This window comes from Gopherus evgoodei, chromosome 3 (assembly GCF_007399415.2).
Source record: "Gopherus evgoodei ecotype Sinaloan lineage chromosome 3, rGopEvg1_v1.p, whole genome shotgun sequence".
Classification (NCBI taxonomy): Eukaryota; Metazoa; Chordata; order Testudines; family Testudinidae; genus Gopherus; species Gopherus evgoodei.
In genome coordinates, this window is record NC_044324.1 from 138,944,235 (window position 1) to 139,016,323 (window position 72,089).

The 72,089-nt window shown below is 44.0% G+C and overlaps 2 protein-coding genes and 1 pseudogene across 2 annotated transcripts in view; all 3 read left to right on the forward strand.

The window, feature by feature from the left end:
- The first annotated feature begins 3,061 nt into the window (after positions 1–3,061).
- LOC115647553 lies at positions 3,062–28,328 on the forward strand (annotated as a pseudogene).
- A 10,908-nt stretch (positions 28,329–39,236) lies between these two features.
- On the forward strand, positions 39,237–52,115 carry LOC115647554 (sulfotransferase 6B1-like). The gene is made up of 7 exons (XM_030554271.1): positions 39,237–39,438; positions 41,588–41,727; positions 46,001–46,090; positions 46,766–46,892; positions 47,838–47,932; positions 48,460–48,616; positions 51,985–52,115. The coding sequence occupies exons 1-7, from the start codon at positions 39,237–39,239 to the stop codon at positions 52,113–52,115; spliced, it is 942 nt and encodes a 313-aa protein (XP_030410131.1).
- Positions 52,116–58,585: 6,470 nt separating this feature from the next.
- The window catches only part of LOC115648738 (sulfotransferase 6B1-like), a 17,197-nt gene continuing 3,693 nt past the window's right edge, over positions 58,586–72,089 (forward strand). The window contains 6 exon segments of the mRNA XM_030556796.1: positions 58,586–58,787; positions 63,884–64,029; positions 68,059–68,148; positions 68,699–68,825; positions 70,401–70,436; positions 70,439–70,494. Of these exon segments, the coding sequence (XP_030412656.1) occupies positions 58,586–58,787; positions 63,884–64,029; positions 68,059–68,148; positions 68,699–68,825; positions 70,401–70,436; positions 70,439–70,494 (657 nt within the window).

Genomic DNA, 72,089 nt, shown 5'->3' on the forward strand with positions numbered 1-72,089 from the left:
TGCCTGTGTAGCAAGACAAAGGCCGTTGTATTTTCAACATGTTTATGTCTCTCAAAGACCTTTTCATCTCAGAGAAGACTGTGCAGTGTTTGGGAAAATACTGCATTAAAATAAGGTGCAATGTTTTAACAGTGAGGTTACTTAAGCATTTCAACAACTTATCAAGGGTTTTTGCTGATTCTCTGTCACTGACATTTTTAAATCAAGATTGGATGTTTTTCTAAAAAAAAAACAAAAAGATGTAGTTCAAACAGGAACTAATTCAAGGAAATTCTGTGGCCTATGGTGTTGTGTTTGAGAGCTGAATCTGGGGTATTCCCCCTTTTCCCCTAGATCCTGAATTATCAGTGTGGATAGTATAATTTTTAACATTCAGATTATACATTGAGGGAATCATGTTGCCATATAAACTAATAAATCCAGATTTCTTGTATTGTCTTAATAAATGTCAAATTTGAGAGTACGTCTTATCTGATCTTCCAGATTTTCAGAGTGACATGACTGCTGATTGAACAAATGTAATGAGTGAATGTACCTCCTTGCCCTCTGTTATTTTAATCTCTAGTTTTCATAATCCACATTTGCTTTTCATAGTTATTGATTTTTAGAAATCTCCCTAAGGATGGGCACAGTGTTAATACCGAATGTCCATGGGCAAACAGAAAAAAGCAAGTGTTATTCCTTTAGCTTTGAACCTCACTCTTCAGGACAGCACTTGAGCACAACTTTAAGCATATTCTTAAATCCAACTGATTCAATGGGACTTAAGCACATGCTTAAATTTTTTGCTGAATATCAACCAATATCACAGACATTCCTCAGGCTGATATACTAGTTCCAGTACACCCCTCAAACTAGGATAGTTTTGGATACAGACAGTTGTAGGCTAGGGATTGGGGCAATGTCCCTGTATTCCTTATTCTTCTCATGATTACAACAGCACTGCCAATACCAAGAGTTCAAAAATCCAAGTCAGACCCCCAAAATCATGATTGATCTAAAAAAATCACAAGGATCTTCAAAGAGATGAAATCATGTATTTTAGTCTGTCTTCAGATTTTTAAACTCTCTCTGCCTGCTCCCAATGTGTGTGAGTTGATCACAGTATTGCCAGCCCAGCTCTCATACTTATTGCAAGAGAAGATTCTGGACCCTGCTGCAGGCATTCTCACAATAATGCACGTCCCATGCTCTCTCTCTCACCCTCCCAGGCCATGGCAGCCATCTGTTCCCACAGATTGCTAAAGTTTGCACAGCTCCATGCATGACATTTTCTCACCAGTGGACAAAGTCATTAATCTCCCCTACACAGACTCCTGCCACTGCTTGGGGGAGGAGGGGATCAAGGTGTTACTCCAACCCAGATATGAACTACCCCCAGAGGGATCCCCAGCCCACTGAGAAGAGAGCTGGGAAAACCCCCACTACCTTTAGAAGGTTGGGGCCTAGAGATCAGGTGCTAGTTTGGGAAGCCAGCTGTTCCAGACCAGACCAGCAGGTGCAGGAAGAGTCCCTCTCTGGATGATAGTGGCTCTGTTTTGCCCCTGAAGAAAGAGGATGAAGGTGCAGGCCAGTCAGTTACCTCCAGAAGCTTGTAGGGTGGGGAATCAAGACAATCAGGCTCTGCTATGTAGACTCCAAAGATAAGTGGGAGCAGTTTGGGGGATGGGACAATAGGGAGTTGGTGGGATTTGTATAAAAACTTCAAATACTCTTAATGAGTTAAAAATACCTACACAACTATTTATGGACCCCTTTAGCAAGGGTGTAATAGTGCTGTCGGATGGCTAGCATTCAGAACCCAGGCTCTACGGGTCTGGGAGGAACAAATGGCCAGCAGGGGTTGAGGAGTAGGGGAGGGCTCAGGGCAGCAGGTACCTGCTGAGGAGACCAGTATGAGGCTGGGGAGCAGGTACCTGCCAGGGCTGAGGAGTGGTAATGGCTGGGATGGGAGAGGATGACTTAGGTGAGCAGAAACTTTGGGAAGAGGAAGTAAATGGGACTGAGGCAAAGGAGGAAGGGGATGGGAGCAGGTACTGACTGGGGCCAGGTCCACACTACAGCGTTAAATCGATTTAACGCTGTACCTGTCCACACTACAAGGCACTTAAAATCGATTTTAGGGTCTTAAAATCGATTTCTGTACTCCAGCTAAACAAAAGGAGTAACCCTAAAATCGAATTACTATATCGATTTAGGGTTAGTGTGGACGGAAATCGAAGTTATTGGTCCCATTCTTTTACTGAGCTACCCAGAGTGCACCGCTCCGGAAATCGATGGTAGGCCCTGGGACCATGGACGCACACCACCGAAGTAATGTGCCCTAGTGTGGACGCGTAAAATGGATTTATAAAATCGATTTTATTATTTCGATTTTACTCTGTAGTGTGGACGTGGCCTGGGAGCAGTAAGACAAGAGAGATTAGGACAGAGGGAGGGAAAGCAGGAGCCAGAGTAGAGTAGGCTGGTCGGGGGCAAGGAACCATGCAGCAGGTACACCTGAGGTGCCCCCAGAAATTTTTCATGTAGCACACACAACTGAACCCCTGCTTTCATGGGGGGGCAGTGTCAGTGGCAGAGCTACCAGACCAAGCTCCATTGAGTGGTGCTGTGACCTCATGCATGGGGTTGCAGCACTAGTCAGTTTGGAGCACTGGTGACAAAACTGCCCTTTTTGCTCTGCCCTCTGGGCAGCCCAGCCTCTCTCTGCCAGTTTTGTGCACTGTGTAGATGGGTACAGCTGTGAGGGCCACACAGGTACCTGCTGGGGACAGGGAGCAATGAGAGTTGAGATGGCGGGGGAGGGGAATGTGGGGCTAAGGTGGGCAGGGGACAGTTGCAGACGAGGGAGGAAAGGGATCAAGGAAGTAGGTGGCTGCTGGGAACAGCTTCAGCAGGGGGCAAAATCATGTGACTGGCCATAAATCTGCAAGAGTTTACAACACTGTTAATGCTTACAGGTTATAATCTTCCTCCATGGCCGTGCAGGAGGAGTCAGTTAGGAAACCTCTTAAAAGCAGTCTGTGTCTATCTACTCAGACTTCCACAGCCAGAGAGGCAAATGACTACTGCTAGGAAGAAATTCATTGAGAGGTGGATCAGGCCATGGCTACTGCTGAAAGATGAACCCCAGAGGACCTGCTGTGTTCCTATAAGGGGGTTTTGTACCCTGTTACCCATTGCAGTGCAGAAACTTTCAAAGCTCTTGAGTCCTTTGAAGCCGGAGTGATGATGTGTATTAGTGGGATACCCTAAAACAGGTGAATATATTGTTTCTTTGCTTCAAGTGAAAACAGTGTTAGGTCATTAACATTATTAATATAGACATGTAATTTAAACAATGAGACTATCCATTTTTGCTGATGCTAAGCTAGCTTTGCTATGAAGATCATGTACTGGAGATTGTTCAAGTGTACTCCATGAAGATGGGGGTAATATTTTCTTGTATTCACTGCAGAACAATTACTGTAAGGCTGAGAAGATAAACGAGCAAAAGTCAGTTATGGTTTGCAAGGCTTGATCTCCTTGCACATATGTAGTATTGGATCAATATGCACAGTCTGAGGCCACATCAGGCTGTCTCCTCCACAAAGGGGGAGGAGGGAAGAAGGGGGCAGGAGAACTGAGAATAAGGGGGGACTCTTATGATTAGGGGCTAGGATCAGTTAATTTGGTCCTTAATGCAGCCACTTTATATTTTGACCAGATTCCTTCTGTCATGGACAAGGGAGCTGTGTGCAGGGGCCCTGGGCAGGCTGGATGCGGGCTCACAATAAAGCTGCTGATTATGTTTCAGAGGTGGGTGTTTAAGCTTGTTGGATGTTACCATTAGCCTTCAGAGAACTGTGTACCTCGCTTTCAGGCTTGGTCTACACCAGTAAATTAAACTGGTTTAACGATGACACTCAGGGGGTGTGAAAAATCCACACTCCTGAGAGGCATTGCTAAGACAACTTAACACCTAGCGTAGACAGCTTTACGTGGATGGAAGAATTCATCTGTCAGCCTAGCTACCACCTCTAGGGGAGGTGGATTAACTACACCAACAGGAGAACCCCTCCCATCTGCGTAGGTAGTATCTATAGGGAAATGCTACAGCAGCCCAACTGCAGCAGTGCATCTGTGCACTGTACTATTTCAAGTGTAGATAAACCCTCAGATTTTCTACTGCAGCATATCAGGATTTCATTATTAATCCAATGTTCCTATGTATTTGAAGCCATTTATCAGATGTAGATTCAAGTGAGGGAAATGTAAGTTTTCTATTGATATTTTTTCTAATGTATTTTAATCTTAGCTTGTGTTTTCTAAGTTTTTTAATGATAACCTCAAAAACTAGTGTATAGGCATCAGAAAGGGCATAGGGAAAATCCAGTTCTTATATGTCAGTTTGCTGTACATGGCCAGCTTCAAAAACTGAACAACAAATTAAAAAAATTAATTGGAAATGCAGTTTATCCTCAAACAGATAGTTTGAACTAGCAGGCACCAGCATGAAGCTTCTAAACAATGGACAGAAAGCTAGCAGGAGAAGGAAATTAAAACTCATGTCTTATAAGATGCTGCATATTGTAAACTGCAGTCTGGAAAAATATGGTTCAAAGGTAGATGGCAAATGTTGGAGGTGTGATTCAACAGCAAGTTATTGGGCTCAAAACAAGAGTAACTGGGTGAAAGTCTATTATCTGTGTTATACAGGCGATCAAACTAAGTGATCAAATGGTCACTTACAGTCTTTTAAAAAAATCTGTGAAGCAAGGGGAATTTGACTCTTTTAGAGCTGTGTGAATAACTGATTTTTCATTTCACTGGCAGTTCTGAAAAAAGATTTGGGCTCAAGCTGAAACCAAAATTTCAGAGTTTTCAGTGAATCGAAAAGATAGAAAAATCATTTTGGTCAAGCTCATCATTCTGCTTGACCCAAATGAAACATTTCAGTTTCTGGCATCTTTAATAATTTATTTTGCTTTTATTAAAGCAAATTATGAAATGAAGGGCTAGGTTCACAAAGGGTCTTAAGGACCATCCACCAAATAGGGGAGGAAGTGGTTCCCCTCTCCCCACCCTTAGCCCAGACACTCAGGTACTTTCCTGAAATATGGAAAAATCAGGTTAAAATTCCCCCCTCTAGCATAAGAGCTTGAAGTTAGGCCTTCCATATCCTAGATATGTGCCCTAACCACCAGGTTAGGGAGTCTTTTGATGTGTGTATATTGGTCTCTCAGTCTCTGCTGTTGAAGCTGTTTCACTTTGCATAAATAATTAAATGTTCATTGATCCAGACAATGATTCTGGATCTGGTGGTTACAGCACTCTGGTTCCAATAGCTTTCCTGCTGGAAGGCATACTCTGCCTCAATATACGAATAACTTCAAATTAGGCCCAAGACACCCTCCCAAATTTCATTGTATTCAGGCCATCTTACATTTCATAAATTAATCTTCCAAGAGGTGTAACTTCAGTTTAGTTCATGAACCAGGCCTGAAGTAGTTTAGATGAGAATAGAGGTTTTTTTGCAAAGCAATAGCCACTGTGCATACAATTGGACATTTTCAGAAGTAACAGAGTGATGAAGCAAATGATCATTATCCCCTATTGGAAGCTAATGTTATTACAAGCAAAAAACAATTTTTGTGGTGGGCAGGGAGAAGGTTTTGCTCTCTGAAATTGCAGCATCATCTCCACTGAATGCAATCTCCTTCCATTTAACTACACTAGAAGAAAAAGAGCACAAATATTATGGCTGAACTTAAATAATTTTACTTAGCTCTCATTAGTAGACCTCAAAGTGTTTTACAAAGGAAGTCAGTATCATTGCCCCTATGTTACAAATGGGGAAACTGAGGCATAAAGCAGTAAAGTGACTTGCCCAAGGTCAACCAGCAGGCTAGTGGTAGAGCCAGGAATGGAACTCAGGTCTCTTAAGTCCCAGCCTATTCAGTAGGCCACACTGCCTCCCCAACTGTCATTATGTAATATTAAAAACAAGCTAAACATTTACCTGCATAAGTTATTGAACAACACAAACACTAATCATTATTTTCTGCACTGTAGAACTAGAAAATCACAGCTACGCATTTTAGCAAAGGTAAAAATCTGGATTCTCCAACATGATGGAAAACAATGAATAGGTAGTTACTGAATTTAAATGCTAAAAAGGCAAAACAAAAACAAACCAACCAGAAATACCTATTCACACAACAGAAACCAATCTATATTAGTGCAATGCTACAGTTATGAATTTAAATGCACCTGGGCTGGGAAATTAACAGGTAGTTTTAATGTTTTCATAGTAACATGAAATAGCCTACATCATACAAATAAGAGGAGATGTTATTAGGGCCAAAATTGAAGTCAGTTACCCAATTCCCATTGATTTTCAATGGGAGATGAGCACTTAACTTTCCTTTGTGCTTTGAAAAAAATCTTCCCCTTAAGTCTACCTTCAATCAGTTTAAATAATCATCAAGAAGATTAGATATTTTTAGGTGCTTGTGCTGTGCCAATCAACAGGGTATGTAAACACCTTCCAGAATCTATATATAATAAAACAATAAGACCTGTATCTATATATGCCAATACCTCTGATATCACAATGGTCTAGGAGTAACTCAACCAATCACCACCCCTTACTGTACAGGTAGTTTGCATGCACCAATTTCATTGGTTGTTACAGAATCATAGAAGTGTAGCCATAGAAGGGATCTTGAGAGGTCATTAAGTCCAGGCCCCTGTGCTGAGGCAGGACCAAGTAAACCTTAGCCATCTGACAGTGCTTGTCCAACCTGTTCTTAAAATCCTCCAGTGCTGGGGATTCCACAGCCTCCCTTAGAAGTCTATTTCAGAGATTAACTATTCTTATAGTTAGAAAGTTTTTCATAATATCTAATCTAGTCCCTTGCTGTAGATTAAGCTTATTACTTCTGGTCCTATCTCCAGTGGACATGGAGAACAACTGAGCACAGTCTTCTTTATTACAACTCTTAACATATTTAAAGACTTATCAAGTCACCTCAGTCTTCTTTTTCCAAGACTAAACATGCACAGTTTTTTCAACCCTTCATTATAGGTCAGGTTTTCTAAACCTTTTATCATTTTTGTTGCTCTCCTCTGGACTTTCTCCAATTTGTCCACATCTTTCCTAAACTGTAGCGCCCAGAATTGAACATAGCTGGGGCCTCACCAACGTCAAGTAGAGTGGGACAATTACCTCATGTCTTACACTCCAGAATGATATTAGCCTTTTGTGCAACTGCATCACATTGACTCATATTCAATTTGTGATCCACTATAACTCCCAGATCCCTTTCAGCAATAATACCATCTAGCCAGTTATTCCTTTTTTTGTAGCTGTGCTTTTGATTTTTCCTTCCTAAGCAAAGTATTTTGCACTTTGCTATTAAAGTTTATCTTGTTGAATTTAGACCAATTCTCCAATTTGTCAATGTCATTTTGATTTCTAATCATGTCCTGCAAAGTGCTTAAAATCTGCAGATGACACCAAGCTGAGAGAGATTTTATAGGTATATCTTCCACTCCATTGACAAAGTCATTCATGAAAATATTGAATGGTACCAAACCCAGGAGTGACCCCTTCAGGCCCCACTAGATGCACCCTCCCAGTTTGACAGTGAACCATCAATACCTACTCTTAGAATATAGTCTTTCAACCAGTTGTGCAAACCACCTTATAGCAATTTCATCTAGACATCTTCATAAGCAAACTCAGAAAATAAGGTCATGTGGGACTATATCAAAAACCTTACTAAAAATCAAGATACATCACATCTACTATTTGCCTTTATCAACTTGTTTAATAATTTGTTCCAGGATCTTTCCAGGTACCAAAGTTAGGCTGACTGGTTTACAATTCCCCAGGTTCTCTTCGTTCCCCCTTTTGAAGATAGGTACTATGTTTGCCCTTCTGCATTCCTCTAGCACCTCACCTGTCCTCCATGAGATCTCAAAACCATTAGTAATTATCTTTTGAGAAAACTTAAGGAACTACATGAAGCACGTAGGATTAAGTTCATCAAGCTCTGATGTCTTGAATAATCTAATTTATCTAAATGTTCTTCAGCTTGTGTTTTTCCTATTTTAGCTTGCATTCCTTCCCCTTGCTATTAATATTAATTGTCTTGAGTATCTTATCACCATTAAACTTCTTAGTGAAGACTTGAGCAAAAGAAGTATTAAACACCTCAGCCTTCTTGGCATCATCAGTTATTAGCTCTCCTACACTGCTAAGTAAAGGAAAGTGCAGGTCCTCTGTTTGCCTCCTAAGGTATTTGAAGAACCTCTTACTGCCTTTTATGTCCCTTGCTAGGTATAACTCATTTTGTGCCTTAGCCTTTCTGATTTTTTTTCCTACATGTTTGTGCTATTCTTTTGTCCTCCTTCCTGACAATTTGTCCATGTTTCTACTTTAATTTTTAGGTCATTAAAGGGCTCCTAATGGAGCCATATTGACCTCTTACTAGTCTTCCTTTCACATCATGATAGTTTGCAGTTGTGTCTTTAATATGGTCTCCTTGGGAAACAGCCAGCTTTCCTGAACACCTTAGGTAAGGTACCATGAGAAGAAAATCTATCAGTTCTGAGTTTATTAAAGTCTGCTTTTTTGAAATCCATTGTCCTTATTCTGCTCTGCTCACTCCTTCCTATCCTTAGATTTCTTGATTCTATCATTTCAATGATTGCTTAGTTTCATCCAAATTGCCTTCCACCTTCAGATTCACTACCAATTCTTCCCTGTTGGTCAGAATCAAGTCTATAATGGCTGTCTCCCAGTTACTTCCTCCACTTTCCAAAACAAAAACTAAAAAAGTTATCCCCAATATATTTCAAGAACTTATTGGAAATTGTGTTTTGCCATATTTCTTTTCCAATAGATGTCTGAGTAGTTAAAGTCCTCCATTACTACCAAGTCTTATGTTTTGGCTGTTTCTATTATTTGTTCTAGAAATACCTCATCCACTTCTAGTTTCTGATTTGGTAGTCTATAGTAGACCCCTACCATTACATCACCTCTTTTTTTTTAAACTCCTTTTATCTTTAATTAGTGTAGATGTGTGGACTCACCCCTGCGGTGCCTCCTGCTGGTTTTCCATGGGAATTAGCTCTTTTTCCAGACAGGAGCACCCTCTGCAGGCTGGTGATCCACCTGTCCCCTTTGGCCCCTGTTCCCTCCCTGGACCCCGGTGCCCCTTTAACTGGGGTGCTGCTTCCCTGGCAGTAGCCCATCAATCTGGGTTTCCCGTCCCTGGGGAACCCCCAACCCACTAACCCCACTTCACCTCAGTTTGGCTACTGCCCAGATCTCCATCTACCCTGTGCATGAGGGAAGACTGCAATATCAGCCACCCATCATAGGCTAAGGGGTTTGGACTGGCTGCCTTTGCCTACCCCAGGCTGCCTCTGCAGCCCCCCAGTATTGGTTGGGCCTTATGCTAGGCCGCAGCCTGGGACTTTCCCAGGCTGGAGCTTCCACAGCCCTGTTCCACTCTGGTACCCTGTCTCTAGCTCCATGCAACTAGACCCATCTAACCCTACCAGGCAGAAGAAGACTGAGTGGGCCTCGTAGCTCAGGCCTTTTATTAGGGCCACTGCATGGGCCTGAATTAGGGCATAGCCCCACCTGAGTCTGCTTTCCTCCAATCAGCCCAGGCTTCCCTTCCCAGGGCTGGCTTTAACTCTTTCTGGGCTGGAATGGGTGACCACCCCACTACAGAGACTTTCAGCTGGTCTGCCCCTTACCTCCTTATCGACCTTAGAACAAGTGTATATATTCTTGATATACAATGGAACACTTCTTTCCTTTTTATACTGCCTGTGCTTCCAGAACAAGTTATACCCTTCTATGCCAATATTTCAGTCATGACCCTTATCCCAACTAGCACACATAAAAACCCTAAACACACATAGCCCTTCACCAGAGCACATAGTCTTCATTTGTCACCTGCACAAATCAACAGCAACAATCTCCCATAACCATCCATGCTCACATCAAAACAAAATTCACCTGTGACAGATACTGCATGGGACCATTGTAGTCAATTTATGAATGGTTTATGTATGATTGTGTTTTAGTCCATGGGGGAGTGTTACCACAGCTTCTCCAGGAACTACAAACAGTGAGGGACAATAACCCTGGGAATGGTAAACAACTCCTAAATAGCATAACCCCAAGGGTGTTTGCATATACGGGTTCAAACTGGGTTTTCCAGAGACTCAAACCAAAAAAGGGCATTTAGTATGAAAAGCTGAGCTTGAACTGACACAGAACCTTTTAATTCAGCAAAGGACAAGACCCTCTGTCCCAGGGGGTCCCCAACCCTTGTGGAAGGGTTGGAAAGACTTTGGCTTCTAGGACCCCCCTCAGACTGATGGCTGAGCTCTAGTAAGCTTTTATCATGTACATAGGAGCTTTTGTTGGTTTTGATTTTTTCCCCTTTAATGCTTTTACCCCAAAAATAAATGTACTTTGCTTTGTGAAGGCTGGTTGGTAACTGGTACACACTGCTGTAGCCCCAGAGAAAAGTTAACCTCACATACTGGACTCTGGTCAGACCTACTGAGGGACTGTAGACCTAAAACCCTGATCTGGAGGGAGAGAGATGCAGGTCCCCACCTAAGACGTGGCAGCTGGGAGCCTGAAACCTTAAATGGGTGCCCTCAAGAAAGACCCAAAAGCAAGGGGTGTGAAATGTGACCCCCATTGAAAGTGGTCAGGGAGGGGTCTGGCCAGGGGGTCCCCTCCCAGACATCTCCCCTTCTGCAACTCCAGCCTGCGCAGCCAGTCCCTTCTTTTTCATCTCAGCCCTCAGGCCGAGCCATGCATCCACCTCTTTCAGAGTATATAGGAAGAAAAGTTCAATAACTAAGAAGTTGTTTGGTGCCCATAAGGGCTTTCACCTTAGCTCCAGGACTTGGGGTCTGGACCCTTGTGTAGTCAGGGTCTTCCCTAGCTCAATTCCCTGCCAAGGGGTAAACTCTTATAGTTGTCCCACCTTTAGGGACCCACCCTCTTTACCAGGCTCTGATCCAGGGTCGAAGTTTCTGCACTTAGAAATATTAAATAGCTGCCTCCCTTGATCACTTCCTACCTGAATTCCCCCCCCCCCCCCGTTTAAATTAAAGAATTGAACCAAAATAAGCCTTCTGACCTTCCCAAACAGTCACTAGTCTCTCCTCTGCAGGCTTGGGCAGGACTGTGTAGTCAGGTCTCAGGCAACAAGAGCTCCTGGCCAGTTATTTCCCCAGACTTTATGTCTACTCCATTACTCTCCCACTGAGTTGCTCTGCTTCCACTTTTAAACTCCACCTCCAGCTTGTGCAGGCTTTGTAGGTGCAGCTGGGTGGGGCTGCCGGGGCCCAGAGCTGCTCCTTAGCCACTTCTTCTCCTGTGTGAGGTTCATACACCTATGCAGTTAGCACTGAAACTGTGACACCCCCCAGCACAACCCTCTTAACACAAATCAACACAAGCAGCACACATAATAACCCCAAACACACACAGCCCCTTACTGCAGTGCACACACTTAATTCATCACACACACACACAAATCAACACATATCTCCCAGCACAACACACATACGCTTTCCCAAGTCATCTGTTTAAGGCTTCTTAGAGCTGTCTGCCAGTGGAGTCAGGCAGCTCAGAAAGCCACCTGGGCATGGAGTCTAGAACCTTCCAGCCCTACCACATCCCTGACTAGCTGCTGGATGGAAAGCTATACCAGCAGTTGCTTAGTTGAGTTGCATGCTCATGAACCTGAGCTTTGTTAAAACTGCCAAGGTGCGGGAGGAGTGATGCCTGAAATGGTCATACTCACCATAAATTTGAGTGGCAAAGCTGCAGGTCATCACTAATTATTAATAAACGAGGTGACTAATACTAGTCTGATTAGGTCTTCTTTCCTCACCTGAGGAGGAAAAGTTAAGGTGTGTTTTTATTATATATTTTTAATGTATGTGGTATGCCAAACAGCACAATGTATACAACAACATATCAATAGAGCACTGGCCTTAGGTGGTGTCAATGCGTGTTACTCTTTTGAAGCCAATGGAGTGATTCCCTTCTACACCATCTGAGAATCCGGTCTTATATATTTTCATTACTATAGTAATGATACTAAAACCCCACACCTTAACTCTGCTCCTTCAGGGGAAGAAAGGAGAGAAACCTTTGACCTATGTTAGTCACCTAGTTTGTTTGTAACACTGGCAGTTGCTCAGATAGCAGGGTGATAGGTGCAGTATAGGAACTTAAATAGAATTCACACACAAAACCCCCCCTTCATTTACTGTTAGTTAAGGTTGTTCTCATAATTAAACTAAACCATACAAAATTAGGAAATATAAAGTTAAGGCTTAAAAGGTTTCAGAGTCAAGCACATTCAGGTTAGGAAATGAAAGTTGGCCAGGCAACCTTAATTCACCCCTCCTCCCGTATGTATGCATTATGATACAGCCTTTAATTATATGATCCCATATTATTATTTACACAAACCCCTGCTTCATTCAGTGCCCAGGACAGACCTCCTTTGGAGTTGAATAAGAGCTGTGTAGTGAAAGTGTGTGTTGTCTGTAAGACCCCTGCCTAAATTGCTGCAGAAGCTGTAAACTGTTCAGTGAATGAGGCAGGGGATTTCAGGAAGAGAAAGGACAGTTTTGTGGTTAGGGCAGGTGAATGCTGCCTTGAAGACTCAAATTCTATCACAGCCTCTTCCACCAAGTTCCTGAATGATGCTGGGTAACTCACACCAAACTTTGTTCATAGGTAATTCCTTCTGCATGCAATTAAAGGCTGCATCATAATGCACATGCACAAAGGAGCCAAATTAAGGTTGCAAGGGCAATGTTTAATTCTGGCAGTTCCTAATTTGAGAGTGCTTTACTCTGTAATCCTTTTTAATCCTTGATTTTGGATTTCCTAGTTTGTTTTATGGTTTGGTTTACTGATGAGAGCAACCTTAACTAACCTTAACCTTTACTGTTAACCAAAAGTTTGTGAATTTCCTTATTTTTGTGATTGAAAGAAAATGTTTTATATATGTGCTATTTAAATAAAGCATTTACATATTTGTTGTCTTCAGTGTATATGTTTTACTTTATATCTTGTGAAGCTCCATGTCACTACTCAGTGCCATATTGAGCAATACACTGAAGAGTATTACAGGACCCTCCTGTTGTTCAAATGGCCCTGGGGACATCCAAAACTTTTGGATAACCAGGTGTTCAGATAAATGGAAGTGCTAGAGAATTAAGTGCTGGAGGTCAGAGTCAGCAGGAGGAGCGGGTGGGGCCAAGATATGCTTTGCACCTGCATGCTGCAGTGACTTTATCTCCCTGAGGTGCTGCATGGACAGAACCTGAGGGAGGGAGGGAAGGGAGTGATGAGGGGGAGTAACCACAGGACCCACCTCAGTGCTTCTTAGGTGCTTCCCAGCCCTGCCTAGAACATCCACATCATCACTATGGTGTAGTCAAAGGGGATACAATTCAGTCCTTCTGTTCAAAAGCGTAGGTTTTATGACATGGGTGAGTAATTTTAATTCCAGCCAATAGAGGGCAGTGGTACTGCACCAGTCCAGCTTCTCATTGGTGATGAGTGCACCTGCTTGTGGTGCAGAGAGGAACACCTTTATAGGTTCTAATCCTTCAGTGGAGCTGCCTTTCTAATGTTCCTTTAAAAACTGACATGCATTATGCTTTCCTGTACTTTCTCTTATCTCTGTGATTCTGAGGAACAGAGAATGATTTTTGAATCTCTTTTAAAGCAAGAAATGTGCAAAAATAATTGGATTTAGTTTTTCACAGTATATTTATCATTAGATGGATAGAGCTAAAAATGTATGTTGGTATTTTTAAAAATAAATTTCATAGGTGCAAAAATGCACCTATCATTATTATTTATTTGTATTATGTTAGGTCCTGGGAACCCTGTAAGGAAGCACTTCCTTATACAATTCATAGGCAATCTGGAGAACTCATTGCTAGGGGATGTCGTGAAGGCCAAAAGTATAACAGGCTTCAAAAAAGAACCAGATAAATTCATGGAGGATAGGTCCATCAATGGCTATTAGCCAATTTGGTCAGAGATACAACTGCATGATCTGGGTGTCCCTAAACCTCTGACTGCCAGAAGCTGGGACTGGACAACAGGAGATGGATTACTCAATAATTGCTCTGTTCTGTTCATTCCCTCCGAAGCATCTGGCACTGGCCACTGTTGGATGACAGAATACTGAGCTAGATGGATCATTGGTCTGATCCAGTATGGTCATATTTACATACTTACTTCTGAAAGTCCTTTGAACTCCATAACTTTTAGTAGCAGCCAGTAATCTATAAAACCACTTTGGCAAAGAGGTATTTGTTTTTTCAGAAAAAGTTCCATGTAAAACTAAACATGCATTCTCATGCTGAGTTATGATGTTTGCATTCATAAACTGAACTATATCAAGTGCAAACACTAGCTAACATGGAGGCAGATTGGAAAACTGCTGGAAAGCAAGAAAACACAATAGGAAAACCAGGTACTCCAGCCAGAAAACAGATCTTCTGATAAGGTTTTAGACGTTTATTTTATTGACCATGGGACTGAAACCTGTTGTAAAATCTCTTAGGATGCAACGTAAGTGCTGCTGCCTTTTTAAGCCTTGCCTACTCTAGAGAAATTGGTCAGTCTAAAAGCTGATTTGATTGCCTTGAACATTGTAAAACATTTGTGTCCAGGCACACAAGGATTCCATCTGGTTTACAAGCATTCCAAGAATGGGCTGTAGACAACTAAGCTTTCCACAAGTTCTCAAGAACTGGTTCTGTCTAAACTGGGTGGTTGCCAGTGTAGATGTAAACTAGTAAACTCTCTGAACTACTTCCCTCATTACTACTGTAACACAGTGCAGCAGTAGCCTTTGAAAATCTCTCAGAAAACACTGCTTCTGATAGCTGAGTCAGGACAGTGAGTTAAGAACTCTGAAGTCTGTGTATCTGAAATTGCTTAAGCCAGCACCAGTGTAGTCATGGTCAAAACTTAACTGGTTACTGTGGACACACTGATTGGACTGGTTTAAGCAAAACATTTCAAAGTGATTAATTTCTCTAGTTTAGGCTCAGCATAAATGACACGTCATTAACTGGTCAGAGTCCAAAAGCAGAATGCAAAGGCCTTCACAGCACTGGGGAAGTTTACAAAATCTGGTTCAGCTGTTGGAGATTTAACTAAATCAGTTATAAGAACTGTTTTGTTCACTGGAGCAGTGTCTACTTTGAAGCTCCAAAAAGAGTTTGAATTTTTTTGTACACTTCCCCAATGCAGACTAGGTCCTATTCACATTGATGAGTACTTCCTCATGTAGACTGCCCTGCTAACCCATTGATGCTATGTGTAAAAGTAAGTGCTCACCAAAATGAGTATGGGTTCCACAATAAAGTCCTCAACATTTACCATAGTAATACAGGTCTCAGTTAGAAGACTGTATACAAGGCTTAAAGTTGGCTGTCAGATAGATTTGCAGTCTCAGCTTAAATAAAATAAATAAATCATGAAAGGAGCTTTGAGGTATGTCTGAGAGGAGCTGTGTGCAAGTGCACTGGTAAGTCTGGAACAGCAGTTTCTGAATGGCTGAGTCAAGCACTTACCATTCACATCACACAACCAGATGAACTTAGTGGAGTTGCTCCAAGTAATAGTGAAGAATTTGGCCTGCTGTGTGTATATAGGACAATACACACACACACACACAAATCTTCCATAGGATATGCAGAAGAGGGCCAAGCGCTCACAGCAAGGCCAAAAGGTAGACCCACTACAGAACTTGGCTAAGGCAGAAAACCCTCTCTAATCAAGCAATAATGTGAACAGCCACAACTTGACACAGATTGGGTTCAGAAAGACCAAATCAATGCTCATCTAGTCCACACTAAACCTTCCTTTTCCCTCAGACATGCTCCTGGTGTGTCTCCCATTCACCAAGTTTTCAAACAATTTGTAAAGTCCTAGAGTTGCCTTAACCCCCCCCCCCCCAAATTTTTCTTGCAAGAAATCTTGAACAAAAAGTCTTAATTTAATATTATTTTGCTTGGGGTTATTTTAGAGAAAAAAGCTGAAATGATGTAACACTTTAAGTGAGAACAAAAAAAATATATTGGATTTTATAATTTCCTGGAAAAGAATTCAATTTTAGTGAAGCCATGAACTTTCTACAAATTATTGATCAACTTTGCACACTGAGCTCTGGGAAAATCTCTGCATGTTCAAATTCCATTTGAAATGGATATAAATAATCAGGAATTTGGGAAATGATTGATTGCTAATCATGTCCACAAGCTATGAAGGAGAAAATGATACTTTTATTTATTGTCTTTAAAAAGACATTTGTTAACAAAATGCTAACTTGTATTGTAAACTGTAGTAAGTTTATATCAAAGGCTGGAGGCTAGGTTGGTCTATGGGTTTTTGGTGGATTTCACAATATCTCAGCAGATGTCACTCACAGAGGTTGCTTTGATAACCTGAGTTAACCAAGATAACCAGGATCAAACACACAAGGGCATTTAATATTTAACATCTTATTTACTTTCTCTTCTGTAAATTGGATAGAAACACTTTTTTTGGGAGAGTTAACATAAGTTGAACTTGTATTGCCTTCTCTCTTTCTGGGAATTTACAGGCTGACATTCTTGAAATGAATATATTTCTCTCCTCATGAGAAAGCATGTGACAACCTGCATACCATTTTAGGGCATGATGGGCATTGTGGTCTTCCTTCTGGTAGCATACCATTGAGAGCACAAGTGGGACAGACCATCTACGGGCTCAATCCTGCAAACTCTTAAGCCTGATTTAACATGTGAGCAGTTCTACTGACCCTAACAGGAGCACTCACACGTGCAACATTATAGACAAGTGAAAAGTTTTGCAAGGTTAGGCTCCAATAAGCTACTGTTCAGAGGGCATTTTTCTGCCTGAGTTTCTAACCTCTCCAAAACCTTTGCATTATTCCTCTTTCCTCACCACTCGAGTAAATATTGTTAGCTAACTTTATTTACCCTTGTTACAGAGCCTCTCTGTCACCCAATGTACTGCACTGCCCAGCCAGTTCATGTGGCCTCCCAGTCACAAACACACATCAGGATGTTACTTTTTCAGCACCTGTGTATTTAGCCTTTCCTCACAAAGCATAACAGTGGACTGCAGGCTTACAGCAAGAAGATATTTCCATGCAGTGCTCACCCTCTGAGCTTCCCTTTACTTCCTGTTCCCTCCTTTTATATCCTCCCAATTACATCATTAGCCCAGTGATTATAGAGTGACCAGATGTCCAGATTTTATAGGGACAGTCATGATTGTTGGGTGTTTTTCTTATATAGGCTCCTATTACCCCCCACCCCATCCCGATTCTTCACACTTGCTGTCTGCTTGCCCTAAGTGATTACCACCCAGGTGCTCATAATCTCCTAACAGAAAATGTTTAATTGCTCATAGCTGAGCCTGCAGCCTTCTTTATGCTGCTGCAACATCAGTGACCTGAGCGCTACTAATAGTGCCTTGTTACATCCCTGTCTTCAGATTACTAATAAAGAAGTTAAATTAAGATATACCAGACAACGACTCCTGGGGTGTCCCATAAGACACTTTTCCTCAACTTATTACATTCAAATTTATCATTGTATATGGTCCTATTGTCAGTTTTTCTTCCTCTTGGTAGTGTTTATACCTAAGCCAATTTTCATTAATTTTGAAAGTAAGATTCTATGAGACACTTTTAAAATTCATTTCTAAAATCAGATATTACAGCTACAGCATTCTATTCATCTACTCAGGCTCTGGCATGGCAAACAGTTACACACTTAATTTAATAGTTCCATTGGAATCAATGGACTAACTCACATGCTTGAAGTTAATCACACGAGTATGTGTTGCAATTCTAACATTGCAGCTCTATCCAAAAATATAGGTGAATTTAACTAGCAAGATATATTTCTTATAAAATCCATGTTGCTTATTATTTTTGGGTTTCTTAGCTTGAGTCTATTCTTGACTCTGCCAAGTAGCCCGCTGTATGACCTTCGGCAAGGCACTTCCCTGGTCCATGCCTCAGTTTCCCCATCTGTACAAGGGAGCTAATGATACTGACCTCTGTTGTAAAACCTTTGGGATCTACTGATGAAAAGTGCTATATAAGAGAGAAGAATTATGAAGATTATTTATGTTTTTTTCTCTCCTAATATTTACTTTTTTTTGGTAAGGATTGAAATTAGGCTCCCTGGATGGTAATTGCCAAGATCATCAGTCTTCTTCTTCTTCTTCTTCAGTTTTTGTCATAGTTTTGCATTTGCTATATTTGCATTCTTTTCATACTTCCCAATTCTCTAGGATTCATTTATGATCAAATTTGCCAAGTATTTTTCTTTTCACTTGGAGGCTATTCACCATTTGCCCTGAGATGGTTTCAGCTCCTCACTGTTTTTTAAACCATTGGTTTCAGGTACTAACTGGATTATCCACATCTTGAGAGACTTGGTTACAACAAGTGCAAAGAAAAATGAAGAAGAAATGAAGAGAACGAAACAGGATGAAGAAATAGTTGAATATACATATCTTGAATTTGGAGATCCAGGGAAGTTTCAGGTTGTCATAAAATAACTAGTAGAAATTGTTAAAATCTGCCATTTGATACATATAACAATTAAAGTATAGTGTGTATGGAATACTCTATTGACAGGAAATGACTGCATGATTACAATAAATTCTCTCTGGCTAGAATAATTGAACCTGCTGTCATCAAATATTAGGTGGCAAAAATTACTGATGAATGAGGAAATAAAAAGTTCTGGGGAAAGTACAAATCAATAATAATTACACAGGATACTTAAAATTACTCTCTATATGGCATAGATAAAGGTTTCATACACAGTACATTCTATTTGTACTGTAATGGGTTCCCCTCCCTCAGTGGCTGGGTTGCAGGTTTATGAGGTTGGAGAGAGGTTGGGGGAATGGGAAATGAAAGAAAAGTATTATTATCAATTGCACTACACCTTGTTAAGGGTCAGGCATGGCCACAACCTTCCATTCAGAATAAATGTAAAGAAGCCATCCTTACTAGGTGATTGAAATAACAGTAGTAGGACCCCAAAACACAAGCACATGGAAAAGTTGAGTGGAAGCTGAATTATGTGACCCAAAGGGCTTCAAGAGCAGGGTCTTGATTGGGAACAGCTTTTGGTGTTATGTGTATGAGAGAGACAGTCCAACTGAAGCACCATACGACAAAGGGAAGTGAGACAAAGAGAAGTAGGAGGGAATCCCTATACACACACACACAGCCTGAACAAGCTGGCTGAAAGAATCTGGTGCCGCAAGCAAGTAAGTTCTGTCCTGTTTTTCAGTTCAACGCAGGAACTTGGTTCATTCCTTGCACACAAACAAGATTGCATCAAAGAAAATAACAGACTCATTCATCAATTTCTAATCCCAACTGGAGCATCCGGCAGGGCCCGCAGACTTTGACTAGCCACTTGGGTAAAACAGGGGTAAAGGTATTCTAGGTGGTGAGTGCTTCCTATAGCCAGTTCTAAGGGAGACAGGTATTTTTATGTGAGGACTCTTGATGTGTTAAAGCACTGTTGGATTTAAACACCACATGGTGTTGCTTCATTCTGATAAGACTTGATGCTCCAATATAGTAACAGAATAGAAACCTTGGGAGTTGGAGACTAGGTCCATAGAAAGAACCTTTAACACCAACAGAAAATTGGCTGCATCTGATGGCTTAGCAACTAAGGGTCAGCTGCTACTCCCATTAAAGTCATTAGCAAAATTCCTATGGACTTCCATGGGTCAGATGTTCACTTCACAAAACCCACCTCCACCGTCACTACAGTTTCACTGTGGAAAGTCTGTAGGGAGGGCAAGAATGGAACTGTATTACCCTCTCACCAACAGAGGTGTCCATAAGAGTTCAGGGTTGCAGCCTATTGGTAGGGCCATTGGGATGGTCACACTGCTCCTACATGTGGTGTTCTTGTTGAATGCATGGAAACCTTCAGTCTCCATGCCTGTTGTCTTGGCCTCATTCAGAAGAACTAAAATTCCCTGCAAAAACATTTTAAAGATAAAATATAATGGAATAGATTATTTCCCATTTTCTTTCCTTTTTTCTTTAATTAAAGCGGATAAAAATTTATCTTCCAGAAGAGTTTTCGCAACACATATTTTTCCTCATATGCTACCCACATCTATTTTCAAGAATAATGTCAAGGTGAGTGTCCATTTTAAACTGGAGGATCACCATTTCAGCTATTTGCAGGGAACAAAATATTTAACAACCGTAGCTACTCTTTGTTTGCTAGTTAGTTATGAACAGACTTTGCTTTTTTTACCATTTTTTTGTTATTTGAAATATTTAGTGAATGCTTGGTGTAAATGTCTTTCAGCCTACAGATAATTAAACTATATGTTATACTTTACGAAAGTGTTTTTTCTCCCTTAGATATTGATGGTGATTCGAAATCCAAAGGATATAGCTGTATCTTATTTCCATTTTAGCAACAGCATGCCTTCACTTCCCTCCTTCCAAACCTGGGACGAGTTCTTCAATGCTTTTCTAAATGGAAAAGGTACTGTACACTTGCTACTTTTACTTATTTAGTGGGAAATTCACATTCCTCATTGAAAGCATGAGTAACTGGGCTGTGTGAAGAAGACCAGTACATGTAGAGGAGGACAGAATCATTCCTCGCAACTCAGAAAAAGGCTGCAGGGTGCCTGTGTAGATGGGCTGTAGCCACTTTTTAGCCCCTGGACTATAATTAGTGGTAGCAGCCCTCTTCACACCCCACCCCACACAACCCACACCGTCTGGGGATTTGTAGCCAGTTAGTCCACACAGTCCATAGATGCTCTCTGGACATAACCCTGTCACTCTTCTGGCCCTCCTACCATTTGTGGAACTCATTAGCACATGGGATAGGGGTGTAAAGCCCACATATATTATCCTTCAGCATCCTGGCTCTCCTGTATAGTAGAACCACACCAATTTCTTAGCCTTTGGAGCCTTCTGTAGCTAAGGGGAGCACAGAAGAATTTCACCTATACTGGTTAGACAAAGTTGAAAAGCAAAGATGGCCTGTTTCTTCACTGCCTTGCACCTTGTGTTGTCATTTACGTGTGTGCAAAGTGTGTGTAAAATGCTATCAGATCAGAATAGCTGTGTTTTATACCCACTTTGTGCAGTCATAAATGAATACACAAGGTGAAAGGCCATGCAGAATCAGGACTGGATCTGGTAATCTAGATTTATTATCAAACAGAAGTTATGGATTTGATACACAAATTACTGGATTAGGCTATATGGCCTGTGTTATACACAAGGTCAGACTAGATGGTCACAATGGTCCCTTCTGGCCTTAAAATCAATGAATTTATGAAATTATTTATACTGCAAAGTTTTCTGAACTTGATAGAAGGAATTCTAAGAATTCAAAAACTTTGTGACAAGGATTTCAAAAGGTGTTTTTTGATGAATAATGGTCTGGTCCTAAGTCCACTAAAATTAGAGTGACCATATGTCCCATTTTTAAAGGGACAGTCCCATTTTTGGGGACATTTTCTTATATAGGCGCCTATTACCCCCAACCCCCATCCTGTTTTTTCACAGTTGATATCTGGTAACCCTAATTAAAATCAACAGGTGTTTGGAATCTATGTAGGTTTTTCCTGCTCCTGTGTATAATATTTTTAAAAGGCACTTTCCTCTTTCACTTGTGTTCACATTTTCATCCAAATTTATAAAGTAGCACCTGTCTTCAGCAGACTTGCTCCTAATTTACACTGGTATAACAGAGCAGAATCAGGCTGACTATACAGAGAAGTGCTAAATACACTATAAAAATCAGACTTTAGGGTTGGTAGCCACAATATCATGTGATAAGTAAACTAAGATTAACAGACTTCAAGGCTAGAAGGGACCATTATGACCATCTCATCTGATCTCCTGTATAACACAAGCCATAGAACTTCCCCAAAATAATTCCTTGAGTATATGATTCTCTAAAGAGTTATTTCACTTCAAGATGAGTTTTGAACACCTCCATTTGCTGGGTAGGTAGGGAAAGTGGTTGTGCATTTGGAATTACTGAGTGCTTGTCTGAAGTCTGTGGAGATGGATTGACTGGGTAGCCTTTATCTTCACATCTGGAGAATCCTTTCTGTTTACCTAGGCCTCTGGGAAACGTGTTATTGGCCAGCTTTTTCTTGGCTGTGTCCAGACACATCCAGAAAGGGTGCAGGAGGTATGAAGGAAGGACATAGAACTCCATCCCCCTCTCACGCACATCCTTCCTCATGCATTGTCCCTTGCTTACCCATCTCCAGCCTTCTAAGTATTCATATTTTATATGACACTTTTTTCTCCAGTGTCTTGGGGCTCCTATTTTGACCATATCATTGAATGGAACAAGCATTTTGATGATGAAAATATTATGTTTATAACTTATGAAGAACTGAAAGAGGTGAGGTTAACTTTATGCAAAGAGTGCTTTATCTTGTGTTTCATGTAGTGTTGGTCACTGAACTATTCAGACATTATCAGTCTTATTTGAATTAGCCTGAAGGTGTCAAAGAAACACAGAAGTGAACAAAACTACTTTAAAATAACTAAGAACTAGAAGGAAGATTTTCCAAGGCACAAACGTTCCCATTGAAAATTGATGGGAGTTAGGTGTCAAACTGCCGTTTGTGCCTTTCAAAATCTCCCCCTAGATCTAGTAATTCCCCAAGAACTCTTTTTGGAATCGATTGTATATTTATGTCTAAGCCCACATTTAACAGACTGAATTGCATCTCTCTCTAAAATGTATGCTCTAGTTCAGTCATTGGGCAAGAATTACTGGGAGAAATTCTATGGCCTGTGCTTATTAAGGGAGTCAGACTAGATGATCATAATGGTTCCTTCTAGGCTTAAAATCTTTGAACAGTGAATGTACAGAAAGGAATTACTGGCAGCTTAGCAATTCTGAAGTTGTTTTTTTCACTGCAAAACTCCTGAATCAGTAACTTTGACACTAACTGGTGAAAAACACAATATGGTCTAGCTACAATTTAAGGCCTAGGTCCTGCAAACGTGCACGTGAGTTAGTTTACCTATGTGGGAAGCCCCAGCTTGGTACGGATTGCTCATAAGTGTAAAGTGACTTGTGTGGTGGAAGCTCCCCTTATTGGGAGTTAATTCCCAACTCCCATTCATTGCAGTGGTGTGAAGGCTCCTTCTACAGCCCTTGGGGATGGGGGCGGAAAAAGGGATTCATTGAGAAATCACTCCAACACAATTATAGGTAACAAAACACTGTCAGCAAAGAGTCCTAATGCTTGCCAGCATCAGTCCTTCAGTCACTGGTCCGGGCACTGCTTTGAGCCCTGGCTGATCCTCACATGCAGCATGATGCTGGCTCACAGGTGGCCACACAGCCAGACTGCTCCTGGGGCCAGTCCCCCAGCCTGGAGCTTAGACTCTCAGCCTGCTGTGTACTCAGGAGCCCCTTCTCCAATCAGAGGAGACCTGGCAGCAGGAATTAAGGGTGAGATTTCCTACCAATTGTCTAGCCAACCAGAGCTCTGGTGGAGAGGCCAGTTTCTCCTGTTTGCTTATTTGCTCACATACTATGGGTCTGGGGATGAAGCCACTTTTCACAGAACTGATGTTCGGAGAAGTGTGGCTACGTCTATGCTCAGGCCCCCAAGAGCAATTCCAGGCCCTAAGGCCAGGGCCAGGGCCAAGGCCGTACCTGGGTTGGTGCAGAGCCTGAGGCAGAAGTGATGAATCCCGCACATCTGAGACCTACCCATCACTTCCAGGACCAACTGCACTGGCCAATTGCGCCAGGCCGCGGAGTCCCCCAAAACACAGGGCCTGGAGCGGTTGCCCCGATTTGCTTTCCCCTAGGGACGGCTCTGCCCAGGGCAGAACAGTCAATGGGCCCCCTAGAAAGGTCCACCTGACATTTGGGTACTACCCTGTGCGTGCCTAGGAGCCCTGCAGCCTGCCCAGGTGATTTAAAAGGGCTCCCGGGCCATTTTAAATCTTCCGGGCCCCTGGGCAATCCCCCATTGGCAGGCCTGTCTATGCTTAAATAGCTACTGCAGCTGTGCTGCTGTAGCACGTCAGCATAGATAGTTGCTTCAGCAACCGGAGGAGTTTTCCCATCACTCCAGTCAATTCACCTCTCCACCAGGCAGTAGCTATGTTGACAGAAGAATGCTTCCGTCAACCCAGCGCTGTCTACAGCGGGGCTTAGGTCAGCTTATCCACATGACTCAGGCGTAGATTTTTATTTATTTATTTATTTATTTATTTACACACCTGAGTGATGTAGCTGGGTTGACCTATCATATTAGTCCAAACGAGCCCTTAGCTTTTATATGTTTGTTAGAAACAAGGCCTAAAATTGTAAATGATAAAGACAGTCCTAGTGTCTCCATGTATCACAGACATGTGGGGCTTGATATTTGTGCACAATAAATGAACTGTCAGGCAATCACCTAAGTACTTAGACATGCAAGGCACACGTAACCCATCACAGGTTTAGTTCAACACCTCTCATAAATGGCTTTTTTGCTGCTTCCACTCCTTCCTCGTGTGCTTTAACACGAACATCTGCATTGCAGCCATATTGAAGAAAAAGAAACCGGTATCTGTTTTAAAAAAAAAAAAAAGCACAGAAGCTAAGTATTGAACTGGCATGGAGCCCAAACGTTGCTTCCACTCCTAAAAGTAGTCTGAGGAACGTTGTGAGGACACTTCGGTTGCCAATGCCCTTGCTGTACCTTGCTCTGTTACAAGCTTCTATTGTAACTGTGGGCAGGTCACAAATGGTCTGATTTGCAGAGGTACTGGGCTTCTGTATCTCCCATGGAAGCAAACAGCAGCTGTGGGTGTCCAGCAGTTCTGAAAATCAGGCCATTAACCTCTGTGAGCTTCAGTTTACTCATGTGTAAAATGGGCACACTGATGTTTATACAGCTTCATGAATCACTTTGAAATCTTCAGATGTGAAGCTTTAGAAAAGTATTACTGTGGGTAAAGCAAAGCATTCTAGCTCCAGTGTGAGTCTGGCACAATGACAATGAAACAATGCATTCTCGATGAACAACTTGCCCTCTGACACCTTCTTCCTCTTTTCAGAACCCAAATTTGGGAGTGAAAAAAATAGCTGAGTTCTTTGGGTTCTCCGTGACTGATGAAGAGAGTCAAGCTGTTGCAGACAGGAGCAGCTTCCAGACTATGAAAGAGAACTCCCACAAAACCCATGGTGCATTTGGAAATGTTCTCTTCCGCAAAGGTGAATTCCCAAAGAAGCAGTTGACAATCCTTGTAGAAGGGCTCGGCCGAGGCTTATCCCACCGCGGGGCTGTGGGGTATCCCACCACTTCGCACTAGTTCACTCTGGGCCAGGGCAGGCCAATAAACAAACAGTCAGGAGCTCGAGCCCTTAGGCAGGTGCTGAGCCAATAGTTCATTGTGAGCCCTGGCCCTAGGTCAGGGCGGGGCAGCAAACACACAGTCAGGAGCTCAGGCTTCTGAGTGTCTGATGCAAGAGGGAGACTGCCACCCATGAGTAGGGTGGCAGGGGGGATGCAGGCCCACCCATTCCACTGCGTCCCAGCCCGGGGCCCTAACTGCGGCAGAAGACTCACTGCTGCATCCGTGGGGATCCTGACTGCAACACACTGACATTGGTTCTGGCCCTGCTGCGGCCAGGCCAGGGTGGGCCGCCCCCCCCAACTACTTCCGGACTCCCCCTCGTAAGGTACCTGGGTTTGGCTGGCATCTTCAGTGGTTTCCAGCACCATCAGTTCCTCCAGGTAACTAGCGAGGGGTAGGCTTGACTGCTCCTGAGCGTAGCTGGCGAGGGGTAGGGGCGGCTGGCCTGGCCAATCCTTGGATCGGCCACGGCCTGCTGGCGTTCCCCAAACCAGAGCTAGGCCACAGGCATCTGGCCTCTCCAGCTGCTGGCTTTCAACTGAGCTTTGCAGCGGGGCTTTTCTACTTCCTGTCCTGTGTCATGACCTCTGGGGGGCGGGCACAGGACCCACTGGCTCTGCTCACGTTGGTGCTAGGGGAGGCTTTTCCCTCTGCAGGGCTGTGGGTATCCCACCACTTCTCTGCAGTCCCCTAATGGCAGATTATTCTCAAACTTCTCTTTGCAGACACCGTATTAAAAGTTACTGGGAGTCAATACATGTCATTGATGCAGTATTTAAAACATTCATTCCACATTAAAGTACATTCACCAGTCACTCTTCTTTCGAGAAGAACATTAGAAAGATTTTTCAAGTTGGCTTCTCTTTGTTCCTCTCTTCAAAGCAAAGGTCCTCCCCGCCCCCGCTGTTCCCCAAACCTGACAGTCTTCAACTTGGGGGAAAGTTATTTGTTACATTTCAATTGATAGACCTTCCCCAACAGATATTGGAATCAGTTTGTATGTCACCTATAGTCAGCCACAATCTTTCATATGTCAGCAATCTACAGCTCCCAAGGATCTGGCCCATGGTATTTCCAAGATAATTTATAATTCTGTTTCTCCTCTGCTTTTCCATGCCCTTTCTTTAAGAAGCAGCTTTTTTTGTAGCTTCCAGCCCTTCTGGAAGGACAGAATATGCACACACTCCCAAAATAACTTTGGATTAGGAGCAGTCCCACAGTGATACTATTTTCCTTCTATCCTTCTATGCCAGATAATCAAAAGCATGTAACTGGTCCACAGGTATGTTTCACACACTCTTAATTAATTATCTGATTTCTTTAAGCAAGGTGCATGCACTTTCTATGGGCCTGAGTCTGCCACTCCTACTCACTCTGCATAGTGCCTCAGAAAGTAGTGGCATTAATTTAAATGAGATTCCTCAGGGAGTAAGATATTACTCATCATAGTGGTGTGACAATGAGGTCTTTTATTTACTGCACATAGTATTTAATGAAAAACATGATGGCAACACTGAAAAGAAAATATTTTGTAGCTCACTAGCTTAAATATTTACTTCATTTAAAATGCACTGGCCAAAGAAAAATCTTTCTGTAATAAGGTAAATGTTCTCTTGAAGAACTATTCCAGTGATGGAACTAATAGGAGAGCAAGGGGGACAACTGCCCCCTGTGGCCTTTAGGTGTATGTGTGACTCCGTGGGTGGTGGAGGGGCTGAGGGGGGCAGGAAGAGGTGGAGTGAGGCTAGGGTCGGGGCTTTGGAGTGGAGTGGGGGTGGAGCATCTGTGCCTGCTCAAGCATATTATGCAATTGACAAAAGGAGGTGTACAACACAATTTTTCACATGGGGCTAGAGAGCGAATCAGCTGCTCACTCACTTGGCAGCAGCGGCTCCAGTCCCACAGGACTGGGCCTGGCTCTCTGCTCCAAGTATTGTAACATGGCACATGAGGTGGTGTGGGGCTGCAACCTTGTGCACCATGTCTCAATGCCACTCATTGACATTTGTCTCAATGCCACTCATTGACATTTGGCCCTGTCACTCCTCCATCATGATGGAGGGGTGTCTGGACCAAACCTGAATGGCACTGCGACCCCATGTGACACGTCAACACCCAAAGTGGAGAGCTAGGCCCTGCTCCATGAGAGAGGAATCACTGCTGATATGTGAATGCAGGGCAGAATTGCTCTCCAGCTTTCCACGAATGACCCATCACCCCCACCTTACTGCAAAATCTGGCTTCACCACTGGTCTGATCCAAACCTCATTAAAGTCAATGAAAAGATTATACTGTCATCAGTAGGCTTTCAGTCAGGTCCTTAGTGATCACCAATGTACACTCTAGCTAGTGTAAACCATGGCTGAAAAGAACGAGTTATGAGCAAAAGTTGAAACACTACAGTCTCTGCTATATATATCAGGCAGTGATATATAGACTAAAATTAAATAAATATGTTTGCTTGCAGGCAGTGTTAGTGACTGGAAGAACCTTTTTACTGAAGCTCAGAACCAAGAAATGGACAAAAAGTTTGAAGAGTCCTAAGCAGGAACTAAACTGGGAGCAAAGATGAAGTATGGGGTGTACTGCAAAGCATGAAAATGAAAGCTAGTTTACTGAAGCACAAGATGATCTGCTTGTTTGCTTTTGTACACTGAAGGAAAAGTCCATTTACTTGATCCAGACTTCTTGTATGAATTTGTAAACAATCATGTTCTCACTCTCCTTGATTATATTGGCCTCATGAGCACCACAAAAGTGATTTTTACTCCCTTGGTATTCACTCCTTCTTGTCAACTGTTGAGAATAGCACACTTCCACTTCAATTGAATTGGCTCATTAGCACTGACCCCCCCCCACTTGGTAAGGCAACTCCCATCTTTTCATATGCTGTGAATTTATATCTCCCTACTGTATTTTCTACTCCATGCATCTGATGAAGTGGGTTTTAGCTCATGAAAGCTTATGCTCAAATACATTTCTTAGTCTCTAAGGTGCCACAAGGATTCCTTATTGTTTTTGCTAATAGAAACTAACCGGGCTATTGCTCTGAAATCTATCAGACTTGAATCTGACAACAAGCACGTTTAACATACAGCTTACTGTCTTTCTTTAACCAATAAAATTGTAATGACCACATCCAATATAATACTACAAAACTGCTAAAGTGCATTATCTGTAATTAAAAAGCAAGTTTTATCATCTTGCACCTTAGGTTTTAATAGTGCCACTAATTCCTGGTGTAGTAGAAAGAGAGCGAGCCTAGAACATGGTGCCTAGTAGAAGGCTTGAGGCCTGAACCAAAATTAGCAAAAATAATGCTATGAGCAGAAGTCAGGCTCTGTTACAAAGCAAATGCCTGCTTACAAGTTCACTGGTCGGTACATGAACTTGGTAAGAATATGGGTGGTGTTGCTAAAAACAGGCACTCTTAAGAAGTACTCAGCACTAGGTTCACATTCCAGAAGAGTGGTCCAAGAACATCCCGCTACAAAGTTATGGTATAAACACACTCCCTAAAGATGGTACAGGGCCAAAGTGGCCCCTCCAAAAGGTAAGGTCAAGATGATAGGATGATAGATAGAGATGTTTTGATCAAACCAACAGGTACAAGGTGTAAGATGGTCACTAACCATGTCTGAAGGGTAATACGTAACTTGTTTGCGTCAGTGCATAAAAGAGGGGTCATAGGAGGAGTGTCTTTGTCTGGCCTAAGGGGCAATAGAAAGTCCCACTGCTGACTGAGCCAAGTCTATTGTAATGAACATACATGTGCTAGTGTCCCTGTAGAGTATGCCAGGCACTAGAATTGTGCTTCATTAACAATACCTTTTAGACAATAACATCTTTGAGGTAGTGAATGTCATTATTAGTTGGATTAAAACTCCACAGTCCAGTCCGCGTGAGGGCAGTGCACTGCGAACCCATATCTACAGCACCTAAAATATACACACCTAGGTGGAGAATTACATCTAATTTTACTCTAATTCCCAGCTAAGAAAAGAGAGCACTGAAATAAAAGCAGAAGCCTAATACTTCACCATTTGCAATAGGAGAAAGAGCTTAATTGTATGTCTTAAACAATCATTACATAATATGGCTACATGGCTGGATTCCAGGTGTTCTTTAGTTCAACTATTTGATTTTTCTACTGTAAAAAAGGTATTGAGGCTGAATTTTATTTCCTGGACAAAGGCTTCAGACAGAGGTCATGGTTAAAAAAAAAAAATTAAACTTGTGTCTCACAGTGGATGGTCACTAACCACTGATTCCTGTGGCTACACTTACACTTGACATGAGACCTCTTTGTCTGAGTCAAATTTTTGTATTATTTGAATTATAACGTTTCAGGCAAAGCAAATTAACTTAAAATTCCAAAACATATTTATGGATAATTTGTTGCAGAATTTGCCTAGTGTTCTTTCTGACTTTCCCATTAAAGCACCTGGGTTACATTCCTGACTTGCTTGAAAATTCCATTACTATCTGGTGGACATTTGTAGATTCTTTTAATACTCCCACTGGTCTGGTCCCTCCATCCAACTCCCGGATGACCGCCAAGTTGAACCTGCCCAGCAAGGGTGGCCGCAGCCCTGGCCCTCAAGCCTGACTGGCCCCGATGGCCTGCTGACCACCCCTTGGCCAGGGAAGGGGAGGGAAACCTATGCTGCAGGACCCTCCGGAACCCGTACAGGAGCTTGAGACCCAGATTGCCCCTGCCGACATCAGCCCCTGCTTCACATGTGGCCAATTCGGGCAGCTCCAATGGCAATGCCCAGCCATGGACTATTCATTTGGCCAGGTGTGTTCGGCGGAAACCCATGCCCGATGACACCCATCCACCAAGCTGACAGTGCCTGTAGACTTGGGCAAGCAATGACTATGTGCTCTGGTGGACTCTGGGTGTGGATAAATGCTGGTGCAATGGTGGCTTGTCCCAGGGGCCAACGAACCCCTCGGGCAGATATGCCTCCGGTGCATCCATGAGGAAGTGAAGACATATCCCACAACACCAACGTCACTAACTATTGATGGGGTAACCTGGGTTCTGCCTGCGGACCTGGTCCAGAAGCTGTCATACCCCATCATCTTGGGCCAGGACTGGCCCGAATTCTCCCAGCTGCTGCAAGCTGTGCGTCACCAAGATTCCCCGGTACAGATGGCCCTTAAGGGAGAGCGCCTTGATGGCAAGGCCACTGAACAGGGGGACCCTGACCTAGGTGATCTGCCAGCCCCACCAGAGGACTAAGTCGCTGCCGAAGTCCGCACCCTGACCTGACCTGCGGAAGATGACTCCACCTTGAACAGAGCCATGGACTTGTGTTGAGACCAGAGGGAAGAGCCAATGCTGAGTTGGGCATACAAGCAATTAGCCTACGTGGACAGGGTGATGACAGACCCACAGTGGGCCAACCAAGGGCTGTGGTTTGAGTTGATACAGGACTGACTGTACCATGTTGACCGCGAGCCCGGGACCCATAAGCCTTGGTCTCAACTGGTGATACACCAATGCCATCAATAGGCCATTCTATGGCTGGCCCGACATTCCCGCCGCCGGCCATCTGGGACTAGAGAAGACCCAGGCCCGGGTCTTGGCATGTTTCTTCTAGCCAGGGGTGCATCAAGAGGTTAAAGATTAGTGTGCCTCCTGCCCAGATTGCCAGCTGATGGTGCCTCCCAGCATGCTGAAAGCCCCACTGGTGCCTCTGCCAGTGGTTGGAACACATTTGAAAGGGTTACCATGGACTTAGTGGGATCCATTGTGAGGAGAACTGCAGGGTTCAGATACATCCTGGTGGCGATGGACTATGCCACACGGTTCCCTGAGACTGTCCCCTTGAGAAGCGCATCCACTTGTACCATCGTGGCGGAACTTATGAAAATCTTTGCCCGGCTGGGGTTACCCCAAGAGATCCTCTCAAACCAAGGAACCAATTTCATGTGCCGACTGCTCCCGGAAGTATGCTGCATCCTGAGAATCAAGAAGCTTCAGATGTCTGGGTACCATCCCCAGACAGACGAGTTGGTTGAGTGGTTCAGCTGAACCCTGAAGGGAATGCTCCACAAGTTTCTCCCAGAGAAGCTTTGCCACTGGGACCAACTGATTCCCCCTCGTGTTACTCCCCAACCGCGAGGTGCCACAGGCCTCAACCAAATTCTCCCCCTTCGGACTGTTATACAGCCACCAGCTTCGAGGGATACAGAACCTCATTTGAGAGACCTGGGAGTAGACCCCTTCCTGGACTCAGGGCCTCCTCCAGTACATCTTAGACCTACAAGACTGCCTGGCCCAGGCTGGGACTCTCACAAGAGAAAACATCCAGGCTGCCCAAGGGACCCAAGCAAGAGCCTTTAACCAGGGAATGCACACCAGGACCTTCAAGCTGGGAGACTGGGTCCTCATGCTGCTGCCCTCTGAGGAGTCTAAACTCCTTGACCGATGGCAGGGCCTGTATGAGGTAATCCACCAGGCAGGCCCAGTTACTTATGAAATCTGCCATCCGGATTGTCAAAAGAGGTGACAAGTCTATCATATTGACCTTTTTAAAGCCATGGCATGAGAGGGTGGGGCTAATGATCACACACTACCCCCTTGAACTGGAACTGGGGCCCAGTTCCCCATGGCGACTGAATGAACAGAATCCCAGATCAGGGACACCCTCACTGAGGAGCAACTGAGATAGACAAAGCACCTCCTTAAAGCCTTTGCGAGGACTTTGATGGCCACTCCTGAACAGACCACCCTTGTGCAACACATTATCCAGACCAACCCTGGGGAAGTGATTCAAGTGACCGCCCAGCCCTTCCCACACCACATGTGGGAGGTCATCGAACAGGTGATCCAGGCTATGTTGGACCTCGGGGTGATTGAGCAGTCAGCCAGTGAGTGGCGCAGTCTAATTGTGCTCGTCCCCAAGCCGGATGGGAAGCGCAGGTTCTATACAGACTTCCAAAGAATCAATGTAATCTTGAAGTTCGATGCATACCTGATACCCTGAGTGGATCAAATGCTTGATCACCTTGGGGAAGCCTGATATATTACCACCCTTGATCTGGCAAAAGGGTATTGGCAGATCCCACTGGAACCAGCATCAAAGGAAAAGACCCCCTTTGCCACCCCTAGCAGACTCTATCATTTTACCTGGAAGCCCTTCGGCCTCCGTGGTGTCCCTGCAATCTTCCAGCAGCTGATGGACCAGCTCCTGCAATCCCATGTTGAGTACACCGTAGCATACCTGAATGATGTGGTCATCTACAGTCGCCGCTGGGAAGACTACCCAAACCGAGTGGCTGCCATCTTGAGAACCCTTGGGGAGGCAGACCTCACCGCCAACCCCAAGAAATGCCAAATTTGTTGGCAGTAGACAAACTACCTGGGCTATACCCTGGGACAAGGGTATGTTGTTGCTCCTAGTCAGGAAGGTCCAAGCTATCCAGGACCACCCAGTCCCCATCACTAAGAAACAGGTCCAATACTTTGTGGGGCTGGTGGGGTACTACCAGCACTTCATCGCCAACTTTGTCACTATTCCTGCCCCCTTGATGGGCCTGCTGACGAAAGATCAGCCACAGCACGTATGGTGGGATCCCGATTGTGAGAAGGCATTCTGAGGGTTGAAGAACCTCCTGTTCCGGGAACCCATGTTATATAGTCCTGACTTGGGATGCAGTTTTATTGTCCAAACTGATGCCTCGACCGTAGGACCTGGCACTGCCCTTTCTCAGGACATCGACAGGAAGGAACACCCAGTCCTCTATATTAGCCTAAAGCTGTTCCTGAAGGAGAGGAACTACTTGGCGATTGAAAAGGAGGCACTGGCCATTAAATGAGCAGTAGTGGCCCTTCGCTAGTACCTCCTAGGCGGCTCCTTTGTGGTGGTAATAGACCACACACCCCTCAGATGGCTCCAGCAAATAAAGGACACCAACGCATGGTTGATGCGCTGGTATCTGGTCTTACTATACAACACCAGCTGGGTAAGGAGCACACCAACACAGACACGTTGTCAAGACTTGGAGAAGGGGACCTGACTGGCCCTGGAGAACGGGAGCTGGGCTTGAGGGTGTGTGTGTGTAGCAAAGAGGCGAGGCAGTGAGGGAGGGCCACAAATGCCCTGGTGGGTGGAACCAGGAAATCCATGCCCGCCATTCCGGAAGCAGAGAGGTGGGACAGGAACAGGTAGCTCAGCTGAGCAGGAGCTGCTGAGGGAGGCAGATACTTCCAGCCTGCTGCTGTCTCAGGGACCAGGTTTGCCAGACATACCTGATGCTGAGGAGCTGCTGGGATTGCCACTGGCAGTATACCCCAGGGAGATGAAGGATGACCCCAGGGTTCAGGTACAACTGAGGCAGAGTATAGGAAGCCACCCAGGGGTACCAGACTACTGTACGGCTGTGAGGCTGCCAGGTCAGCAAGTTGAGTGTGGATTCCCCACTGACCTAGTGGCAGACCACTCTGCCACTGTTAGGTCCCAGAGCTGGGATGTGGTGGAACTGGGCGGGCCTATGTCCTCCCTGCCATGCCCCCCTTGGGGTCACAATACTCCCCCTCCTTATGCCAAGAGGTCTGCATTTGTCTGTCACCCACCAGAGCCAGGACGACAGACCGGGGGGCATTCACCTTTGCCGGCGCCTGAGACTGTTCGCTGGGTGTTTAACCCCTGCCAGTGCCCTAGACTGTTTGCTGTGTGCCTAATCTCTGCTGGCACCCCATAGACAGTGGGTGGTTATTGCCCCTGCTTGAGGGCCAGAGCACTAAGTTGCAGGACACCTCACCCTGTCCAAGGGTCTGGGCCCCTAACTGTCCCTAACTACTGTACCCTGCTTGAGGGCTGGAATTCTAGACTGTTTGGGGCCTTACCTATGTATTTGGGCCCTGGAATCGTTCACTGTGCTTCACTGACCGAGGGTTGAAACTGCGAGACTGTTAACTTTCCCCCTTTGATATACTGCTACTCCAGGGGAGTGACAGAAAAGAGGTGTGGCCTCCCTCGGAGATTGGCAGTGAGGGAGGGCCAAACCCCCTACATGCCTACACTTCAGAAAGCAAAGTATATTTATTTTAGGACAAAAACATTATAGAAAAAACATACCATAAAGCAAAAAAAGGCCTAACTGCATAGTAAGCTTACCTGAGATCCTCCATCTTTCTGATGGAAATGCAGGCTAATTCCAGTTGTTCAAATCCTTCAGCAGGGTTTGCTCTCTTGGTTAAAAGTTCGTTTCAATTTGTTGGATTAAAATGAGTCCCTCAGTCATCTCAGGCTAGCATGTTATACAGTTTTGAGGGCTTTCTTTCCCAGGCCTCCTGAAACAGGAAAAAACAGTCAATGCCCCTTTCCTTAGGTTACAAAGCTTCAAAGGCTGGGTATCTGCACAAGAAGGATTGGGAGTTTGCATTAATCACCCCATAGTGATTCCAGGTCCCACGGAAAACCCACCTAGCAAGCCAGGAATACACACATATATAATTGATGCAAAGGTCTATGAATAGTCTATGTGCCCATATTGTCTGGTTCATCTCAATACAATAGGTTTCAGAGTAGCAGCTGTGTTAGTCTGTATCCGCAAAAAGACTTTGAAGCTTTCATACTTCCAGCATCTGGCTCACAAAAATGCAGATCACATTTACAAAGCTGATACAATATCTCAGAGCTCTGCTGGTGTCCATCATCTCCCTCACAGGCAGCTCCATTGACATCAATGGAACTGCACCAGTTTGCACTGGAAAAGAATGTGATTGATATTGTTCAGCTATTTTAGGACTGCCACAAATTCTGAAACCACTTTGAGATCTTAACACATCAATTAGTATCCCACCCTCCTCAGCACACCCCTTTTCAGGACCCAATCTTTCTGCTGCTATTGCTATTGATTGTCCTGTTCTCTTGTGGACCCTCAGAATCTTGACTTGCAATATATAGGATGAACTCTTGGCCTCAATGAATGACAAAGCTCCCACTGACTTCATTTACTCTAGGATTATACCCACAATCGTCATGATTTTAGCTTATGGAAGTTAATCCTTCCCAAATTGGGCCCATTATTAATTATGTATTGTAGCAATGCACCTTCTCAGTCTCCCCAGTCTCTGCTGCTTTTAGCCCTGGTGAGACAGGCTCAGGTAATGCGGTCCTGTCATAAACAGATAGCTAAGGGTTAATGTCTCTTTCACCTGAAGCACCTGACCAGAGGACCAATCAGGAAACCGGATTTTTTCAACTTTGGGTGGAGAGAATTTTGTGTCTGAGGTCTTTGTCTGTCTGCCTGCTTTCTCTGAGCTTTGGAGAAGTAGTTTCTGCTTTCTAATCTTCTGTTTCTAAGTGTAAGGACAAAGAGATCAGATAGTAAGTTATATGGTTTCTTTTCTTTGGTATTTGCATGAATATAAGTGCTGGAGTGCTTTGATTTGTATTCTTTTTGAATAAGGCTGTTTATTCAATATTCTTTTAAGCAATCCACCATGTATTTTGTCACCTTAATACAGAGAGACTATTTGTATGTATTTTTTCCTTTCTTTTTATATAAAGCTTTCGTTTTGAGACCTGTTGGAGTTTTCTTTTCTGGGAAATTTCAGGGAAATTGAGTCTGTACTCACCAGGGAATTGGTGGGAGGAAGAAATCAGGGGGAGATGTGTGTGTGTTGGATTTGCTAGGCTGATTTTGCATTCCCTCTGGGTGAAGAGGAAAGTGCTTTTGTTTCCAGGACTGGTAACGGAGAGGGGGAGTCACTCTGTTTGGATTCACAGAGCTTGTGTCTGTGTATCTCTCCAGGAGCACCTGGAGGGGGGAAGGGAAAAAGGATTATTTCCCTTTGTTGTGAGACTCAAGGGATTTGGGTCTTGGGGTCCCCAGGGAAGGTTTTTCAGGGGGACCAGAGTGCCCCAAAACACTCTAATTTTTTGGGTGGTGGCAGCAAGTACCAGGTCCAAGCTGGTAACTAAGCTTGGAGGTTTTCATGCTAACCCCCATATTTTGGACACTAAGGTCCAAATCTGGGACTAGAGTTATGACAGGTCCCCCTTGGGACACAAGGGAAGTTGGCTCCCCATATCTCCACTAGTCCTGGTTAGCGAATTCTTACCCCCTTGTGGGAGAAAGTACTGCCCCTCCTCCTGGAGGGTCTCACTGTTTTTCTACTCCTGGCAGCAGGGCTTCTTCTCTCTCTACTCTCCCCCCACCCCCCTTCCTTCCACAGGGAAGGCTTTAAAAAGGTCCCAGGCAGCCCCAAGTTGGAATCAGCTGGTCCCAATTAACCTCAGGTAGCTCCCCCCTCAGCTGATTCTAATTTACTACCTTGGTAACCTTTCATAGCTGAACCTGATTGACCTGTGGTTGCCTCTCAGTTGATAAGGAGGAGGGCCTTTTAACCTTCTGGTACTGATTCCTACCCCTCCCTTGCAGCTGTCTGTCCTGAGTTTATCACAGTATTAATTATTTATTATTATTATTATTATTATTACAATAGTGCCTAGATGGGGTCTTCACTGTGCTAGCAGCTGTACAGACACACTGTAAAAGACAATCCCTATCCCAAAGAGCTTACACTTCTAGGATATGTCTACACAGCAAGAATTGTGGATGGGTTAGTCTACACAAGATAGCTTGAATCAGCTAATATGAGTAATGATAGTAGTGAAGACAGCACACTACGGGCTTCAGAGAAGGCTAGTGGGCTGAACACGTATCCAGGGTCGATGCTGGTCTTGTACTGCCTACACTGAAGCCTGCTATTCACTGTCTTCATTGCTTTTGTTACTCAGGCTGGTTGGATTCAAGCTAGCTTGGATCGGCTAGCCCATGAACAGCTTTCTCTGTGTAAACATACCTTTAGTTTAAGACCAGATGCAACAGATGGCTGAAAAAAACAGAGCAGGATTGTGTGGGGAGAAGACAGAACACAATGACAGTAATATGAACTTGTTTTCTTTCTTAGACTAGTTGCGTGCACAATTTGTAGGTATTGAGGGTACGGTTGAGAGGTTGTTTGTTGTTTGTTGTTAAGGGAGCCAAACAGAAGATCAGAAGCAGTAGTTAGCTCACCACTAACCTAGCTATTAACAGCTGCCAGTGTTCCGTAGGCATCATGGCTGAAGCCCACTAACTTACCCTGCAAAGCTCTGTGTTCAGTAAAGAGCAGTTCAGACACTGCATTGTTGTCCTAGACCTTTGGGAGGTGGTGAGCTGGGCAGAATGATGGATTTCATTACACCGAATACTACCAAGTGCTCTAATCTTTTTAATTCTCCACTTTTTGTAAACACCTTCTTAGTAGCTTAAACAAAATTATATTCCTCTGCCAATCTCCCCTTTTCACATTTGGTGCATTAAGACCGCCTTGTGAATTTGCACATTTTATATAATCTGTATAAAGTATCGTGCTCTCTCCCAATCTCTTAGCAAATGTTTAATAGCAGAATGCTGTACTGAGAGCTCATATTACTAAGACTTTATCAAGCCTTTTGCTAAGATACTTAATTCTCCTCCAAATCCCTTCTCAAAACTCACTTTTTCTAGCTGGCTTTCCACCACTAATCTCCATTCTGGCATGACCTAATCTTACTGTTGTGATTGATCATAAAAATCTATCCACAACAAAGGGTCCACGCACCCCCTCCTGAAGAAATACCTGCAGGAGTGAAATTCCTTAAGATTTCCCACACAGACCCCAAATTATTTCATTGGGGTAGGGTTTGAAAAAAATGGGCCTTGGTTCTACCACCAAAACCCCACCCTAACCCGAATATGGTCTCAGTTCTCTCTTTGAAGAATTTAGCAAAGTCCTGTGCAGACAGAAGAATTTAAGGAGGGTCCCAAAGTCTTCAGATAAGTGATTGGAATTGTGAGAATGGGATTCAGTGAATGAGGAGAATGGGATTTATTGCTCATGGGAATACAGTATGAGAAAGGCTGAGACCATAGATGCTCCTCAAGGCAGAGATTTTGGCCTCACTGGAGTCAGTGGGAGCTTTGCCTTTGAGTTCAATGGAGCCAAGATTTCATCCCTTGACACAGACACCAATTGATCTATATTAATATAAACATAATAATCATTAATAAAACATTATGTACTCATACATACAGCCACCCCTCAACCACTAGATAGTAAAAACTCCGTCGTTTCACTCCAAACTTGAGAAAATGTTAGCCTGAAAGGAGGAGCTAGCCATTGTACTCTGAAGGCCACCAAATGGAGTCTGTGGTGACCCACCCTAGCAGGCGAATTCTGCAGCTACAAGCCCTACATGGAGGCCACTCTTCATGTCTCAGGACTCAAAAAATGATGTGATTGAGTAAAGCAAAAACCCAGTATAATGTGTATGTAAAAGGGCAGGGTTACCATGGGAAACCTACTTTGGGGCATGTACCATCCCAACAGGAGCCTGGCATCAGTGTAATTTTTGGCATGTCACTAAAGTATTATGTATATGTGCACTGTGTACTCATTCTACAGCAATCTTTTACACATGATATTTTGAAATTATATAAGAGTTTTGGCTTAAGAAGCAGTTTAATTCCCTTGTTTTCCTCTTTTGATCTTCTTCAACTCCCACTGATGTCAATGACAGGACTGTAAATTACTCCAACGTGAGCTAGATCAGGCTCTTTGTCCGGGGCTGTATCTCTCTCTACGGATGAATAGGGAGGAGTCAGATGTTGTTCACTTGATGCATAAAAGGCCTACTAAAAGGTAGTCTGCACCTGTCTCTATCTGCATACAGCTTTACATCAAGAGAGAGGAGAATGGCAAATCATAGGAAGAAATTCATTGATCTGGTGGATAAGGCAATTGCTGTTGGTGACACAATGGACCGTGATGATCTGCTTTTTTCTTACAAGGGGATTCTCTACCCCACAACTGTGTGCAGTCCTGAAGTATTCAAGGCTCTTGAGTCCTTTGAAGCCAGGCAAGAAGATGTGATCCTAGCAGGGTATCCTAAATCTGGTGAATATAATTTGTTTGCTATGGAAATATAAGGTGTAATATAATTATAAATAACCAGACTTTAGTTAAAACTGTGAATGAATTGTTTCAGTTTATGTTAAATATCCTTGGTTAGGAAGATATGGTAATGGGAATTATTCATATGAATGAGAGAAACAAAATGACTTATCTCATATTCCTTGACAAAGAAATGTCATTGCTATTGTTATTGTCAATGTTTTGGTTAAAATTTTAAATGCACAGGTTAGGAAATCAAAGTAATGGTTTTCACAGCAAACATTACTCGCTTCTGTGCTGCATATACGTTATTTTGTAGTACGGTACATGTTGTTACATTTGCAACATTTATGAATATGTATTTTTGCATAAAATTTAGCATTTGGTTTCTCATGCACAACGTTCTTTAGTTTCTTTTAGTTTCATCCTATTAAATACATTGCAGTCTTCTGAAACTTCTTGAAAAATTCAAATGTTAGGATTGTGAAATCATGGAAAGTGAATTAGTGACTAATTCTCCATTAATTCTTGTAATTTTTTCTTTCCATAGATTTCACTCAGTCCTAGTTGGGTGATGAAACTGAAAGTTATTCTGTATGAAACTTTAAAGGCTAGAATTTATTGCCACAGGAAGTCACTGAAGCAAAGGGTTTATGAAGATTCAAAAAGGGACAGGACGTTTACATGGAAGACAAGAATATCTAGCTATCATAATTATGATAAAACTTTTGGATGAGTTATTAAATTTGATGATTAAGGGCTTAAGCCAATCTCTAACTATTAGAGATGAGAATTAGATATAGCATGGGAGGCAGATTATCCCACATCTACTCTGCTGGCATTTCTCCCTAGTCTTCCAAAAATTCCATGGGCGTGGGGGTAATTGTCATTAATGCAACAATAAAGATTGAGAAATCCAGCACCCAAATGTCAGGAAATGCGAGGCTAAGGGTGAGAACTCACTCTATGCTCTCTTACACTTGATGCATCAAAATATCACTTTCTATTAGATAGTTTTACAAACTAGAGTTCTGTGTACAACTTTCCCTACCAGTATAAGTTACTATACAGCAGAGTCTTCAGACTTGGCTAGATTTTTAAAGTCCCAGTCAGGTCTTCAGAAAACTTTCACCAGAAAAAAGAAGAGGAAAACGTCTCTTATAACTAATCTAGAACTACTAAAATAGGTATAAAATGAGTCTCTATTCTCCATTCTGTTGGTTTCCAAGCCTAATTAAAATAGATGTCAGTGGTTTTAATAATTCCCATATACTACTTCTACTGTATAAAATGTAACCAAGAACAGAAGTTAATGGAGCAAATTCAATCCTGATGTAACATCACTGACTTGGAGTCACATTAGGGATGGATTTGGCTTAACAGGAGTTTTGACAAAGTAACAATAGGATCAGTTAGAGATTACAATTCACCGCAGAACTAGAATATTTCTTGTTGATTTTGATTAGTATTCCTGTATCATCTAACTGAATAATTCTGTACATCTGAACTTCATGTATGGTAAGTGTCACACTGGTGAGGCTGTGTGCATCTCTGTCTCCTGTCTAGTCTATCTCAGTGCACCTGTTGTTCAGGTGTTAGGCTTCGTGCCCTTATCTGTCTCAGGTGTTGAATTTCACAACTTCCCCACCCTTAGATGGGGATCAGGATTCAACACCACATCTATGCCAACCACCTATTACCATGCAGGTCCAACTGGAAACCTGAATTTCTTCCCTTTGGGAGCTTGAGACCTGTGATATAGTCACCAACTGCCTTCTTAAAATCAATGTGTTTATTTGCAGTAGAATAAGCATTAGAAAAAAATATTTCAAAACAACAATTTATATGCAAATTTAGCCTCATGTTATTTTTCATGTCAGCTAAGTTAGATAGGCTTCTCTTCCATTACAGGAAAAGAGCAGACCTTAATTATGCTCTTTTAGGAAGCCCTGGAGCTCTTGCTATCAAGTCTGGTCCCAATTTGTCTTCTAGGCCCAGACATAATTTATTTAACTCCTTGAAGCACATTGATTTTTCATGTCCATTAGTTAATACTCTGTGTACAAATCTTTCCAATTGCTGTATATACATTGAAATCTGAGAAATTATTTTTTCCCCAAAGGTTTTTAAATGAATTCTGTGTATTTTTAAGGCACCAATTGGGTTGGCCAGATCTTAACTGACTTAGTAACAACATCTGCAGAGAATAATGAAGATGAAACAAATAGCCTGAATGATGAGGAACTGGAAGAATTTCCCTACCTTGAAGTTGGAGATGCTGAGAAATATCAGGTGGGAACTGAGGACCAGATCCTCAAAGATATTTAGGCACCTAACTCCCATGGAAATCAATAGGAGTTAGATGCCAAAATTCCTTTGAGGATCTGGGCCTGAACACTTACTGAAACTGCTAAGACGTACTGTTTCACAAATAATTGATGACAACATGGTGTGTGAAATACCCATTGCAAAGAAAGGTCTCTGTCCAAGTACAGCAATTGCTGTGACTAGAATAGATCCTGTATGTGCCACCAAATTCAGGGGGAAATGCTGGTAAATGGGCAGTCAGAGTTGAGGAGAACACAAATTAATAACAATTACATGAGACACTTACAAAAACTCAATAATATATTATTCCAAATAGAGCATAAGGAGGAGTTCCATACAAAGAAAAATACAAAAACCATGGAATAGAATGGAAATGCAAGAGCTGGGGCCAGACCCACAAAGGTTCTTAGGTGCTGAAATCTCAATTTTAGGCTCCACTGTGATCCACAAAACTCCTCATTGGTTGCCACCTAACCCTGTAGGTGCCCAAACTCACATGCCACTTAAGTTTTTGCAGTAAAAGTTCTCAAAGCACCGATGTTTCTGCCTCTGGACATGTACACAGCCACCTCCCTAAGCATCGAGATGTCTATCTTCCCCACTAATTCCTGTGCAATCCACAAACTGGGGAAAATAAGTGTTCCTCTGCCTAACTGGTGTGCTGAGTCCAATCCAGTAGGCATGCTCAAGAGGCCGCCTAGCTCTATCAGAAATGGGCAGTGGAGAAGAGAACCACCTTCCTTATACTCTTTAGCCCAACATATGGCAAGAGACCACTGGTTCAAGTCCACCCTCTATCAGATGAGTAGAAAGGATCTGAACAGAAATCTACCACCTCCCAGGTGAGTGCCGTGACCACTGGACTATGGGATCTTCTGGTGTGGACCTCCTTCAATCTCTCCTACAGATGTTATTCCACTTTAATTGACTAATTGAATATTAATTAGGTGAGAAAAAGAGTGTTACCCCATAGTCCATGGATTAAAGCATTCACATGAATGGTGGGAGTTTCTTGTTCAAATCCATTCACCACATCAGGCACAGGAGGAAGTTGAACCAGGGCGGGGAGGGTGTCTCATATCCTCAGTGAGTACCCTCACTACTGGACTAAAGATTTAAAGGAAAGTGTTCCTTCTCCTCTTTGTTTCCATCCTGCACCCCCACCCCAGTTGTTTTATGTACATCTGAGTTCTCAGGACAAAATTTTTGGTGGCCTCAGAGTGTGACCACCAGCTCTTGCTAGTGGCCAGTCTCACACTTTTCCCTAAAATGCTTAATTAGCTTTTGGAAAAACAAATTAATTGCACACATGCATGCCCTAATCACTGTTATTTATTTATTGCTAGCTAGTAAGCCCATTGTGAAAAGTGATATTAACAAACATACAAGTATCAGTTTTCACAGCAGACTTACTCAGCCCTGCCAACCCTGGGGACAAATTAATCCCTGGATGAGGGTTCAGGAGAGGCAACGAGGGGATGGAGCCTGAAGCCCCGCAGCAGGAGCCTGGGGCCTGTTGTTGCACAGCTGGAGCCTGAAGCCCTGAGGCCAGAGCCTGCCACAGCGCCACCCCAGAGCTAAAGCCCAAAGCCTGAGACCCACTGCCCCTGGGAAGGTGGGGAAGTCACTGGGTGCCTGCTCCTCCAGCGTTGTGCCTCATGTGTCTCCAGAGGGGGGGCAGGGCCCAACCCCTGTTGGTGGCCCCAGCAACCAACACCAAGGTGAGGCATCCAGGAGCAACAGGGAAGAGAATGGGCTGCTACTTTCCCAAATCTCCCCCAGCCCAGGAGGCTTTGGCTGCAAGAAAAGCCCCTGGTGGCCGCATGCTGCCATGGTGGCCACATTTGAGAAATGGTGACTCTGAGCACACATACCAGATCAAGCCCACCATACTGTCAAGCTATCTGGAGTGTCTCAAGAGCATGAGTCCCACCCTCAGGGCACACTGTTAAGATTCAGGGCACAAACCCAAAGCTCGTTGTGAACCCTATACTTAGATTTCACCAACCAGGTATCAAGTGTGAACTTCTTAAGCAGTATAACAGCCTTAATATAGTGCCACACACAGTCCCTGTGGGAACTCCAGTCTATCTGGCCACCTGGGCAAACGTGCCTTTGTGATACACATCCCCTTACCCCAAAAATCACAACAATATTCAGATTACTCCCAGTCCCAAAGGACCAGTCATTTACCCCAGGTCAGTTGCACCTTAGATCTCACACCAAAGAGAACTCTTGTACCTAATCCTATAATGAACTATCTAAAGATTTATTAACTAAGAAAAAGAGATGAGAGAGTTATTTACAAGGTTAAAGCAGGTAAATGAATTACAGACTTAGGTTCCAAAAGGTATAGACAGTTCTATAATAAGCAAGCTCGATATGTCCTTTGGATCTAACCCAGGCCAAAAACTGGGGATCTTTTACTTACGTTTAGTAATCCTTGCTCCTCAGAGTCCAAGCAGCATAAAGATACTGTCTTCTTGTCAGGGATGTTTATTCCCTTCCATCAGAGTTCAAGTTAATGGGACAAGTTCACATGCATGTCTCCTGTTCATGGATGGGGGGGCGGGGGGGCGAGTAATCAACAAAGTCTTTGTCCTCTGATGTTCCACAATCGTTTGTCTGGTGTCTATGGGCCTTCTTTTGCTGTGCAGGACATAATGCCTCTTGTGGCAAACTAGTATTTCACATGTGTAATATTTCTCTTCTGACTGTGGGGGTTTACAGTTTCAGAGCAAACACTTTTACCGTTATCTAACAAACAAATATTAACGTATAACATGGGATACAGATATTATAAGAAAGATTAATATAGGTAGCAACTTACAAGCATTTCATAATGTCTAAACACTAAACTCTTTTATAAACCTAATATCAATTTTAATAACATGAACACACAGGTAAGCCAGACTGGTTTCAAGCTATGCATTTGTCAGTGTTCAGGTGAGGCATAGGGGCCTTGGCATGAGCTTGCACCTGGTCTGCCAGTATCATATATGACTTAGGCAGAGGAGTGCCTAAGTTTGTGGATCACTAGCAGAGATAGGCACCTCCCTGTAGCCCAGACTTAAGCACTATATCTGAGGGCTTAGCATACACCTTCTTATCTGTGTCTCCCATTGGCTAACTTAGGTGGCTCCTTCCCAGCATGCTTGCTTTGCAGATCGTATTCTAAGGCACCTGTCTCTCCCCATCCATTGTATAGGGAGCCTCAGTTGTCTAATTCAGGCTTTGTGGTTCCTGTGGTTTTCTAGGGACCTAAAAATCAGGTTATGGAATACTGAGCATCGCAATGACTAAGTCCCTTTGTGGATCCAGGCCTGGGTTCTTAATCTTAGATGAAAAACCTGTTGCACCAGTACCAGGCTGATTCAATCCAGCACTGCTCTGCTGCTCACTGCCTCCAGTCTGTGTATTTGTTAATATTTTCATTCATGTACTTAGTATTTTTTCTGATGTGAACTTAGTGCTTGTGAAAGATGAAGTTAATTTATCCAGAAAAGAGATACAGCTTCTGCAGAGTTAGTGAGAGGCTCCCTGTGCTGTCTTGCCAACATGTCTTAGTCGTGACCTAGACGAGCGAACTCTAGAGGTGACAGAGTAGTTCCATCCCCAGTGCCTATGCAGTCCTTGGCCTTTTTGCTGAGACTGCAAACAAGGATGCCAGTTACTGATGGGGACTCTTTGAAAGATACAGCCAAGAGGAATCAGAGCTCAGATGCTTGTCCTGAACTTTCTGGGCTATCCCTTTTTCCTAGGTGCCTCTCTTCTCCTTGTCCCATCTTTCTCTCCCCCTCTCAACCCAACCAGAACCGCTTTCCTTCTTCTGGTTCCCAACTCCCTCTCTCTTAGTCCCAACTGATCCCCCCCCCGCCTCTTTGTAACTCCCCCTTTTGACCCCAGACAAGGTCTTTCAGTGCTCATCTCCCTTTTCCCTCATTCTCCAGTTAGATTCTGTTCCTTATTTTTAGATGTGTTCCATCACGTAGGGGGAAGTGTGAAATCATATTTCACTTTACCTGTTGGGTACTAGCCAGGTCTACACTCGGGGTGTCTATAGATTACAGACACTGGTCCCAGAAAAATCACAGAACTCCTGAGACATGAAAACTGCAGAGCTTTCCAAAGCCGTTGATATACCAGCAATGGGGTATATTGGCATAGGGTTACAGAAAATGTAATGTTACATTAATTGATTTGTCTGCTTTTCCTCTTCTTTCAATTTGTATTAAAGCGGATGGAGAAATTACCTTCTAGAAGAGTTATATTTACTCATCTCCTGCCACACAATCTACCTGAGTCCATCTTCAAGAATAAAGCCAAAGTGAGTGCTCATTTAAATGTCAGTAGAATTTTCAGGCCCCGTTAGACTTCCACTGTCATTTTAAAGTCTACATCATAGGTACCAAGTGCTCAGTATGATCACATTTAAGGCCTAGTCCTGTGGTATAGCATAGCTACTTCACATCACATTACAATGAAGTCTGAGAGCGTATCCAGCCCCATAAGGATCACTCAGTAGAAGAGAGATTCTCCAGTGATAGAGGAATTGCTACACAGTCTACTGTGGGTGGTCTCTTATTTTGGTGTCACTAGTGGAGGAACTTTGGTGTGGGTGGAGCTTGAGTACCACCATTTATTTTTTCCAATGTAACCTCTGAATTTGCCTCTGTAACTTTTAATCCAGTTTATTTTAAGAACATTCACTAACCCAAAGGGGCGAAGGGGTCTTGTTTCACACAAAGCACATGCAGATAGTGTATAATTAATTTGGGGAGATCAGGACAAGCACATTTAAATGAATGTGGCCAATAATTTTTTGAAACCTAATGAGGAATAATGAAAAAATTGCATCCGCTGCCTATAGGATTAAATTATTATTTCTGTGCCCAATATATGAGGTCCAAGAAATTAGCAATATTATAATTACATATTATTTTTCTGATACTGCCATTTTGCTATGTCTCGCTCCAAAAATATATATATATTAATTTTCTAGGTACTGGTGCTTGTTCGAAATCCCAAAGACGTAGCTACATCTTTTTACCATTTTACCAATGGCATGTCTCCACTTCCCTCTTACGAGACCTGGGATGAGTTCTTCACAGCTTTCATGACTGGAAAAAGTACTGTTCCTTTTTCTACCTATCCCAATTATTCAATACATAGACTACATTTGAAAATATGGAATTTGTAACCCAGATTCATTATGTTTTTTCATTTTATTTTATCACAAAAATGACTAGGTTAATAGAAGGATCTTTAAAAATTCAGACAATCTTCTTTTAAAAGGGGCTCGTTGTAGGAACATGTATCATTTTTATAAAAATCATTGAGGATGAGGAGGAAACAGTCTCATGAGAGCAATCTAGAGTTTATAAGGAAGCCCCAAGTTGCTGACCCAGGCTTTTGGGCCCAAGACTAAAGTTCTATGAACAGAGGGAACTGGAACTCCCCTCTCCCTTCACTGGTAGGTAAGGATTTTGAGGCAGATCTCTCCAGAGAATGTCGGGGGATACATTTTTATTGCCATGGAAGGGGCAATAGGGAACCCTTCAGCTAGAGAACCCTTTCCCCTTTGTTTGCAAAGTCCACAGATGTGACTTTTGTTTTAATCTGGCCTGCCACAAATCAGTTTATTAAAAGGTGGCTTTCTATTGTTGACAAATGAATAAATAGCAAATACATTTTTAAAAATATCACAGTAAATAACCAAGACCATTCAAACCAGGCAAAACAACCTAGCTGTAACTTTTGACTTATTTTATAGTTAAGGGATGACAATTAATTTCCAATACAAAGTGTTTGAGGAATAAAAGGAACCTAGATGTTTCTAAGTAAAACTCCTAAAATTCTGGTACCCTGGACTAAATCCTATTATGTCTTTAATGGGCTAAGTAAACATCAAGTTCTAACAGTCGTCTTCAAGAGTGCCATGAGACTATGCTGCCTGGCAGAGGGGTCAGTCTGAAGTTCTAACTATCAGTTTAGGATTAAAGAAATATACTCAGTCTTCAGCCATTGTTTATGTTACTAATTATTAATTTATATGATTCTTTGGTGTCCTCCAGTGCCTTGGGGCTCCTATTTTGACTATATTTGTGAATGGAGCAAGCATGTTGATGATGAAAATGTTATGACCATAACCTATGAAGAACTGAAAGAGGTGAGCTTACTGAAGAAGTGTTCAGGTAACAATTACACAGATTGTCTTTTGAGTGAACTCCAAAGCACCAACGGTTTACCATATGAAAGAGAGCTAGCCAAAATGTTCACCTATTTGAGTTCTGATTTTTTTTGCTGAAATTTCAATGAGAAAAAAAAATGGAACCACTTTTTCATGATTTCTCCCTGCTTTCTGATAAGCTCTCGTATGAGCCAAAATCTTTTAAAAGCCTAATTCCCAAATAACTGATATGCATATCCCTATCTGAATAGGCATGCAATTGTATAGGTGTGTACAGCCAGTATATTGTGACCTCGGCTATGTAGAGACTAAGTCTAACAGCTTTCCTCACACTGGGTGCAACTCACCTCTAGACAGAGGGCCAGCATAAGATCTATGCACCACTTCGGTCACACTGAAGCTCTCTAAACACACTACAGGAAAGTATCAAGCCAGCTACTGTAAGTGGAAATGCCACAGAAATAAAACAATGCATTTTATTTGAATAACATCTGTCCTCTCTCCAGAACAGGGCTTTGGCAGTGAAAAAGATAGCTGAATTCTTCGTGTTGCCCTTGACTGAGGAACAGCTTCAAGCGGTTGTAGATAGGAGCAGCTTCCAGGCTATGAAAGAGAATGCCCACAAAACTCATGGTGCACTTGGCAACGCTCTTTTCCGCAAAGGTGAATTCCTAAAAAGTTCCAAAGATGCAACAACCAGTCTCCCAGCAGCTTTGGCAAATCATCTCCTACTTCTTTTTTGCAGACATAACACTAGCATTTATTGACAGCAAATGCATTTTATTTTCATTTGATAAAAATATTTGAAGACCCATGTTGCATACAAATTAACATTTCATCAGAAATTCCTTTTTAAAGGAGAATGTCAGAAAAAGTCCTGTAGCTAACTTTGGACACCTGCCTTTGGACATTTGTATTCCTTACCATCTACACCTTTTGCCCCTGCCAAAGCTGACCCTCTTGAGTTTGGGGTGAGGAGAGACACAGAGTGTGGGAATTTAGCAATAAGTTGTTTCTTCCCCTACAGTCATACGGATACAGGGCCAGCTGCAGAGCTTGGATGGTACTAGGGACCCAAAGTGGGTATTTTCTTGTTTTTTTTGGTCTTAAAGCTAATCCAGTTTACATCAGGGTGTGTCTACACTGCAATCAGAGGTCTGACTGCAGCTCAGGTAGGCCTACTCATGCTCACTTTAATTTAGCTAGCATGGGTAAAAATAGTAGTGAAAATGCAGTGGCATGGATCAGGGCATGGGCCTGCAATAAGAGTATGTATAGCATTGCAGCTTTGTATTTTCATAAATACATTAGCAGCAAGAGGAACACCAAGAACAGGGTAGGCCTGTTACTCAATGAGGGGGAAAAACAATAACCAAAAAATGTGAAAATGGCAGAAGTACTAACAACTTTTTTGTTTCAGTTTTCACCAAAAGTTTAGTAGCAATTGTATGTCTAACATAGTGAATGCCAGGGAAAATGAGGTAGGATCTAAGGCTAAAATAGGGAAAGAACAAGTTAAAAATTACTTAGATAAGGTGGATGTCCTCAAGTCTCCAGGTCCTGATGAAATAGCTCCTTGAGTATTCTAGGGTGTAACAGCGGAGATATTTGAGCCATTAGCAATTATCTTCAAAAAATCATGGAAGACGGGAGAGATTCCAGAGGACTGGAAAAGGCCAAATATAGAGACAATCTATAAAAAGGGGACTAAGCACAACCTGGGGAATTATGGACCATTCATCTTAACTTCAGTACCTGGAAAGATAATGGAGAAAATAATTAAGTAAACAATTTGCAAGCACCTAGAAGATAAGATGATAAGTAAAAAACAGCATGGATTTGTCAAAAACAAATAGGGTAACAAGCCTGGTGGGTGGCAGGAAGCAGTAGATGTAGTATATCTCTAACTTTAGTAAGACATTTCATACTGTCTCACATGATCTCCTCATAAACAAACTAGGGAAATACAACCTAGATGAAGCTACGATAAGGTAGGGTGACCAGACACTCCTATAAATTCAGGACCATCCCAATATTTAGGTGTTTATCTCACGTCCTGACTGATCTTTGGTCGGGACGCAATTTGTCCCGATATTTCGTTCTGCTGGCAACACTGGCCTGTTTTATTTATTTATTTATTTATTTTTGCTGCTCCGCTGGCAGCACCTGCCCTCCTCCACCCCCCCACCATATGTCCCGATATTTTCTCCCTCTCATCTATGTACTATAAGGTGGATACATAACTGGTTGGAAAAGCATTCCCAGAGAGTAGTTATCAGTGGTCCATAGTCAAGATGGAAGAGCATATCAAGTGGGGTCCCCCAGGGATTGGTCCTGGTTCTGTTCAATATCTTCATCAGTGATTTAGCTAATGGCATAGAGAGTACACTTTAACGTTTGTGGATGATAACAAGCTTGGAAGGGTTGCAAATGCTTTGGAGGACAGGATTAAAATTGAGAATGATATGGACAAACTGGAGAAAAGGTCCGAAGAAAACAGGATGAAATTAAATATAGACAAATGCAAAGTACTCTACTTAGGAAGGAACAATCAGTTGCACACATACAAAATGGGAAATGACTGCCTAGGAAACTGTACTGTGGAAAGGGATCAGGGGGTCATAATGGATCACAAGCTAACTATGAGTCAACAGTGTAATGCTGTTGCAGAAAAAGCAAAGATCATTCTGGGATGTAATAGCAGGAGTGTTGTAAACAAGATACGAGAAGTAATTCTTCCACTCTACACTGAGCTGATACATCCTCAACTGGAGTTTTATGTCCAGCTCTGGGCATCAAATTTCAGGAAGGATGTGGACACATTTCAGAAAGTCCAGAGAAGAATAACAAAAATGATTAAAAGTCTAGAAAACATGACTTCTGAGGAAAGATTGAAAAAACTGAGTTTGTTTAGTCTGGAGAAGGGAGGACGATAGCAGTTTTCAAGTACATAAAAGGCTGTTACAAGGAGGAGGGAGAAAAATTGTTCTCATTAACCTCTGAGGCTAGTACAAAAAGAAATGGGCTTAAATTGCAGCAATGGAGGTTTAGACATTAAACATTCTGAAAAACTCCTTTCAGGTAGTTAAGCACTAGAATAAATAGCTTAGGGAGGTTGTGAAATCTCTATCATAGAAGGTTTTTAAGAGCAGGTTAGACAAACACCTGTCAGGGATGGTCTAGATAATACTTAGTCCTGCCATGAGTGCAGGGGTCTGGACTAGATGACCTCTTGAGGTCCCTTCCAGTCCTATGATTCTATGGGCTGGTCCACACTACAGGGGGAAATCGATCTTAGATACGCAACTTCAGCTACGTGAATAACGTAGCTGAAGTCGAATATCTAAGATCGGATTACTCACCTGTCCTCACCGCGCGGGATCGATGTTCGCGGCTCTCCCTGTCGATTCCACAACTCCGTTGGGGTTGATGGAGTTCCGGAATCGATATAAGTGCACTCGGGGATCGATATATCGCGTCTAGATGAGACGCAATATATCGATCCCCGAGCAATCGATTTTAACCCACCGATACGGCGGGTAGTCTGGATATAGCCTATGATTCCTGTCCTTTCTCTTGGGAGGCCATAGTACATTACTGCTGCTGCTGTGAATACTAATCTCATATTCATCTGTTAAGGGGAATTCAGACAAGTAATTCACTTTTATTTGCTCAATGATGCTTCACAAAACTGTAGTGTGTAAAGTCCTAGTAATTATTTTATTTCCTTAAATTAGGTGCATTTTCCTTTTTATGTGCTATATTGTATTAGTCAAAGAAGCTTAATGAGATGGACTCTATTATAACAGTTTTACACTAGAGTAATTCTACTGACATCAGTAGTATTACACTGAAGTAACACTGAATCAGGCCTTGTGTTTAAAAATCAGAGCAACACACTCCAGTTAGCTAAAGTGATCAAAATGACTGATCTTTAGAAAAAAACAGGAATGCTAAATTCCTCATTTTCAAAGTTTTGGTACATGTGTTATATATACTAATACATATACATAAATTTTGCTTCTTTGTAGGTAGTGTAAGTGACTGGAAGAACCTTTTTAATGAAGATCAGAACCAAGAAATGGACAAAATGTTTGAAGAACGCCTAGCAAGAACTAAGCTGGGAGCAAAGATAAAGTATGAGATGTACTGCAAAGCCTGAGGACTAAGAAAACATTGTTAAAGCAGCAGTTCTCCACAATTTTATCAGATCAGTTGCATTACATGCACTAGAAAAATAGATCAAGTGATTAAAACTTCTCTGAATGTTTGTAAATGATCACAACTCTCCAGCTCTCTTTACAGTGACAGCGGATTATCAGCATGCTTAGACTGCATACTTTTATTCAGTGCTATTGTAATCAGTCATACCCAGACCAATACTACACCAATGCTTCAGTACATATCACCTGGAAGAACCTCTCTCTCCTTCACTACCCTCTTTCCCCCTACAGTTGTCCCATCTCACCCAATTCCATCAGTAAAATATTTAATAGCATTTGGTATGTGGAGATATTTTCAAAAAATGTTTTAACTGAGGCATGTTTCTCACAAAGGGATTTTTTACCAAACACAGGGCCTGATTCATCCCCAGCTCAAGTCAGTACAAATCTTTCCATAAGAAGACCCATAATAAGCATTGCTCAAATGGAAGGAGAGAGAGAGTAGTTATTAAAATACAGGGAGCACAATATTTTCTTAAGGCTTTTCATCTTTCTGAAAATAGAGTCTTGTCTGGGTCTGAACAGACTTGGGAAATTTGTCTGTAGATTTATGGCCCAATTCCCTGCTGGTGTAAATGGGGGAAACTCTATTGGAGTCAGAGGCATTGTGCCCATTTATTCCCACAGAGAATTTTGCTGTTAGTATCCGAAAATACATTAGCTTGATTCTCCTCTTGGTTGTATGGGTGTCAATCAGCAGCAGCTCCATTGAAATCAGTGAAGTTACACCTGTACAAAACTGGTGTCAGGGAGAGCAGAGTCAGACTCTGCACAAATTTTCTTTGTGTGTCATTCTTAACTCTTGCTTTTGTTATTGCTGTAGCTATAATACAATTAAAACTATAGTCTAGCAATGGCTTATATGCTATTTCACATATTCTGTTGGTCTCTGAAGCATAGAACTTGGCTTGAGGTTTTGAGGTAGCCCATTGTGATGCTTAGGGTCACTAGTGGGAAAGTGGCTTTCAGAAAAAGGTGTTTGAAGTGTGCCTAATGTATAATACACTAAATAGATGTGGGAATAATTGCAATAATTGAGTGAACAGGAAAACTGAAATACCCTGCACCCTCAGCTTTCCATGCAGTAGGCAGGGAAAAGCTGATTGGCAGGGAAGGATAAGGACACTGGTGCTCCCATGGCCCATGTGATATTTATTATATGGATAAAGAGAAGACTTTAATCTCCATGGCTGTAAATTCGGCATCTTTCCTAAGCACTAGCATTCAACAGGAAATTTGATAACAAGAATAATATTCCAGGCATGCTGACCCAATGCCAAGGTAAGGCAGTTGTTCAAATACTGGAGCCAACAACACCAACAAGTGCAAAGAGATGATACAGAAGGTCGGAGAGAAATGATAAAAATGGCCAGAGGATAGCAAAATAGCAATCAAGTTGAATAAATGCCTATTGTTTCCCTAGGAAAAAATAATCTCAAACACATATATTCAGTGAGAGTATATAGGAAGCAGTAATGCTGAAATGGATGAAAGTGGACAGCAAACTACATTTCAATTTGTAATACTGTATGGCTGCTATGAAATGGTCAGTACAAGTTTAGGGTGCAAAGGGAAAATCCTAATGAAACAAAGAGGTGATATTTCCTCTCTATGTGGTTCTACTTGACTGTGCCTGCAATATTGTGTTCAGTTCTGAGAACTTCATTGCTAGAAAGATATTGACAAACGAGGTGCAGTTCAGATAAGATCAGCAAAGATTATCAACAGGGTGGAGGGATTGATTTATAAAGAAGATTCATAGAGTGAGCCAGATTATGCTCTTGGTTACACCAGTTTAAGTCAGGACTGACTTTGCCAAAAACTATGGAATTTCTCTGGATTTTCAATGGTGTAACCCAGTGGAGAATTTCAGCCAGTGTATATAGATTGGCTAAACGGCAGTGTGGTCCTATTGGAAAACCAGGGAGGTGGATGGGCGCAAGCCCACCCACTTCTAAAAGCCCCTCCCCAGCCTAGTCCCACCATTTGGTGTCGGGGCATGAGGGTGAGGAAATGCAGTGTGTGGAGCATGAGTGTGTACAGTTGGTATCTAGGGGTATGTCTACATCTACAATTTTGCAGCGCTGGTTGTTACAGCTGTATTAGTACAGCTGTATAGGGCCAGCGCTGCAGAGTGGCCACACTTACAGCAACCAGCACTGCAAGTGGTGTTAGATGTGGCCACACTGCAGCGCTGTTGGGCGGCTTCAAGGGGGGTTTGGGGAACGCGAGAGCAAACCGGGGAAGGAGACCAGCTTCGCCGCGGTTTACTCTCGCGTTCCCCGAACCCCCCTGCAAACCGCAGGGAAGGAGACCTGCTTGCTCGGGGATTCGGGGAACGCGAGAGCAAACCGCAGGGAAGGAGATCTGCTTGCTCGGGGGTTCGGGGAACGCGAGAGCAAACCACAGGGAAGGAGACCTGCTTGCACGGGGGTCCGGGGAACGCGAGAGCAAACCGGGGAAGGAGACCAGCTTCGCCGCGGTTTGCTCTGGCGTTCCCCGAACCCCCCTGTAAACCGCAGGGAAGGAGACCTGCTTGCTCGGGGGTTCGGGGAACGCGAGAGCAAACCGGGGAAGGAGACCTGCTTGATTACCAGAGGCTTCCTCAGGTATGCTGGGATACCTGCTTATTCCACGGAGGTCAAGAAAAGCGCTGGTAAGTGTCTACACTTGATTACCAGCGCTGGATCACCAGCGCTGGATCCTCTACACCCGAGACAAAACGGGAGTATGGCCAGCGCTGCAAACAGGGAGTTGCAGCGCTGGTGATGCCCTGCAGATGTGTACACCTCCTAAGTTGCAGCGCTGTAACCCCTTCACCAGCGCTGCAACTTTGTGATGTAGACAAGCCCTAGGAGCGGTTTGGAGCCAGCGGATGCTTCCCGGTGGAACTCTGCCTGGATGCGTGAAACTAGGGAGGAATGGAAATAGGCCCCACAGTTGCAGCGCAGCCCCTTGTCCAACATACGTCTCCTGGTAGTGTAGATGGAGAGTTTGGCCAGGGCCAGGAGGAGGTTGACAAGGAGGTCTTGCGACTTCATGGGGCCATGGATGGAGTGTGCAAAAAGGAACAAGTACAGGGAAAAGTGCAGCCAGAACCTCAACAAGAGGTTCTGGAGGAGCTGGTATAGGGGCTGCAACCTGGTGCATTCAAGATAGGTGTGCACCAGGTTCTCCCTCCCGCCACAAAAGGGGCAGGCCTCGGGGACAGGTGTGAACTGCGCCAGGTACACGCCTGTGCTCACAGCTCTGTGAAGGAGCTGCCAACTGATGTCCCTGGCAGGCCGTGGGACCAAAATGGAATAAAGGCTGGACCACTGGGGCTCCTCACCCTCTTGAGGTGGAAGATCTGCCATTTGGTGTTGGGGCAGAACGTGAGAGTGAGGAAATACACGAGTGTGTACAGTTGGTCTCTAGGCACGGTTTGGGACTGGACCGGCTGCGGGGTATGCAGCTGGCTTGGGGTGCAGGAATGGTGAGGCTGGGGGGGGGGTGGGCTTGCGGAACAGGGGCCGAATAAATGGCAGTGTGGCGGGGCGAGTGCCCCACCCCCCTGTTAGACTGGGCTAAGACAGGCTAGAGAGGCTGTGCAAAGTGGCAGCCAATCAGGAAGGGCCTGTAAGAAAGCCAATCAGTGCTGGGCAGGAGGCAGCCAATCACGACTGGGCTCAGCCCTATATAAAGGCTGCCCATGAGCGCAGCAAGCAGTCTTTCCCAGACCTCCAACAGGGGAGGTCGGTCTGTCTGTCTGTCTGTCTGTCTGTCTGTCTGTCTGTCTGTCTGTCTGTCTGTCTGTCTGTCTGTCTGTCTGTCTCCTGAGTTAGGAGACCAGCACCTGGGACAGTGCAGTGCAGTGCAGTGCTGGACAGGCTTGGGGGACCTGAAGGGAACTCCAGCCTGCTACGTGCCAGGCTGCAGGCCTTGAGGGAAGGGCCTAAAGGGTCAGAGGGGAAGTGACCCAGGAAGAGTGGACAGCAAGCAAGGGGAAAGAAGGAGGGCAGGGAGGCTGCTGCTATATTGCCCCCTTATATTGCAACTGGCCATGGGAAGTGGCCATATTGGACTAAACCATACCCCTGAGGGAAGGGGTTAGACTTTGGGAAAGGCTGGCCACTGCAGCAGATGTTAGCCCCCCACCGGAAGGGGCTGAGAATGGACACCGCTCCTGCACCCCACACCCCAACTCCCTGCCCTGAGCCTCTGCCACATCCCTCCTGCACCTTGATCCCCTACCCTGACCTCCTGCCATACCCCTCATCCCTCCTGCACCCCACACCCCAACTCCCTGCCATGAGCCCCCTGCTGCATCCCTCCTGCATCCTGACTCCCTGCCCTGAGCCCCTGTCACACCCCACACCGCTCCTGCACCCCCTGGGGGCAGGGAGGGGGCAGAATTGGGGTGGGGATTTTGGGGAAGGGGTTGGAATGGGGGCAGGGAAGGGGTGGGAAGAGGTGGGGTGGGGCGGGGCCTCATGGAAGGGATGGAGTGGGGGCATGGCCGAGGGCATTGCAGGGGAGATGTCAGTAATGCGGCCCTCGGGCCAATGTACTAGTCCTCATGTGGCCCTTGTGGTCATTTGAGTTTGAGACCCCTGGTCTTGTCTATTTACACTGTAAGCTCTTTGGGGCAGGAAATGAACTGTCTCTTTGTTTATACAGCACCTAGTAATTCAGGGACTTGAATTTGGTTGGGGCCTACAGGCCCTGGTATAATATAAATAATATTAATACTATTAGGGAAATGTAGTTCTTCCTTTATTTTTAAACAATATACATGATTTCATTCAAAGACAGGCTTTCTTTCATTATTCACAGACAAAAACAAACTTTGTTACCTTGAAATTAGGGTTGCACAGTGGAACAGAACTCACCCAAACTGCAGTATAACAACACTGCAGTTTAAAATTTTCAAGATTTTTTGAAAATAAGCGTCTAAAGTTAGGTTCTTAAGTCCATATTTAGGCACTGCAAATTAGGCCTGATATTCAAAATTTGCTGAGTACCAAGATGCTCTTCCCTTGACTCTAATCAGAAATGCTTGGTGTTGAGGGTGACAGATTGGGATATGGCTATATCAGATTGTGAAGTCTGTTTTGGGCCGGTGTTGAAATACTGGCACTATAGCGACATTAGTTCAAACTTGCCTGTTTGCTGCATTTCAAACAGCTACCCTTACACCGGCATAAAACTGGTGTGAGATCAACCTCAAGGACTATATGAATTTATGTGTCATCTTTAACTATTGATATTGCTACTGCTATAGCTATAATACAATCAAACTTTAGTTAAGAAACAGTCTTTTCTCTATTTCACAGACTCTCACTGTTTTTTCCTTATGCAGATGAGTAGTACCACCGTCTTCAGGGCATGAGTGAGGTAAGAAAGAACTGGATCTCCAGCAATTATCACTTACTTAGATCATTAATTTTATCCCCTAGTGGTTTTTGTAAAATCACTAGGTGTCAGACTATACTTGTACTAACAATTGCTGTGCCTTGCTCTTTCAAACCAGGATATAGATCTTGGCGTGAGATTTTGGGGTACACTGCAAGTGAAGGTGTGGTTGTAGCACAGGTAGGCACCTGCATGCTAGTTTTAATTTAGCTAGCCCAGGTAATGGTAACAGTGTAAATGTGACGGCACACGTTTTGGCATGGACTAACAATCAGAGCACATATCCAGGATTCCCAGTGAGTATGTAGGCTGGTTGCTAACCTGTGCTGAAGCCTGTGACACCACATCTACACCGCTGTTTCCAGCACTAGTTAGACTAAAGCTATCATGAGTATGCCTACCTGTGCTACAATCACACCTTCACTTGCAGTGTAGACATACATGAGAGTGAACAGCAAATTGCACCTCACTTTGTATTGCAAAATGGCTCATGCAAAAGCCAATGCCATTTTAGACTGCACAGGGAAAAGCCTTACCTCATGAAGTAAATTCCTCTCCAAAGGAAGGCATTCTGGCCTTGCACCAAAGATGTTGCTGATATATGTAAAAGAATATACGCAGCGTAAGAAAACTGTAGTGTAACTACAATATACTGAACAGGGGTACGTGTTTTCAAGTGGATACCTAAAATTAGGCTCCTAAAACCATATTATAGCTACTTAAATAAATGGCCTGATTTTCAAAATTGTTGAGTATTTGAAATCTTCCCTTGACTCAGGTGGGAACTGCTGAATGCAAAGTGCAGTGCGTGTTTCCCTGGGATGCTTATAGTTCCAGATATCTAGAAAGCTCAGTACACAAGGTTACAGCCCCTTTCAATCTCAAACACTCCAAGTTAATCAGTAACATTTACCTTCATGCCCGAGGGAGTGACATCCACCATTAAATTACACTGTGTACCATTACCACAATTATTTCGCTGTGTTTCTGTCTCTCTGAATAGAGTTTCACAAACATGGATAAGAGTAAGAAAAGAGTAGTTGAATATATGGATAAAATATTGGCTGATAGTGAAAAGGCAGCCTCTGAAGACTTCCTATTTTCCTATAAGGGAATTTTGTACCCTGCTACTGTATGCAGCCCTGAAACTTTCCAAGCTCTTGATTCTTTTGAAGCCAGGAGTGACGATGTGATCCTAGTGGCGTATCCTAAAAATGGTGATTATTGCTAGCTTGTTACAAAAACTAAATGTGAAATGTTATACAGTAGTTATGAATGATTAGGCAGGATTTAATGCAATGATCACACGACTGACACTGTATTACAGATTGTTCAGATGAATGAAGTGAGAAGAATAATTTCGGCCATTAATGACTGTCATTTACTTTCTTCTCCCTTTGAATATTTACATTTTAAGTAACTATATGTCCAGTGTTTATCAGTTTAGAGAAAATGTTCCTGTGTGTGTCATTGTAGATCTGATTCAATGCAGATGACAAACCTTTACTAATATTTTGCATTGTGGTGATGAATGAGCTGAGAAGGAGACAGCTTGGCTGTCAATTTGACTTAGTTTGAAGGGCTGGTGGTTTGAAAAACAATTCCTTCACTTATTAATTGAGTAAGTCTCACATGGAAAAATTGGATCAAATTCCACTGTCAGTTCCACTGCTGTACATCTGCAAACTCTCAATTGAAGCCAAATTTACACAGCTGAAATGTGAGAAAAAACACAATGTGATTCAGAGATATGAGGGTAATCCAGATTTCACATAACTGTGATCACAAGTATTTCTGTCCACTTTACCCAAATTTATTTCTTCTTTTTAGAAGCCATTATTTTATATTTTGCTTTTGGTCAAGCTATTACTAATGGCTTACCTTGGATTGGCAAGTAGGAGCCTACTCAGTGACAGTGGTGATGCCTACATTTATCTGTGACATGAATTCACCCAGAGAACATAGTTTTTAATTTAGTGATTTATAACTAAATTGTTAGTCGCAAAGAAGTATGTGCTTCAGAACAGGACTGTTCCTGTTTGTTGACAGATTATTTAGCCCAATCATATGACACTTCTGTTCATTCACAGCTTGTCATAAACAACAGGAAAATATTCCTGTATCAAAGTAAGATTTCAGTTTAGTTAGTGTGACGAACTGGGAAAGTTCTTAATGTTTTCTCTGAATACTGTGTTGGTGCCTCAGTGTACCCTGGGCAGTTCTTAAGTATCTGGCAGAGCAAGGGCCAGTGCACCTAAATGCCTGACACTGTCTCCTAGCAACTGATGGCCTGGGCCCCTCCTCTGCAAAGGAGCCAGCTGAAGGTGTTGGAGACAAAGAGATCAGGTGACCTCCTGGCCTGGGAAAGGGGCTGGGAGGGGTTGTTAGTCTGGAGCTGGCTGGGATCAAGGGTGGAGGGCAGACCTGGGGGTCTGGCTCTCTGCTCCCCAGAATGGACCTAGCTGAGGGGTCCGGTTCACTGTACCTACAAGCTCTGTTTTAGACCCTGTTCCTGTCATTGAATAAACCTCTGTTTTACTGGCTAGCTAAGAGTCACGTCTGACTGTGAAGTGGGGGTGCAGGACCCGGTGGCTTCCCCAGGACCCCGCTGGGGTGGACTCACTGTGGGAAGCGCACGGAGGGGCAGAGGATGCTGAATGCTCCAAGGAGATACCCAGGAGGTGAAGACATGTGAGCTTCTTGCCCTGAACAAGTCTGCTCCAAGGGAGAGGAGGCTCCCCAAAGTCCTGACTGGCTTGGTGGGGAGCAGTTAGAGAGCATTGCCCGGTGACTCCGTGACAACTGGTGGTAGCGGCGGGACGTACTGCACCCCGTGAATGGTGCTGCTTGCAGTAAGTGACTGGGGAGCAGTAAAACAAAGGAGGGATAATGAGGACCAGGCATGCTGAAGGCTCAGAGTGGGACGGTTTCAGGGGGCGGTTAACCTCTGGGAGTGTGTGACCAGCGAGAAGGACTGTTGGAGTAACAGGGTCCCCCTGAGGACTGCAGCGAGCAGTCTCAGGGGCGGAAGAGCTTGCCGCTCGACCCTGGGAGAGAGAAGGATTTTTGCAGTAGCAGGGTTCCCCGGGGGATTGCAGGAGCAGTCCCAGGGGCGGAGGAGTCTGCAGCTCGACCCTGGCAAAGAGGTGGTGATCACGAGAAGGGCTGGCACACCAGGGGTTCTTCCTGGAAACCATGGGGGAGCCAAGAGCACACAGGCCTGTGAGTCCAGAGCCACTTGGGAACGGTGAAGTGATGGCCTATCACCATCTCCTTGAGAAGGACATTGTGATCCTGTGCACAAAGAGAGGGTTACGCATGGGGAAATTCAACAAGGCACAGTTAATCATGCAGTTGAAGGAGAAGGACCGCTCTGAGGAGCAGATTCCTGGCCCAGATGGGGCTACAAGAGGATCTGAGAGCAGCTGGAGCATCAGCCAGGCATCCCCGGGAGTCTGGTCCCCAATCAGACGAGGGTCTTCACGATTGGGTTCCCGATCAGGAGATTGGAGACGGATGGGATGGGAGCAGAGCCAGAGAGAGCGAGAGGACCGTGAGAGAGAGCAAGAGCCCGAGGAAAAGCTGCAGGAGAAGCAGCAGCAGCGTGGACTGGTGATGGTGGAGCAAAAAGACATAGGGGGCTGCCCAGGGGTCAGTGGGGAAACAAGCCTGCGGGGGCAAGACCCTGGGACAGAAAGAACTGTGGTGGTGCAGCCCCAGATGCTGAGGGACTGTGGGACCTGGGTGAAGTTCCCTGGGGTGAAGCCCCTCACCCTGCCTATGGCCCAGATCCCTGTGCAGACCCAGGAGGCGTCGGGCTGGCTGGTGGTTGGGGTTCTCCAGGATATCGGCTGGGAGGCCCTGTTGGGGAGTGACTGTCTCCCCATGGGACAGGATCCAGGCTCTGCTCCTGTAACGGCCGAGGGTTTGAATTCAAATCCAGGGAACCAATTGGCTAGGATGGAAATGATCAGTGAAAATGCAAATAACCTGGCTGGCAGGGGGGAGGGGCTGCTGGGCTCAGAATACCTGTCTACCTGTAACCAGCCCCCTGGGGCTGAGTGGGAGGGAGAGATGCTCCCCGCCCCCCTGCACACCGGAGAGGGGGCTCACACTGGCTCTGATGCTGTGACCAGAGCAGAGAGCTCGCTGCCTGCCCCCATTGGGACAGCAAGGGCAGCGCTGAGCATGGGGGGAGCTGAGATCCCAGCTGAGTGGGGGGACACCGGGGCAGGGCAGGGCAGCTGCCAAACAGGTTTGCCTGGTCCAGACGTGCTGCTGGGAACTGATTACACAGCAGGGAGGGAGCTACCAGGGACAGGGCTCAAGGGGGCTGTGACCCCAGGCACAGCCAGCGAGAGGAAGCAGGTCCCACTCCCTGCCCCAGCTGCTGAATCCCAGACCGAGCTGCAGAGGGATCCCTCCTTGGAGAAGCTGAGAGAACTTGCTGGCCACAGCGCTGCAAACCCCCTTGGGGAAGGCTGCAGGGACAGAGTCCTGCAGGAGAAGGGATTCCTGTACCGGGAATGGGCTCCCCAAGGGGAAGTAGAACTAGGGGGAATCGGGAGGCAGCTGGTGGTGCCCCAGGAATCCACAGGGTTCTTCCCATTTGAGCTGCTGGATGGGAGGAGAGTGAGGGGACCCCTGGACCTGAAGGGGGAAGATTGGATGGAGAAGGGGGAAGACCCCTGGAGGATCTCTTCCCTGAGGTGGGAGACAATCTCCCCATCAGGTGTTCCCCATTCAGAGTCACTGGGAAAGCAGCCGAGAACCTGGAGAGAGAGGTCAGGGACATGCTGGCTTTAGATGGGATCCAGCCGTTTTACAGCCCATGGGCCTCACCTGTGGGGCTGATCCCCAAGGGAGACAGGATGATCTGGTTTTGTGGGGGCTATCGGAAGCTTAAAGCCATCATAGTGTCCGATGCCGACCCCATGCCTAGGCCTGGGGAGATTCTAAACAAGCAAAGGGCAATGGAGAACTTGGCCCTGGCAGACACTGATAACATGTGCATCTTTAGCCAGACCTGGGAGGAACAGGTGTCCCAGGTGAAGAGGGGGCTGGGCTGCCTCAAGGAGGTGGGACTGATGGTAAAAGCTGGAAAGTGCAAGGGGGGGACGGCAGAGGTGTTGTGTCTGGGCCACAAAGTGGGAAGCGGCTGCCCAAGCCCAGAGCTGGCAAAGGCCAAGATGGGGGCTCTTAACCAAGGGAGCCCGAATCACAGACCAGAGGGCTGGGAAAAGACCCAATCCCAGCTTGAACCCCAGGGGTACTGGGGTGGCAAAAGGTGTGGGCTGCATAAACCTTCCCACATGCGGTCTGCAAGTGCCATCAAGCACACCCGACCTAAGGGAGGGCGTGGGACTGGACTGTCCTGGTGTAACTCACACCGAGGAATGGGAGAGATGCTGGGGCATCCATGGGAACCTTGGTGGGTTCGAACTTCCCCAGGTCACTGGCTCGAGTGACCTCGCTCAGTTCGGTCTCGAAGGGGGGAGAGATGTGACGAACTGGGAAAGTTCTTAATGTTTTCTCTGAATACTGTGTTGGTGCCTCAGTGTACCCTAGGCAGTTCTTAAGTATCTGGCAGAGCAAGGGCCAGTGCACCTAAATGCCTGACACTGTCTCCTAGCAACTGATGGCCTGGGCCCCTCCTCGGCAAAGGTGCCAGCTGAAGGTGTTGGAGACAAAGAGATCAGGTGACCTCCTGGCCTGGGAAAGGGACTGAGGAGAGAGGAGGGGTTGGGAGGGGTTGTTAGTCTGGAGCTGGCTGGGATCAAGGGTGGAGGGCAGACCTGGGGGTCTGGATCTCTGCTCCCCAGAATGGACCCAGCTGAGGGGTCCGGTTCGCTGTACCTACAAGCTCTGTTTTAGACCCTGTTCCTGTCATTGAATAAACCTCTGTTTTACTGGCTAGCTAAGAGTCACGTCTGACTGTGAAGTGGGGGTGCAGGACCCGGTGGCTTCCCCAGGACCCCGCTGGGGTGGACTCACTGTGAGAAGCGCACGGAGGGGCAGAGGATGCTGAATGCTCCAAGGAGAGACCCAGGAGGTGAAGACGTGTGAGCTTCTTGCCCTGAACAAGTCTGCTCCAAGGGAGAGGAGGCTCCCCAAAATCCTGACTGGCTTGGTGGGGAGCAGTTAGAGAGCATCGCCCGGTGACTCCATGACAGTTAGCTACTATCCTTGAATGTTAATGTTTTTTCTTCCACAGTAATTGATATCATACACAGGTATTTGCAACTAAATACATTCAACACTTGTGACGATTTTCACTTCTGTAGTCTCTAAACAAGTTTCTATCTTGTTTCAGGTTCTAACTGGCTTGATCAAGTCCTAAATGACTTGGAAATTACAGCTAAAAAATATACAGAGGAGGAAATTAATGAGAGAATGAATATTGCAAATGAATTATTGGTATTGCCACGTCTAGAATTCGGGGATCCAGAGAAATTTAAGGTCAGCATGAGATGATACTAGAAATGTTAATATGAACTGTAAGAATTGATAAACTGTAATGGCTGAATTTTACAGGCTGTGGAGGACTCTTACCTCCCACAAGGTGTGATCAGGTCAGCACAATCAGGGTGAAATGAATTTGCTTAGCCAGTCCATGACTGGAAACCATGGAGGTTCCGACAAGGGGTGGATAATTCATGCAAATAACCTCCCCACCACAGGGTTTCCTTAGATTCTGATCTGTCGCTCTCTCCTTTGCACTATACTGTCTCCATAGAGCTGACTATGTGGAGAGGAGGGTTTTAAGAGCCTCCACCAGAAAAGAGGCAATTAGCAATGGGACTGGGGGTTGAGGCAAGATTCTATTATTCCTCTCTTTTTCATTTTCAGGGGAGTCCCCCATTCTGATTGCTAACAGCTCCTTTTGTAACGCTCAGTCAGCGCCAGGGTTGATTTTCTGCCACATGGTTTCCCAGGATTTCATGCAACTGGAGGGACCCCCACCCCTTATTTCAGAGTTATTGAGGGAGGCAATGGGAGAGAATGGAGACTCTGCATTCAGAGAAAAGGGTAATAGGAAATAGGGTAATAGGGAATAAGGTAGGGAATAGTTCTGTGGCTGGTGCTTTTGAGGGTCTTCCCCTTTCAAACTCTGCACTGTTCTGCAGATCTAGGTGGGCCATAGAGCGTGGAAGGTCTTCACACCCACAGAGAGGCAAGATCAAGAGTTGGTATTGCATTCCTCTGTTGCAGGAAAAGGACATTAGATATCACTGAATGGTGTTAGGGCCAGTGTTCCCTCTAATTTTTTCCATCCATGTGCAGAATGAATTTTGTTATGTGCATGATATCAAGGCAATGTGTGGATGTCCACCACCAGTAGAAACAAAAAACCTAGATAGGATATATATATCTTTAAAGAGTTACCATAGGGATAATTATTCCAGCCAGGACAGTTAAGCCATTTTAGAACTAACTACTCAAAGAATTAAATTTAAGTGTAAGAGAAATAAAAATTATGAAATGCATAGACCAGTCAAAAATTCAAACAACACATTACTTTTAAAGTGCTCAAGAAAAACACCACCACCAATACAAGTATGTGTTGGGAGGTGAGGGAAAGACAGAGTGTGTGTGTGTGAGACAGAGGGTACGTCTTCACTACCGGCCGTATTGGCGGGTAGCAATCGATTTCTCAGGGATCGATATATCGTGTCTCATCTAGACACGATATATCGATCCCCAAACGCGCTCCTGTCGACTCCGGAACTCCACCAATGTGAACGGCGGTAGTGGAGTCGACATGGGGAACCGTGGACGTCAATTCCGCGCCATGAGGATGGTAGGTAACTCGATCTAAGATACTTCGACTTCAGCTACGCTATTCACATAGCTGAAGTTGCGTATCTTAGATCGATCCCCACCCCTAGTGTAGACCAGCCCAGAGACAGACACCAGCAGTCACCAGCAAGTTCTCTGCATCCCACTTCTGAGCCCTGTTGTGGCCTCACTGCTCTGTGGATATGGAGTACTAGGGTGGGAAGGGGAGGTGGATACCCTGACATCAGTGCATCCCCCCCCTACACACACTCTGCACAGCAAGCAGGAGACTCCTGGGAGCAGCTGGCCAGGGGCTCCAAAACAGAGGGCAGGAGCAGTGCGGCAGTGGGGGAAGGGACACCCAAAGAGTACAGCACTTGGTAGACTGCTGAGGGGCCGCGTAGATTAGAGGGAACTTATGTTAGGGCCATAGAATTGCAGCAAATTACTCCAAAAACAAGAGCAGACTGAGGGGGTAAACACAGCAAGGTGCTAACCCTTGGCCCATGCACAGCTCTCCCACAGAAGACAGCAGTAGTAATCTGCCCAAGAGTGAGGGCGGGGAGGAGTGTGAAGGGAACACTGATACTTTTGGAGACACATATGGTGAAACTGAGGGGCAATATCAACTATCGGGTTGGACCTGCCCCTGGGATCCTTTCCTGGCTCTGCGTACCTACTGCTGGCAGCATAACCACTTCATAAATCTGATCGGAAGCCAGAACTACAGCTGAGATATTTGGATATATGCTTCCTCTCAGTCTGTGGCTTTTCTGAAGTGTCAATGGGCAAAAATGCCCAAACATTAGGGACAAATGTGCAGATCAATGAATAAATAAAAAAGGATAGTGGGAGTATGAATGAACAACAATTATTGGACAAATATTACTTCCCATCATAAGGAGGAGTTTCATTCATTGTCAAATACAGAGACCAACAGGAGCAAAAATTCAAGAGATATGTGATCAATCCTAGATGAACAACCTCTAACACTAGTACAAAGCTCACGGAATCTGCAGCTGCTGAACAGCTGATTTATATGCCATATATACTCCCTGTAGACAGAACTTGTGTGTGCTTTTATTTTATCATTTTTGTAAATAACTGATTTTATTGCCTGAGACTTCAGATGGCCCTCTGTTTAGCCAAAAAGCTCTCATAACACAAACAAAGCAAACCGCTTCATGCTGTCCTGTCAATGGATCTCAAAGCCTGACCTAGAAGGCTCTGCTGTAGTAGCAGAGATATCATCCTGTCTCCTGGTCCATTAGAAGCTCATTCAGATTAATCTAAATTGTTTTGAAAAATCCACTTCTTTCCCCCTTCGATTTTCCCCGTTTCCCATATTTCATCCTTCTCCACCTTTCCTTCTCTCATCCATCCAAAACACTCCCAACATCAGCTCACTAGCCTTGAAGTAATGCTCCTCCTTCCACTGCCGCATTGTCTCTCCTTGATCGCAAAGGGCTAGCATGGGAAATCTGTGATGGAGCCAGAAAGGGAAGAACCCAGGACTCCTGACTCTCAGTATCATGTGTTAGCCACTCCTTGCATTTCATTTTATCAAACTGAAAAAAAAAAGGGAGAGGAGGGAGGCTTGGCTCATGATTTAGGTTGGCTTTTATTCTGTTTGAACTGGATTTCCTATCTCTAAGGACAATAAGACAGAGCTATGATGCTGATTTTTATGTCCTTTTGGAACTGTAGAAAGATATTCATTAGTCACACATCATAATACCATGCTCCTATATAGCTTTTTTAATCAGCAGATCTCAAAGCACTTTACAGAGGAGGTAAGTATCATTATCCCCATTTTACAGAAGGTGAAACTGAGGCACAGAACGGAGAAATGACTTGTGCGCAAACACTCAGAGCACTAGACAGGTACTCAGGAGACCTTTCCATCTGCTTGGCCACAAAGCCACTCCTGAGATGTCAGTAAATGCACCCTTACTGGGAGTCACTAGAGGCAGGGCCAGCTTTAAGCCGATTCCCCCGATTTCCTGGAATCAGGCCCCATGCCTAAGAGAGCCCTGCGCCTAAGAGGGCCCTGCTCCAGAGTCTTCAGCTGCATTTTGGCGGCGGGGATCCTTCGGTGCCACAGAAGACCCGGAGCAGACCCCCAGCCGCCGAAGTGCCACCAAAGCCCCGGACTGCTGCCGGGTATTGGAATCAGGCCCAGTGGGTCATAAAGCCAGCTCTGACTAGAGGGCGCTATTGCAGAGGGGTTTGCTAGTTCTGTTTATCTGAATGTGTAAGAGTTAGGTTTTGGAAAACAGGAGAAGTGCTTATTGTCAGCCGTTAGATAATGAGTGTATCACTGGTTCTGCCTACACTCAGCTGGACATCTCAAAAGAACAGGCCCCCCTATTTCTAGTCAGGCGGGAAATACTGTTAGAACAGGGTCTTGCACAGTATACATGGGACCACATTCACTAGAGGGCATTACAGGAACATTAATAATTGGGAGCATAGTAGTTAAAGTTTGAAAGAAATGAGAGATTCAAAAAGAACCTGGAAAAATTAATGCTAATTTGCCTTAGATTCTGCCGTATGTTAATGGTAGTGAAATAGTCATCCTCTGAATTGGCAGGAAATAAATATTATTTCCTGCTAAGTCTAATTTTTTTAAGTAAATAATTCTTAAAAAGATAACATTCTATTAAAGAGGCTATTTAATTCTGCCTTTCTTTCCAATTTTATTTAAAGATGATGAAGGAATTACCTTTCAGAAGAATCATAGTAACACATCTCTCTCCTCAAGTCCTGCCCAAATCTATTTTCAAGAGCAAGGCCAAGGTGAGTCCTCATTTACAGTATCGTAGAAAATACCCACTGTAATGACTCTTTCAAACCCGTTTGGATTTCCTCTATGTTATATGAAGGGCCTTGTGTTTTCTATGATTCCATCTAGGTTTTGTGGTTGTGAAGATAAGATTTCTGCATCTGAACTGATACAGTGTTGTGTACTGGGACAGAGGACAACTGAAAGAATAGCTTTAGGTTGGGAGTAAACTGGTCTCATTCGTCTACATGGTGCATGAATACTGAAATCTAATGCTGACAATTTAAATGTTGACTGTTTCTCTGCTATCATGTCAGCAGAAAATATCCTGCTAATGAGCTTAGCCATTCCTTATTTTTCAAATAAGGTAAAATTAATTAAATTGATTCTACTGATGCTGTGATTGTTAAACAAACAAACTTTTTCTTACTTAATTATTTATATTACCATAGCACCAAGAGCCCTAGTCATAGACTAGGATCTCATTGTGCTAGGAAAAGTACAAACTTTTTTGTATTGACTTTCAAGATTTAAACAAATAATTCATTTACTTATATTTTTTAGATACTACTGCTGGTTCGAAATCCAAAAGACACCGCTGTATCTTACTTCCATTTTTACAACAATATGCCTGCACTTCCCTCCTTCAGCTCATGGGATGAGTATTTTACAGCTTTTATGGATGGAAAATGTACACTCTGTTTTTCAGCTATTCTGATTAATTAATGCATTGGCAAAATGGGCACTGGGATTCAGGAAGACGTAGGGCAGATTCTGATCTTAGTTGTAATGTTATAATTCAGGAAGAACTTCATGGTCTTAGTTAGAGTTATTCTAAATGATGTAATTGAAATCAGCCTGTGACCCCTGAAATCAAGAGATAATTCATTCACTGACACTGACTCCCTCTGTGATCTTGAGTAAGTCATGTGAGCTCTTATGGCCTGACCACCATTACCCTGAACTTTATACAGTCTGAAACATAGATTTAGGAAATTAAATATGAGTTATATTATCGACTATGCTAATACAGTACTTATTAAAATAGTGTGACGTGGTAAGGCCAGATGGCTATAGGAAAGTAGTGAGAAACAGGTATGTTAGCCCCAGGCTAAACAAATCCCTGTTACCATGGTAACTAAATGGTAGTTGCTCCAGGTTAATCAAGACACCTGAGGCCAATTAAGATCTTTCCAGAAGGCAGGAAGGACACCTGGCACGATCGAGAGGCATGTTTAGTAACCTAGGAGACCCTTCCCCAGTTTGAAATGTTTTGTTAAACTTTTCTATTCCAAATTGCATTTCACTTTCAAATTTGGTCAGTTAAAGAAAAGACTACAAAAAGGGTGAAAAGAATCCAAAATGGCTGGATCAAAATGAATAACTCAAAATAAAATTTATTTGGAGTTAAGTGAAACATTTTGGTTGATTTTAAACTAAGTTTTTTTTCTACTTTTTTGATTCAGCAAAAAAAACCCCAAACAATAATAAAAAAACCCCATTGTTTTTGGTTCAATCAAACCAGATTCTGTTTTGGATTTTTTGATTCACTGTCTGAACCAAAAAATCCATCACTCGCTCAGCTGTGATAGGGAATACTGCAAAGAAGAACCTCCTTTCCAAGCCAGCCAGCAGTCAGACAGGATATCTCCATAGCAAACAGGAGTGCGCTGGAATGTTCAGCTGGCTAGCTTTCCAGCTTGTATGCTATGTCCCTAAGGTGGTTAAGAGAGTGCTTAGTCCTTTCCACCTAGTATAGTCATTCTTAACCTTTACTGCAGTCTGCACCCCTTTGGTTCTCAAAATATGTTCTCGCACCCCTTATCACTCTTCTCGCACTCCTTAAAATGTATAATGTTAATAAATACATAGGCTTGATGAAACAAAGTAGTTGTATTTACATGCCTGTGCTTAATTTGTGTTTTCAATGATTTACCTTCTAAAAAAATCTGGCATTTCTCGCATCACCAGAAAGGGCATCTCGCACCCCCAGGGGGTGCGTGCACCCCAGGTTAAGAACTACTGACCTAGCAGATGTGTGCCCTTCCATTAGTGGCCAGTATTAGCCTTTAGACGGAGGGAACACTTATTGCTTCTGTTCAGAGGAGGAGTAGCAAAATGTGTTACTGTAGTCCTCACTTCAAAACCCTGTCTGACACCAAGAAGTCAGCCTAAGCCTGTAAAAGGAGTCCACGTTCCTTGTCTCAGTTCATCTTTACCTCATTATTACTGAATCATTCTGATTTTCTGGGGTTTTTTCCTCCAGTGTGTTGGGGCTCCTATTTTGATTATTTAGTTGACTGGACAAGCATATGGATGATGAAAATGTTATGTTGATAACCTATGAAGAGCTGAAAGAGGTGAGGTTAATGCTGTTTAAAGGAATCTTTGCTTCATACTGAATTAATACATAGCTAATGATAACAACACAGCTACTAAAGCCCATGCAAGGCCTACAATTCATTTTGTTTTTGATAGAAACCAACAAAGCAAATTTTCATGAAAATTTAATCAACAAGCCACATTCTATTAAAAAAACCTCATGTTTGAGTGGAAATTTTTAAATCCTCTCTACTTAAACCCTATGAAGAAATAAGTCAGATGCAAATGTCATATAGTCCTAGTTTAAGATCTCTGAGTAGGGTGGAATTTCACCCTCTGTGACCACCAATGTGCCAAGAAACTTGAATCTAGGAACAAAGAGACTTTAGAACGAATTAGGCCTACATCTAATAGTATTCACTTCATTGGGAAATGATTAACAAGAGCCAACATCAGCCTTGCTGTAAGCAGGTGTAACGCTGTTACCTTTCAATGGATTTGCACCCATTTACTTCATTTAGCCCTGAAACTCAGATAAAACATTGTCACAAGAAAACTGGCCAAATTTTTCAGTCCTCTCTGTCAAAACTTTAATTGTCTTTAGTGGGAAATTTTGCCAAAATGGAAGACAATGGTTACAGATGGACATATCTTAATGTGGACTAAAATGTGGACTTCTCCAAATCTCTCACATGAGTGAGCTGGATGGAATTGTAGTCTACATATTGCATTAAAACCTAAATTACAGTAACATGAAGCATGTCAAGCACTGACAGAATCTGCAAAGTCATCTAATAACAATTCCATTTGCATATCAAGGCTGTTTTTAGCATGCCTTCCTATTATGCCCAGCTACCACAAAGCATATAGAGAGTGACCATGAAGAAAAGCTAACCACTCGTATAATAGGTTAAGTGGAAAAACCATGTTCAGAGTGATCTAATTTCTTCAGTGCCTGCAGTGTGGTACCTTGGCCCCACACTAAATCTATTTAGAAAAATCTTAGTATAGTCTCTCTCTCTCTCTAAGAGGTTGTCAGCTTTCCACCAGAAAATGCTGATTCAATGGATTCTATCCGTGGGAACATGTAAATTGCTTCAACACTTTCGATGGAAACCAGGCAGGCCGACCTATTGCCTGCTTTCTTGCTAGCTCCCCAACCCACCACCTTTCTGTTCCCATGCTTCTTGGCAGCTTCAGTGGTGGAACTGAGGTTGTCCCGAGCTTTCAGGCTCCTTGTTCCCCAGCAGCCAGGCTCTATGGCAGCCCATCTGGTGAGCAATTATAGAGCTGGGCTTCCAGGCTCTCCAGTTCCCTAACTACCAGCAGTGGCAGATTAACCACTGGGCCAATGGGACCTGTGCCCAGAGGCCACAGCTAATTGGGGGCCCTTGGAAAAATGGGTGCCCCAACGTGCTCCGCCTGCTTGGTGCTGCTGGGGAATGGGGTGCAGGCGCTTGCCCCACTCCCCGGCAGGAGCATTGGGTGGGCAGACCCAGCTGGGGTACCAGTGCAGGAGTGCTGGGCAGGGCAAGCCCCCATGCCCCAACCCCATTTCCCCAGAAGGACTGCTGGTAGGGGGGTGCGGGGTCTGCAGGCAGAATGGGTGGGGAGGGGACCCCACTTGCTGTGG

Bases quoted from the DNA above. Each gene is read 5' to 3' on its own strand.
- LOC115647554 (XM_030554271.1), top strand. From the start codon at position 39,237: ATGGCAAATCATAGGAAGAAATTCATTGATCTGGTGGATAAGGCAATT. The intron at 39,439-41,587 runs GTGAATATAATT...TGTATTTTTAAG, and splicing joins AGCAGGGTATCCTAAATCTG to GCACCAATTGGGTTGGCCAG. The intron at 41,728-46,000 runs GTGGGAACTGAG...TTTGTATTAAAG, and splicing joins GAGATGCTGAGAAATATCAG to CGGATGGAGAAATTACCTTC.